The following is a 72,089-nucleotide window of genomic DNA, read 5'->3' on the forward strand; positions in this document are numbered from 1 at the left end:
AACTGCCCTCCCCTCTTGGCCTCTAACCACCTCTACCTTGGCCCCGCCACCATGGCTTTGTCCAGAAGAAAGTCCGGAAGGTCTCCTGGAAGGTCTTCCAGTCTAATTAGCATATTACCCTTTTATTAGTATAGATAGAGGCCTGGTGCACAGGTGGGGGCCGGCTGGTTTACCCTGAAGGGTGTCCCGGATCAGGGTGGGGGTCCCGCTGGGGTGCCTGGCCAGCCTGGGTGAGGAGCTGAGGGCTGTTTTCAGAATGGCCACACCCCTTTCAGGGTGGAGGTCCCAGCTTGGGTGCCTGGCCAGCCTGGGTGAGGGGCTGATGGTCGTTTTCAGTATGGCCACGCCCCCCGGCCACCCAAGCTCCCAGCCCCTCCTTTTTTTTTCTTTTTTTTTCAGCACCTCCTTGAGTGGAGGCCAGGGACAGCTGGAAGCAGGTATCTGGGATTTATTTATCTTCTATAATTGAAATTTTGTAGCCTTGAGCACAGGCCAGGGCCAGCCAGGTCGGGCAGGAAGCTTGGCTTCCTCCATCACCGGGGGAACCCAAGCCTCCTGCTTGCTCCAGATCTGTGGTCACTGCCATCTTAGTTGGGTTAATTTGCATACTTGCTCCTGATTGACTGGTGGGTGTAGCAGAGTGATGGTTAATTTGCATGTTTCTCTTTTATTAGTGTAGATTTTTATTTATTACTAGAGGTGAGGTGCATGAAATTTATGCACGGGCAGGGAGGTGGCCCTCAGCCAGGCCTGCACCTTCTCCAACCTGGGACCCCTCAGGGGATGTCTGACTGCCTAAACTGGCAGTCGGACATCCTCTCACAATCCGGGATTGCTAGCTCCTAACCCAGTGGTTCTCAACCTTTCTAATGCCACGACCCTTTAATACAGTTCCTCATGTTGTGGTGACCCCCAACCATAAAATTATTTTCGTTGCTACTTCATAACTGCAATTTTGCTACTGTTATGAATCGTAATGGAAATAACTGTGTTTTCTGATGGTCTTAGGCAACCATGCTAGCGGTTCTCAACCTGTGGTTCTCAACCTGTGGGTTCTCAGCTGCTAGCAGGGTTGCCTAAGACCATCAGAAAAGGTTGAGAACCACTAGCAGGGTTGCCTAAGACCATCATAAAACACAGATATTTACATTACGATTCATAACAGTAGCAAAATTGCAGTTATGAAGTAGCAACGAAAATAATTTTATTGTTGGGGTTCACCACAACATGAGGAACTGTATTAAAGGGTCGTGGCATTAGAAAGGTTGAGAACCACTACTATATAATAAAGAGTAATATGCAAATTGACTGTCACTCCAACACACAAGATGGCCGCCCCCATGTGCTCAAAGATGGCTGCCCCCATGTGGACATAAGATGGCCACCACAAGATGGCTGGCAGGGGAGGGCAGTTGGGAGGGAACCCAGGCCTGCAGGGGAGAGCAGTTAGGGGCAATCGGGCCAGCGGGGGGGGGGGGGGGCAGTTAAGGGCAACCAGGCTGGCAAGGGAGGGAAGTTAGGGGCAATTGGGCTGGCAGGGGAGCAGTTAGGCATCAATCAGGCTGGCAAGGGAGTGGTTAGGGGGTGATCAGGCTGGCAGGCAGAAGCAGTTAGGGGCAATCAGGCAGGCAGGCAGGAGAGCAGATGGGAAACAGCAGTCCTGGATTGTGAGAGGGATGTCCGACTGCCCCATGGAATCCGGCCTAAACGGGCAGTCAGACATCCCTTGAGGGGTCCCAGATTGGAGAGGGTGCAGGCTGTGCTGAGGGACACCCTCCCCCACCCTCCGTGTACGAATTTCATGCACTGGGCCTCTAGTATATATTAATCTCCTCTAAGGAACCAGAAATGTGATATATGAAATAACATTTCTAGGAGGCATGGTCACTTGCTTCTATTAATAATTACTACTTGCAAAACCTGGAAGTGCTTAAGATGTTCATATTTTTTGAATGATTGATTTGCTCCTTTATTTATACATATAAGAAAAAAACCAAGTGGGGAGAGGAAATTGTCTGTTGCCGTAGAAATGTGAAAGTCACACTTTTGGCACCATTCCCTGATTGATGTCATTCTGGGAAATGTGCTAAAGGCCATGATTTTCCAGAGGGAATATATATATATATATATATATATATATTTTTTTTTTTTCTTTTTTTTCCACAGCAGGCTGTTTGTAGGCACTTATTGCTCCTTCTGAAATTAGGCCTAAACAGAGCCAGGCCTTTTTTCTGCCTTGTTTTGCAGTACCAGATCAAGCCCACTTTGAAGCAGGAGCCTAAAATCTTTGCTGGTCACTATGCCCAGCCACTGCCTGCACCCTCTTATACCTTCTTAACCTTCTCTTTAGGGAACTCTCAGCTGTTTGGCCTTTTCACAGGCTTCTGGGAAGGTTGATTTTCCCCTGCTGTGTGGAAGCACTAAGGGCTGCCATGGGTCAGAGAAAGCCTCACAAAGGAGATGATGCTTAAGACTGGGTCTCTATGGTTCAGAAGGAGTCCACCAGAAACACATGGTTCAGTGAGAAGGAGAAGAAAAGTTTTTCAGATATTGACATGCCCTGATACTTCTCTTGGGAGTGGTGGCTAGAATTTTTCTCACAGTCTCATTATCCTTGTATCTTGCTATAAGCATCCTGGGGCCAATTATCTAAGGAGGTCAAGCTCAGAGAAAGGAGCTCAGTGTAGAATCATATCTCATAGAATATCAACAGTAGGGGATAATTCCTTAAAGAATGTATAGTTCAATTAATTTATTTTACTTATGAGGAATCTGAAACCCTGAAAGGTGAAGTGACAGAGATAGAACTAGAGGTAGGACTCCCGGACTCTTATTACCAGGGTTCTTTTTGCAAGGTTGCTTTGTGGCCTTAACATCTCCCAGTTGCCCATTTTATCTCCTGTGAGAGCTCCAATCGACCTCAGTTCACTCAGAGGTGTTCCCTTTCAAATCTGGGCAGTAATGTTTGTTGCCACTGGCTCCCTGTGTGACTTTAGGAAAATTAAGTTCCTTCTGTGGGCCTTAGTTTTTAGTTTCCCCATCTTAAAATGAGTGAGGGTTAACTAATGCTTTTATATCTAGGCCTTACTGAGAGAGGCACACAGCTAGTAGTTTTTACAGGAGCTTCAGTTTTTTTTTAACTATATGCTGGAGTAGAATACAGGGATCTGAATGAGGCTGAGTGAAAGCAATGAAAAAACATAGTGGAGACAGACTCTGAAGGCTTCCTACTGGCTTGGAAACAGATACATACTCCAAGTGTAGAGGTCTTATTTCTAATGTAATAAAACTGACCCCAATATCGGGGTAGGGGAAGTTCTCATACAAAGTTAATGAGGATCTGAGACTGGAACCCAGGTCTTCTGACTACAAGTCCAGTGCTTTCTACCAGCCCATACTACCTCATTGAGTTGGTTGTGTTGCATCCAGGGCAATTAAAAATAAACAAAAAATTACAAGCTCAGTTGTATGTTATAAGTATAGTTAAGTTGCAATGTGGGCCAGAGTGTTTGCAGCTGAACATTATAAAGGGAGAAATTCCAGAGCTTTGAGGGTAGAGTAGGATCCTCCTCAGACTCCATTTGGGGGTATTAGAGATTTCCTTGGGCCTGAGCCCCAACATGAATGGGGGCTAAGGTCATGGTTATCTCCACTTTCCTTCCTTCTAATTGCTTCCTATTCATACTGTCTGTCCTCTCATCTCCTCTTACAAGCATATGACTAGCCCACCCATTTCTGGTCATAAACAAAGATTACCAATCCTTGTTAGTTTACCTCAATTTTTCATTACCCTTCATAGTAACTTTCAAAGGAGCAAAACATCTCACAAACCACTTTTGCATTTACTTTTAATTTCATGCTGTTTGAGATTGATTTTGTGATCTTCCAGAGCGCTCTGGTGGGAAAAGGAGATACTTAAAGTATAGCTTCTTCCTTTTTAGAAAAGGACGTGGCTTATACCATATAGGCAATTTCTCACTCATTACTATACTTACCAACACCTTTTATTCTTTGGGTTGGTTCACATGGTCTTCAAGCATTGGTGCTTCTTCCCTGCAGGTGGAGCAGGTGCTGTTTTTGGAAGATGGGGGATATCAGGAGTTTAGTTCTGTACATGTTGAGTTTCAAAGGTCTATTCAATATCTGAATGGATATGTTAAAAAGGCAATTGGATTTATGAGTCTGTAATTTGAGAAACAGTTGCGGCTGGAGATGTAATTTGGGAGTTGTCAGCAAGCCAATGACATTTTGAGCCATCAGAATTGATGAGATAAATTAGAGAGTAAAGGTAGATAGAAAAGAGAGTTCCATGAAAGTTCTCAGGCATCAGTTTATCAAGGAGCTGGGAAGCATTTGAGGTTCATCTCTAGAGAGAAGCAGCTTTGTTCTTTTCCTCTGATTGATATTATTTCATTTCTAAGTGTGGTGCAGTAGATAGTGAAGCCACTGTTTCATTGTATACCTTGTGTAAATCACCCACATTGTCTGGATCTCAGTTTGTTATTTGTATAATGAGAGGGTTGGATGAGGGGATGTGATCTAGAATGGTTTATCATCTCTATTTGTGGAATTGCCAAAAGCCTGCTACCTGTTTGGATGACAAGCATGTGAAGAGACTTTCTAAAGTGACAAGTCCTATGCAAATAATAATCGACACTGTTATTGTTATGCCCCTTTTATTTGTGAACTGTGGCTTAAAAATCATCGACCTAGGGAGTCAGCACATGTAGGTTTCTCTTTTGACTCTGGCTAAGTCATTATATGATCTTGGATATGACCCTTACCTTCTCTGGTCCTCAGTTTTCACATCTACAAATGAGGGGCTTTGTTTTCTGCCAGTTATTTTCAATGTATTTAAAGGTGGAGAAACTCATTTATTTACTTAATTTAAAGAATAGTTTACTGATTTTTAGATAGAAAGGAAGGTAGAAGAGAGGGACATCGATATGAGAGGGTAACATTGATTTGTTGCCTCCTGCATGCCTCCTACTGGGGATTGAGCCCACAACTCGGGCATGTGCCCTGGCCTGGAATCAAACCAACAACCTTTTGCTGTACAGGACAATGCCCAACCAACTCAACCAGGATGGAAGAGAAACTCATTTAAAGAAGAAATCAGTTTAGCTTTTCTGAGAAAGCAGGTTGAGTAGGGGGTGAGGCTCAGGTCACCTCAGAGGCATCTCTTGAGCTACTTCTAGAACTTCAGGACACCAACGAATGAAGTTTGATCCTCAGTTAACTGAGGTTTCAAGGCCCTTCCAGTTTGAACATTCTATAATTTAAGGGTTCCCTTGGCATCAGTATAAAGTCCAGAGGTCAGAAAACTGTGTAAAGGGTTAGATAGTAAGTATTTTAGGCTTTGTAAGCCACTATGGTCTCTGTCTTTTCCTCTTCTTCCTACTTTCTTCTTCTTCCTCCTCCTCCTCCTCTTCCTCCTTCCCCATTTAAAATGTAAAAACCATTCTTAGCTCATGGACAGTACAAAAATAGGCCATGGATAAAATCCTACATGTGGATCATAGGTTGCTAACTCCTAGAAAATCTGGTGTGACTTCAGCACAGTGGGAGGACTGTAGATTATCCTACATCCCCATAAAACCTGTGTACTGCCTGCAATTTCTAGACTGCTCTTGGTTGGATGTGGTGAGGGTGGGAGAAGGTGCAGATCATAGGTGGAACCTGAGGCTCAGGCCCATCTGGGGTGCTGCTTGAAGCAAACCAGCTTCCCTTCCCTCACAATCCCCTTGTCTGAGATGGGCCATTCCATGTGCATACAGCCTCAGGGAAGGCACAGCTAGTAATAGTGGCCCAAGCTGACTAAAGTCCAAGAGGGGTGACTATTTGTTCCAGACACAGCTGGGACAGGATGGGGGAAAAGAGGATCATCTAAACATCAGAGTCCTGGCAGAGATAAGGAGAGGCCTTATTGGGATCATATGTCTCTGCAGAGTAATAACACTGCCACCTGGTCATGAGCATTTTAGCTTTGGAGAATCCAAAGGGATTTTCCAGACAGCATTTATTTCATATTCTCTGCACCCTTGGGAATGAGAAAAGACGGGGAGGAGGTTTAGCTGTAGTAATAAAAAAATAATTCTGGCTTAGGAGTCAGGAGCCATAACTTAGTCAATTATTTGTGAGGTAACCTTGGACAAGTCTCTTCCTTGCTCTGGGCCTATTTCCCTCATTTGTTAAGTGGTGGGATTGAACCAGATCAATGGTTCTCAAAGTGTGATCCCTGGATGAGCAGTAGCAGTATCACCTGGGAACTTGTTAGAAATGCCAAATCTCAAGTTTTATTTCAGAACTAGCAAATCAGACGCTTTAGGGGTGGGGCACAGAAATGTGTGTTTTAGGAAGCCTTCCAGGCAAGGAGAACCAAGGCCTTTCCAGCTTTGTTCTTTATACATTTTAAATTGTGTTCTACATATTTCAGGGGTAATGGTAGTGACAATAATAATGATAATGATGATGCTTCTGTTGACTTCAAGCCATACTTAAACAGCCAGGTTCATCCCCCAAACCAGGACTTGTTACCTCACCCCTTATCTCCTATGGAGTTTGTCTCAGGGTCTGTAAGAGAGAGATACCCTCAGGAATTTATACACTGTGCAGGTAATTTAGGTAAGGTAAGCTGTTCCAGATGGTTGATGGAGAAAAAGAAATCACAAGATGACTATTTTGAAGAGCTAGAAATAGTGGTGCCACCAGTATTAGAGATTTGTGTGGGGGAAAGCTCACTATCGACGGGGGACTGCAGCATTGGAAAGGATGCCTAGTATTATTAGTAGTGAGGTCTTGAAAGATGGAAAGCATTTAAACACTTTCCAGGAAGGTGGGATGACATTATAAGGGATGTATATGAAAGAGAGACACAAAGAGAAAAAAAGCATATGACCTCAGCTTGTTATAGCATTAAAACTGAAATGATTCTTATGTATTCCCATGGTTCTGGGTGATTCCTGTGTGCTAGTTGTAACACTAGACATTTACTTCCCATTCTGGACAACATATTTTTAGAAAAGTAATATGAATGGTATGAGGAACTAGACTCTTTTCTAAAATATAAAAATTATACTTTAATTTAGTAACAAATTAATTTTAATATAATTTCCAAGTGATCTAAACGCTACAGATATTCTGGATGAATCAATGATTTATATAAGGTGACCCAGAATGTTAATGTGACTGGAACCCAGTTCTTCTGACTTCTAGTACAGTGTGTTTTCCTTCTAATATGTATTTGATTTGAGGCTTCTAGAATGGAGCAGTTTGGCCAAAATACAGTTTAAAAATTATGTGTTTGAGGTACATCTGGGAGACTAGGGCAAGACTAAAGAGAACTTAGAGTGCCAAGCTAAATCTTTTGAATTTTCTCCTATAAGAAATGGAATACTGTTGAAGGTTCTGGAGCTGTGGTGTGACATCACCTATAATTTATAAATGTTACTCAAATGGTTTAGTGCAGCAATACATGGTGAATTGGAGTGCAAGAGTACTTTTAGGGAGCAAAACAACTAAGAAGTAGCCCTAAATGTAGGTAGGTTGAGAATGCCACAGATCTGCCCCCATTCCCATGCCATGGGTACATTTGGATTTTTAATGGAAAAAATGATTTAGCTGCCTAAACCTCCCAGCTTTTCTTCTGGGGTTTCAGCCATTAGTTATGGGGATGTTTGGAAGCTGGAGGTTTCCTGGCTCTGGAACATAACACTGTGAGGTCTCCCTGCACTCAGATCAGCCTTTGCTAAACTCAGTGCTGCTCTCTGATTTTATATTGTGTTCTGATTTCTATGTATTATGAGCCAGGGATCCAGAGTTTAAGGGGTACTTTGCTTTTCCTTTAATTCCTCTCTCAAAGTCCCAGGCCCAGAAAGGCTACCTGAACGTGTCATGGTGCCAGTTTCATGACCAGGTCAGCTCTAGATACTAGCTACAAGCTTCATAGTTTACAGCTTCTAAAACTCACTCATACCCATTATCTCATTTAGTTCTCATAAGAGCTTTGTGAGGTGAGCAGGACTTATTATACTTATAACTTAATGGGATGAAACTGAAGGTCAGAGTTGGGGAAGTGACTTTTTATGCAGCCAGGAGTGGCACAGCCCAATTTTTCTGCCTTTCAGGCAATATTCCATTCTTTCAAATGTGTTGTGTGGGTTGTGATGCTCATTTTTATGCTACTAAAAAACCTCTCAAACCTCAGAGCATACTGAAAACCCTCTATGATCTCATACAGGGCCCAGGCTGGGGTGTAGAAAGATACAGAAAGCCAGGAAACCAAATCTCTCTTCATTACAGATTAGGGCCTCTCCCTCAATACTATACTGTCTGCCTTGCATGTACTAAAAAACCTACATGGGAAAATTGTTGGCTGTATGGCTGTCTGTACCCACTCATGGCCTTGTACCCTCCCCCCTGTCTGATACAAATGATATTCTGGCTGAGAATGTGTCACCTTTGCTTGCTGATAACCATGTTTCCTTTTTGCTCTCTCTCCTTATCCTGGGTTGCTGGAACAAAGGCACAGCCAAGGAGCTCCCTTTCTCTTAGATGCCACAAGGGGTGAAACTCACAACCCCAGATCTTCCTTGGACAATACAAAAAGCCCGTTGACTGAGAGACCAGGTCACCACTACACATAGACAGCCTTTAAATATGGATGGCACAAGCTCTTTCACTAAAGCTGCTTTGGCCAGACCTTTCCAGGACTCTGACTGGGTCCTCAGTGTGAGCCAAAGGCAACAACAACTAGAGTAGCATCAGTCTAGTTTCATAGTTCATTCAATGTCATGCTGTCTAGATTTTCATTATGAATGTTCCTGAGACTCAAACGCACAGGGAATTGGATTGATTTCAACTGGAAAATATTCCTGCCATCTAAATGTTCTCTGGAATAACCTGTTTACATCTGTCATGGGGCGGTCCCTTTTCTGTAGAACATGGCTTTTCCAAGGGATCTGGACGAGAAAAGGAGGAGGGGACCAGATTCTGTACTCCCCTCACCAAGTGGGGCTAGCACTTGCATTTTTCAAGCTGAAATTGGGTCTCTAGGGTTGGGGTCATGGGTGAGGTAAAGATTTGATGGAACAGGCCCCTGCTGGGTGGATCCCTGGTTGCAGCTGGTTGCATTTCTTTAACTGACTGGCTTCCAATAGGAAGAAGTCATCTTCTGATGGAGAAACATGTTCTTTTGGATAGAAACTCTAGTTGGCTGGAGAGCAGGAGATCTGAGTTTAGGTTTTGGCTCAGTCATCAACTTGCATTGTGGCTTTATGCAAGTTAGTCATCACCTCTCTCTGTTTAAAGTGGAGCTACTAATACCTGCTGATGACATATATGGAGTAAGAACAAGGTATGGGGGCCATTGATGAATATGCTGAGGGAAATTAAGGAACACTAGGAATTTTTATCTCCTCTAGACTCATGGAACCAAACTAGTTGTTCTTCTTTCCTTTCCCCACTGTCCCATGATGTTAATAGAATTGCAGGGTATGGGAAAGTCTCCCAGGATTTAGACAGTCATAGGGCCAATGGAAGAATGGTGTTATAAAGAGTAACATAATCCAATATGAAAGTGGAGATACCATAATATCTTTAAAAATATTTTTAATCCTCACCCAAGGATATGCTTTTATTGATGTTTAGAGAGAGGAGGAAGGGGAGAAAGAGATGACAGAGAGAGAAGAGAGAGAGAGAGAGAGATCAGTTGCCTCCTGTATGTGCCCTGACCACAGGACAAACCCACAACCTAGGTATATGCCCTGACCTGGAATCGATCCTACCACCTTTTGGTGTATGGGTGATGACACTCCAACCAACTGAGCCATCCAGCCAGGGAACACCATAAGATCTTATCAAGGAGATACTGATAGTTGGAAGCAAAGTCCTGTAATAATGGGAAACAAGATGTTAGGATCATGGATGAGACATGGGGTTCCAGGCAGGTGGAGTGCCAAAGAAAAATTTTATTGTTTTTTACCATTATATGCCAGACTGGTACTAGTGCTACTACAAAAACTGCCTTCATTGGCTTCCTTGATGGTCAGACCCTTGACTTAGCTTTGCTATCTTTAAACCTCTTATATCCTGTAGATCAGGTTGGTACTTGGGCTGCATATACCTGGGAGGGGGTGTCAGAGAATGCAGAGAACAAGGAATCTCTCCCTGGCAACAGAGCTCTCTTTGGTTTTACCTGTGCTCTACTGCTCCTATCTCTAACTTACTGGCTTCCTAAGATCCAGATATGTGCTGTCCAACATGGTAGCCACTAGCCAGATTAATAGCCCTGCATTGCTCAGGACAAGGCCTAAATAAAAGTATGGATGATTTGGAGGTAGCTCAGCTCTGCTACAGACCTTAGGGCTCATAACCTCTTGAGAGGAGAATAAGTACTATTTCTTTACAAGAGTTCTTGTATATGGAGCATTTAGAAAAAGGAAAGAAAATCTGGGAACGTCTGACATTTAGAAAAAGGAAAGAAAATCTGGGAACTAGGCATCTTACCATCTGTTGATCCTACACTTGAATTGTCAGTGAGCCTACTCTTGATTCCAATAATTACAGGCTGTTGTTGTTCCTTGTGATTAAGCCCCTAAACCCATGGGTTATCCTCTGGCCTCCTGTTTCATAGCCTTTTGTACCTTAGAAAGAACATTCACAGTCATTAATTTGAGTATCCCTTATATGGAGGAGGCAAGTATATCAGGAATTATTATATTCATTTGTCACAAAAAGAAACAGATTTGACTCAACAAAGTGAAATGATGGACAAGGGCCTCTAGTTATAAGTGATAGTGCCTGGCTGGGAAAAGGAAAAAATATTAGGCAGCAAGCATTCTTGACTCCTTTCTTTTCATTTTCAGTCAACTGAAAAATCTGGATGATTTTCTTCCTTACCTCTTTCTTGATCAGTCTATTTTTCTCTATCATCGTTATTATCACTATAGCCTAAGTTCTCCAGTCTATCCTCCAGCCAGCCTATCTTCCACATAGCTGTTAGATTAGTCTTTCTAATGTGGTAAGCTGGTGATGACCGTCTCCCTATGGAGAGTGTTTAAAACCCTTTCCAGTGGCTTTTAGGATAAAGAGCAAGCTTTTAAATCTAGTCTACATAGGTCTATATGATCTCTAAGCCATAGCTCTCCATTATCTCTATCTTTTCCCCTTCCTTCCTTGAATTCTATTATTCAATAACTTTAAAATTATTCATGTCTTTGAAGATTCTGGCTCTAGTCTGTGCATATGCTATTCCCTTTGCCTGCTACTCCATTACCCTTCTCTGTATTGATAAATTCTGTAATGGAGGCCAATACAGCAAGAAGCTAGTATGATCAAAATACTGAATTTGAACCCTATTCATGGAGCATCTGCAGAGGATAGGTTGGGGCTGCCTCCCTCAGAACATAGTTGTGAGGATCAGACTGAGGTTTTGTGTCATTATACTAATGCTCTCCATTTTGTAAGGCATTGCAGTTAACAGATCACTTTTACATCTTCTACTGTATTTGAAACTTAGAACTTCCCTATTCATTAGACAAGGAAACAGGCTAAAAGACATGGTGTCACTTGTTAAAGATCACATGGAGTTAGGACTTAATGGTATAGGTTTCCCAACTCTGAAAAACAGTACCTAATTATATTGTGCTTATTATAATTTTCTGGGGAGAGAGGCTGTTCCTCACAGACATATGTATGTTACAGGATAGGTAGTAGAACATTCAGGCTGTAGACTGCTTGTAAACTATGCATGAGTTTTTTACTTTCTTTGCTTTGTGAGGTATAGCTGCTAGTTGTTCAATATTGGTTCTCTCTTCCTCTATACCATAATACTAGAAATTGAGCTGGACACAAACAAGCCTGCCCAATTAAAGATTATAGTTCTAAGTTTCCCTTGCAGCTAGGTGTGACCATATGACTAGGTTCTGTCCAATGGAACTACCTGGTATTGTACACAACTTCTGGGTTGTGTCTTTTACTTAATTTTTTCTTCTTTCTCCTGACTGGAACCAGATGCGATGGTAGGATATATTCTATGGCCTCTATCTTGGACAATGAGTTGGAAGCTGCATGTTGAAAATTTATTCTCAACACTATTAAGACAACACACTATTTTTTATTTTTTATTTATTGATTAAGGTATTACATAAGTGTCTTTATCCCCCCATTGCTTCCCCACACCCCCACTCTTTCTCTCACCCCCTGGTGTCTGTGTCCATTGGTTAGGCTTATATGCATGCATACAAGTCCTTTGGTTGATCTCTTCCCTTTACGCCCACCCTCCCCTAACTTCCCTCAGAGGTTTGATGGTCTAATCGATGCTTTCTTCTCTCTGGATCTGTTTTTGATCATGACTTTATGTTGTTCATTATATTCCACAAATGAGAGAGATCATGTGATATTTATCTTTCTCTGACTGGCTTACTTCGCTTAGCATAATGCTTTCCAGCTCCATCCATGCTGTTGCAAATGGTAAGAATTCATTTTATTTTATTTTTTTACCTCAGTGTAGTATTCCATAGTGTAGATGTACCACAGTTTTTTAATCCACTCATCTGCTGATGGGCACTTAGGCTGTTTCCAAATCTTAGCTATGGTAAATTGTGTTGCTGTGAACACGGGGGTGCATATATCCTGTCTGATTGGTGTTTCTGGTTTCTTGGGATATAGCCCTAGAAGTAAGATTACTGGGTCAAATGGGAGTTCCATTTTTAGTTTTTTGAGGAAACTCCATACTGTTCTCCATAGTGGCTACACCAGTCTGCATTCCCACCAGTAGTGCACGAGGGTTCCTTTTCCTCCACATCCTTGCCAGCACTTGTCATTTGTTCATTTGTTGATGACAGCCATTCCAACAGGTGTGAGATGGAACCTCATTGTCATTTTGATTTGCATATGGCGGATGATTAGTGATGTTGAGCATGTTTTCATATGTCTCTTTGCCTTCCTTATGTCTTCCTTCAAAAAGTAACGATTTAGTTCCGTAGCCCATTTTTTGATTGGGTTGTTTATCTTCCTTTTGTAGCCCATTTTTTTATTGGGTTGTTTATCTTCCTTTTGTTAAGTTGTATGAGTTCCCTGAAAATGTTGGAGATTAAAACCTTATTAGTGATAACACTGGCAAATATGTTCTCCAATGCAGTGGGCTTTCTTGTTGTTTTGTTGATGGTTTCTTTTGCTGTACAGAAGCTTTTTATTTTGATGTAGTCAAAATTTATCTTTAGTTTCCATTGCCCTAGGAGCTGTATTGGTGAAGAAATTGCTTCAGCATATGTCTGAGATATTGCTGCCTGTGGATTCCTCTAATATTTTTATGGTTTCCAATCTTCTGTTTAAGTCCTTTATCCATTTTGAGTTTATTTTTGTGTATGGTATAAATTGGTGGTCTAGTTTCATTTTTTTGCACGTATCTGTCCATTTTTCCCAACACCATTTATTGAAGAGACTTTCTTGAATCCATTGTATGTTCATGCTTCCTTTGTCAAATATTAATTGAGCATAGTGGTTTGGGTCAATTTCTGGGTTCTCTATTCTATTCAATTGATCTATATGTCTGTTCTTGTGCCAGTACCAGGCAGTTTTGAGAACAGTGGCTTTGGAATACAGCTTGATATTTGGCATTGGGATCCCTCCTACTTTGTTCTTCTTTCTCAGGATTGGTGCAGCTATTCAGGGTCGTTTTTCATTCCAGATGAATTTTTGGAGAGTTTTTTCTAGGTCTGTAAAATATGGCATTGGTATTTTAATGGGGAGTGCATTTTATGTATAGATTGCTTTGGGTAGTATAGACATTTTAATGATGTTGATTCTACCAATCCATGAACACGGTATGTTCTGCCATCTGTTTATATCTTCCTATATCTCTTTTTTCAGTGTCCTCTACTTTTCTGAGTACAGATCTTTTATCTCCTTAGTTAAGTTTATTCCAAGGTATCTTATTTTTTTTGGTTCAATGGCAAATGGGATTTTTTTTTTAGTCTCTCCTTCTGTAAGTTCACTATTGGTGTATAGAAATGGCATTGATTTTTTGGCATTAATTTTGTGTCCTGCTACATTGCCGAATTCATTTATTAAGTCTAGTTATTTTTTGATGAAGTCGTTAGGGTTTTTTATGTACAGTATCATGTCATCTGCAAATAATGACAGTTTTACATCTTCTTTTCCAATTTGGATGCCTTTTATTTCTTCTTCTTGTGTAATTGCTATGGCTAGCACGTCCAGAGCTATGTCGAACAGTTGTGGTGAAAGAGGGCATCCCTATCTCATTCCTGTTCTTAGCTGAAATGGTTTTAGTTTTTGCCCATTGAGTATGATGTTGGCTGTAGGTTTGTCATATAAGGCTTTTATTATGTTGAGGTATGATCCCTCTATTCCAATTTTGCTGAGGGTTTTTATCAAGAAAGGGTGTTGGATTTTGTCAAATGCTTTTTCTGCATCAATTGCTATGAGTATTTGATTTTTATCTCTCAGTTTGTTTATGTGATGCATCACGTTTACTGATTTGTGGATATTGTACCATCCTTTCATCCCCGAGATAAATCCCACTTGGTCATGGTGTATGATCTTTCTGATGTAATGCTGGATCTGATTTGCTTGAATTTTGTTGAGGATTTTGGCACCTATGTGCATGAGGGATATTGGCCTGTAATTCTCTTTCATTGTGTTGTCTTTATCTGGTTTTGGTATTAGGGTGATGCTGGCTTCATAGAATGAGCTTGGAAGTGTTCCTTCCTCTTGATTTTTTTTTTTGAATAGTCTGAGGAGGATAGGTTTTAGTTCTTTCTTGAGTGTTTGGTAAAACTCACCTATAAAGCTGTCTCGCCCCCGGGCTTTGGTTTTCTGGAAGCTTTTTGAGGACTCCTTCAATTTCTTCCATAGTTATTGGCCTATGGAGATTTTTAGAATCTTCCTGATTGAGTTTTGGAAGGTTGTACTTTTCTAGGAATATGTCCTTGTCCTCCAGGTTTTCTAGTTGGTTAGAATAGAGTTGTCCATAGTAGTTTTTAACAATCCTTTGTATTTCTGTGGGATCTGTTGTTATTTTGCCTCTTTTATTTCTGATTTTGTTTATTTGGGTCCTCTCTCTTTGCTTCTTGGTGAGCCTGGCTAGAGGTTCATCAATCTTGTTTATCCTTTCAAAGAACCAGCTCTTGGTTTTATTGATCTTTTGTATTGTTTTTTTGGTCTCTATGTCATTTATCTCCGCCCTGATCTTTATTATCTCCTTCCTACTGCTCACTCCGGGCTTTTCTTGTTGCTCTCTTTCTAATTCTTTGAGTTGTAGAATTAGATGATTTATTACCATTTTTTTCTTGTTTTTTTGAGATAGGCCTGTAAAGCTATAAACTTCCTTCTCAGGACTGCTTTCATTGTGTCCCATAGATTTTGGATTGTTGTGTTTTTATTTTCATTAGTTTCCAGGATGTTTTTAATTTCTTCTTTGATCTCTTTGGTAACCCAATCTTTGTTTAATAGCATGCTATTCTGCTTCTGTTTGAATTTTTTGATTGTTTTTATTGTAGTTGATTTCTATTTTTATGCCATTGTGATCTGAGTTGATGCTTGATATGATTTCAATCTTCTTAAATTTGGAGAGACTTTGCCTGTGATCCAATATATGGTCAACTTTTGAAAATGTCCTATGTCCACCTAAGAAGAATATATATTCCATGGATTTGGGGTGAAATGTTCTGAAGATGTCAATTATGTCCATCTGATTTAGTGAGTCATTTAGGGTTGATGTTTCCTTTCTGTTTTTTTGCCTAGAGGATTTATCCAGTGATGTTAGTGGGGTATTAAAGTGCCTTACTATGATTGTATTATTGCCTATCTCTCCCTTGATATCTTCCAGGAGTTTTTTTTTAATGTATTTGGGTGCTCCTGCATTGGGTGGGTATATGTTTATCAGGGTTATATCCTCTTATTGTATCTATCCCTTTAGTATTATGAAGTGGCCTTCCTTATCTCTTGTTATGGCCTTCACTTTGAGGTCTATTTGGTCAGATATAAGTATTGCGACCCCAGTATTTATTTTTTTAATTTCAATTTGTCTGAATGTTATTTTTCCATCCCTTCACTTTGAGTGTGTGTGAGTCCATTGTTCTGAGGTGGGTGTCTTGTAGACAGCATATATATGGGTCATGTATTTTTATCCATTTAGTCACTTTATGTCTTTTGATTGGAGCATTTAGTCCATTTACGTTTAAAGTTATTATTGATAGGTACTTGTTTCTAGCCATTTTTATTTTTTGTGCCCGTGTTCCTCCTTCCCTTTTTATTTCTTCTTTTAAACTAGTTCCTTTAACATTTCTTGCATTGCTGGCTTGGTAGTGATAAACTCCCTTAGACTTTTTATTTTTTGTCTGTGAAGCTCCTGATTTCCCCTTCAATTTTGAATGATAGCCTTGCTGGGTAGAGTATTCTTGGATTCAGTCACTTGCTTTGCATCACTTTGTAAATTTAATTCATTCCTTTTTGGCCTGATGTGTTTCTGTTCAGAAATCATTTGATAATCTAATGGGAGATCCCTTGTACATAACTTTCTGTCTCTCTTTCTGCAATCATAATTATAATGCATCTTGGGATAGGTCTTTTCAGGTTTATCTTTTTTGGGACTCTCTGTGCTAGTGTGACCTATTTCTTCCCCAAATCAGGGAAGTTTTCTGACATTATTTCTTCAAATAGGTTTTCTAAGCCTTGTTCCTCTTCCTGTCATTCTGGCACCCCTATTATTCATATGTTGCTTCGTTTCATGTTTTCTCAAAGCTCCCTCAAGCTCTCCTCCTGTCTTTTAATTTTTTTCTCCAATTGCAGTTCAGTTTTGGTGTGTTTTACTTCCCTGTCTTCTAATTCACCAATTCGGTCCCCCATTTCTCCTAGTCTATGGTTGAAACTTTCCACGGTGTGTTTTATTGCAGCTATATCACTCTTTATTACTTCTTGATTTTTACATAAGTTTTTGTTTTTTTCATCCATCCAGTTTATGAACTGTATGATGCTTATTCTGAATTCTTTTTCTGACATATTGCATGCCTCCGTTTCACTTAGCTGCTTTTCTGGCGATTCCTCCTTTTCTTTCCTTTGGTGGTTTCTTTGCACATTTTTGTTCTCACCGAATAATCTCGTTGTCAAGTAGTGCAGGGGCTGCTTCTTGAGTTGTAATGGCTCTTCAGTGACCACTTCTCCTCAGGCAGCCATGGCAGTGGCTTCTCCCCAGTTGGCGGCAGCTCTTCTGGTTGGCACTGTTTGTAGCAGTGGTGGCTCCTCTGGCTGGCTGGGGTAGGCTGCTTGCGCAGCTGCTGCTCCTCAGATCAGGGCTGGTTGCTCATGGGGCTGCTGTTCCTCAAACCGGAGCATGCTGCTCACGTAGCTGCTGCTCATGTGTCACAGTGCACTGCACTAAAGCGTTGGGCTGGTCAGAGGGGAGCATGTTTCAGAACTCACAGGAGCCTGCACATGGGGTGGCTGGAGTATTGGTATCCATGGGACCACAGCCAGTGTAGCAGGTCCCTGAGGGGGGGTGGCCGTAGAGTCCCAGGTGTTACCTGAGGGCACCCTGGATGGAGGTGAGGCTGGTCTCCCAGTCACAGCAGCTCTCCCCTTCAAAAAGGCAAGGCCTCTGGGGAAGAGCTGGTCACTCGGGGACTATTTGCAACAGTAGCAGAGGCTGCCAGGTTAGGCGAGCCTGGTTATCTTGCCCCCAAAGGTCCTACTGTGACACACACACACACACACACACACACACACACACACACCATATGACCACACACTCCTCTTTTGCTCCCTCACTCACTCACGCTCTCTCCCTCACTGCTACCTTCTTCATGCCTCTGTAGTTGGGGCTGGAGTGTTATTGACCCATTCATGGATGGAGTCTCCTCTCCAGGTGTCTGGTTATGTGGCTCCCTCTCTAGCACATTGGCCAAACAGGATAAAATTCACCTTGACAAGACATGCACAAAAGGAACAAAACACGAATGTACTCACGACACCGATAACCCCAATATAAGTGACAACCAGAGAAAAGGAAATTAAGGGAGAGAAAAGAGAGCACAAATGATATCAAAGAGAGAGAAAAAAAATGGTATGAGAGGAAAGAAAAAGAAGAAAAAGGGAAAAATGTATATATGGGGAGAAAACACCAGAGAACAAACAGATAAACCAAAACATACAAACACCAAATACCCAGTAAAGAGGTTGGGGGAAGAGTCTTATATACAGAAAGTAAGGTTAAGAATTGGATGAATATGGGGAGCACTTCAGTTCAGTATAGAGAAGGTAGAAAGAGGAGGAGTGAGTAAGAAGAAAGAGAAGAAAATAATAATAATAATAATAATAATAATAATAATACATTTTAAAAATAATTGATTAAAAATAGGATAAAATATAATAAATTAGAATGATGAAAAAATAATGCAAAAAGAAATAGAATAAAGAAACAAGTGGAAAAAAGGAAAAACAAAGAAAAAAGAAAAAAGAGATAACAAAATAATACTAAAATAAAATACAATAAAAATGAAAAAGTGAAGTGTCATTCCTTTGGCTGGTTTAAGATCCCACTCTTCTGTACTGCCTGCGGCTTCTCAGTTTCCTGTTGCTGGGTCTAAAGGCCTCTCTTTAGGCTAGTCCCTGAGGGCTTTCAGGGACTACTCAGGTTTTTTTGTATCCTTTGTGACACTCAGGGTGTAGTCTGGGTGTGGCTGTATTGGTTGCCTGGAGACTTCAGGGAGGGACTATCTCTTCAGGAGAAAATGGCTACCTAGATCCCATGCATCAGGTATGACTCAGCGCCAGACTTGCGGCCACCTCCCTTGGACCCTCTCCTCACCCCAGCCTCTCCTCAGACTCCACAAGTCTGCACCTCCACCTGCACCTCAGCCACGGGTGAGTGACTGTACTTGAAAGGTCCTATGAACTAGGTTCAGTGAACAAAAACAAAGACCAAAAAGAGGAGAAAGAGCTGTGCCACTTTGAGCCCCTCTCCTCCCGGCACCTGTGGCCTCTGCAGCTGTCCAGATTGCCCCCTGTTGGCTCAGTCTCTCGTCACTGTGGACCCTTATCTAGAATCTCCTGCCACTAGCAGTTGTGCAGACCTCCTTTCCACAGTCACACACTAGGATTGTTCCAAGGGATGCGGCCTCTGTGCCATGCGGTTTCCCCCTGACTCTCTGGGCTCAGAGGTCTCGCAGTTCTCTCCAGCCCAGGTCCCTGATTTTACCATTCTCTAGCTGTGAATAGTTTCACCAGCTGTGTCTACTTTTCCAATTCGGGGTGGATGTTATTTTATTTAGTTGCTCATTCTATCTGCTCCGGGACAAGGCTCAGGACACGTCTGTCTATTCCTCTGCCATTTTCTCTCTCGGGAAGTTCATTTTCAAAACAGATAAAATTCAGACTGTATGTGTGAATGGTATGAATGACAGTCTTTTTTTTTTTAATTTCTTAGACGGTTGGGATCCTTAAGCATGCAAAACCTCAGAGAAGTAGGGTCCACAAAGGAACCAGGGTTGTCTTATGGCATCTAGTTAATCCAGAGCTGGGAATGCCTCTGGTTAATCTACCTCAGGAGCAGAAGCACTTGACTTGTTAGTCTGCTGCCTCGGTTTGGATGTTCCGCATGCCCACGGCCACCTCGTCTTCCCCTGCCATCATGTCTTGGGCGACCAAGGTCTCCAAAATTGATCTCCAGCTGAGACATTATATAATTTGCTGGCTTCTGGAAATGATGGCCCATAACTGAATCTTCAGCATAAGCCTCTTCACCCTTTGACTTATGAAGAACAAATCTCTTCTTCCACTGACCATCAATACCTTCATTTGGTTTTTGGATATTAATTTCTACTTTTGCCTGGTCTTTATTTTGGGTAGCCTTCTATCATCCAAAGTCATTTCTTTTGGACCCTCTTCCTTTACTTCTTCAACTTTGTTTTCCTTATTTTTAGTGTCTGCAACTGGATGTTCTTCACCTTCAGGTGTTTCCTCAGTCACATTTGGTTGCTCCAAGTCAGTTAATTCATCTTTGACAGTTCCCCAGTTGTGAGATCCACTATCTCCACATTTGTCTTCATGCTTCAGGCCACTGTAATGTGAGAAAGATCTATCACTTACACTATGCTTATTACATTTGCCACAAGAATCAAATCCATCTCCTTGGCCCATTCCATGTCTACCTCATCCTCGACCTTTTCCAAGACCACCACGGCTTCGGATAGGCTGGTCAATAATCGGTCTATCAACTTAAAATTCTCCTTCTTCACCTTTTTCTTCAAGTGGCTTTTCAAATCATCATTCACGAGGTGATTGCTGTTCTGGTCTCCTATCAATTATTTTCCCTTCATCCTGAAGTTGTTGATCCCATTTTCTTCTAACATGTGTTATTCCTTCTTTCTTAAGCACCACCAGTGGTGGCTGCATCTCCTCTTTCTTATCAGCCACACCTACGTTGGAAGGCAGAGGTTTATTGTGTTCTTTCTGGGACTCTTTACTCAGCTGTTTGCCTGCCACATTGGAGTTGGTCTGGGCTGTGGCTGAGCTGCACTCCCGTCCTGAGGGCCTCCAAAACCATCCCCCACCCTCGTTGACTTCTTTGTTCTTATTCTCTTCTGCTTTCAATGCCTGAAGGGGTCTGATTTGTCATCAAATAACTGGACGAATCAGTTGGTGACCACGCAGCAGCCAAAGCCTTTCTGTAAATGCCCAGGCATGATGGTGACTCTGCGGTGCATTCCTCCAATGGATTGCAATGGGCCATGTGGAGCCAAGAGCATATGCTTCAGCTCTTCCCACAAGATTCACATCTAGGTTCTTACCTCTGCTTTTCTATCACTTAGCTGGATACCTTGATGCTTTGGTTTCTTTATCCATAAAAGGGAAACAATATTAATACCTGCCCCATGCAGTTTGAGGACTGTCTGAGATAATTCATATACTGCATATAGCAAAGATTCCCAAAATTTCTTAGTTTTCTGTGCCCTTAATGTGTCACTAATTGTTTTTGCAGCACCCCTGAGCTAAAAGAAATACTTAACACTTCTGTTTACTAGTATTAAGTAATTGTGTACAAAAATTTAATAGTTTATATCACATCCTGTTATCTCTGTTGTTTCCCTCAAAAATTAAAAATATCTTACAATACCCCTGTGAGTTGGCTATGGTACCCTGGAGTGTCTTGGTGCATAGTTTGGGAATAGAATATTGCCAGACATATATTTAGTGCTAAGTACCTGGTATTTATTATTATTGTCAAATATCTGCAATTACTATTAGAAGGAACCTGAGTACCAAAGAGGATGCTGATTTAGTACTTTGACTCAGATGTTGAATATCTCTGACTAAGGATGATTCCCTTTTGGTAGTAATCCCTTCTAGTTGCAGGTTTCTTCTAAATCAACATCAATTCACCCAAGCCTGGGAGAAGAGAGTGATTTCTAAGTGCATTGACAAGAAAACATCATTCTAGAATCACTGACTTTTCTAGTTTTACACCTGATAAGATTTTCCCAATCCTCCACTCTCAGTCATCAGCCAAAAGTTACTCTTTCAGAGAGATTTTTGTATGTTAGATAAAAAATACTTCCCACTCTCTCTGTCGGGCCTTTCTCACTATTCTTTGCCTCCCCTTTCCTCTTCTTCATCTCTCCATGTTCCTCTCAGCCAGTGTCTGAAACCTGGCCCCTGCCCCACTATGATGAAGGGAGGCTGGCTACTTAATTAAAGAAAAATGCTTGGTTGAACTCTGTTTTGACTCTCAGCTTGGCTGGTGAGCCAGCAAGAACAGTGGATACTTAGCTCATTGCTGCATTCCTCCTCCCTCTCCCCTAAGGAAGCAGAGGAAAAACAGGACCCATCTTTATACTGCTTACAAGAGACTTATTTAAAATTGGAAGACCCATACATACAGAAAGTGAGGGATGGAAAAAGATATTCCATGCATACAGAAACAAAAAGAAAGCTGGGGTAGCAATACTCATATCAGACAAAATAGACTTTCAAACAAAGAAAAAAGACAAAGAAGGGCATTACATAATTTTAAAAGGCTAAATCTAATCCATCTAATAAAAGAGTAATATGCAAATTAACCATCACTCTGCTACACCCACAAGCCACGCCCACCAGCCAATCAAAAGCGAGTATGCAAATAAACCCAACCAAGATGGCTGTGGCCATGGAGCTAGCAGGAGGCTTGGGTTTCCTCAGTAATGGAGGAAGCCAAGCTTTCAGCACACCCTGGCTGGCCTAGGCCTCCACTCAAGGCTACGAAGTTTCAATTATAGAAGATAAATAAATCCCAGCAAAAATGGCGGCAGCCACAGAGCTGGAGAGAACAGGTTTGAGTTGCCCTGGCGATGGAGAAAGCCAAGTTTCTGCAGCCCTGGCCTGCCTTGGCCTCCGCTTAAGGCTACAAATTTTCAATTATAGGAGACAAATAAATCCCAACAAAAATGGCTGTGGCCACGGAGCAAGCAGGAGTCTTGGCTCCACTCAAGGCTACAAAGTTTCAATTATAGAAGATAAATAAATCCCAGATACCAGGGCCTCCGCTTGGGTCTCCGGGGAGCGTGGCTGGCCTGCAAACCACCACAGGCCCCTCACCCAGGCCACCCCACAACCCAAGGGAACCCCCACCCTGATCTGGAACACCCTTCAGGGCAAACCAGCTGGCCCATACCTGTCCACCAGGTCTCTATCCTATCTAATAAAGAGTAATATGCAAATTGACCATCACTCCAACACACAAGATGGCTGCCCCCATGTGGTCAAAGATGGCTTCCCCCATGTGGACACAAGATGGCCAGCAGGAGAGGGCAGTTGGGGGTGATCAAGCCCGCAGGGGAGAGCAGTTAGGGGTGACCAGGCCGGCAGAAGAGGGAAGTTCGTGGCAACCGGGCCTGCAGGGAAGGGCAGTTAGGGTTGACCAGGCCTGCAGGGGAGGGCAGTTAGGGGCAAACAGGCTTGCAGGGGAGCAGTTAGGCATCAATCAGGCTGTCAGGGGAGTGGTTAGGGGGTGACCAGGCTGTCAGGCAGAAGCGGTTAGAGGCAATCAGGAAGACAGGCAGGCGAGCAGTTTGGAGCCAGCAGTCCTGGATTGTGAGAGGGATGTCCGACTGCCCATTTAGGCCCAATCCTACCAGGATCGGGCCTAAACAGGCAGTTGGACATCCCTCGAGGTGTCCCAGATTGGAGAGGGTGCAGACTGGGCTGAGGGACACACCCCCCGTGCATGAATTTCATGCACCGGGCCTCTAGTAAGAGGATATAATGACAAATATCTATATACTCAACATATGAGCACCTAAATATATAAAGAAAATATTAATTTTTATAAAAGGAGAAATTCATAGTAATCTATAATAATAAAAGCATAATATGCTAATTAGACCAGATGTCCTTCTGGATGTCCTTCCATATGACCTTCCAGACGAAGCCTGGGCTCCGTGTCCTGGGTGCCAGAGGGAAGGTGGTGCCAGCAGCCAGGGAATGAAAGGCCTACTCTTGCATGAATTTCGTGCATCGGGCCTCTAGTACCATAACAGTAGAGGATTTAAATTCACATGCACATCAAGGGATAGATCATCCTGACAGATAATAAGGAAATAATTATCTTCAAAATCACATTATATCAGGTTGACTTGATAGACATGCATAGAAATTTAATCCAAAAACTGAAAAGTGCATTTTTAAGTGCACATGGAACATTCTCCAGGATAGGTCACATATTAGGCCACAAAACAAGCCTCAATACATTCAAGAAGATTGAAATCATATCAAGCTTCTTTTATGACCACAATGACATGAAACTAGAAATTGACTGTAGGAAGAAAAGTGAAAAACAAAATAAAACAAAACACAAATACGTGGAGACCAAACAGCACGTCCTTAAACAACCAATGGATCAAAGAGCAAATAAGTTTAAACAGAGAGAATTCAGAAGGTGGCTCGTGGACTTGGGCATGATTAAGAGGCTAAGAAGAGTGGAGGTGAATCTCTCAGCAATTGAGGCCCATGGGAGGTCTATAACATTTTTCTAGAGTCTAGAGCTGACTTTAGTTCTATTTCATTGTTTTGATTCACTGAAGGGAAATCTGATGTTTGAGGATTGAAAAGGAATGAAATAGCAGAACTGTCTATGCATTGTTGATTCTGGGCCTCCTTCATGCTGGCCAGCCAAGGTCAGGAGCAGTTGGCTGGTTTTTAGCCCCGACCAGCAGCATTTGCTTTGGCTGTTGGGGGAAAGAGCACTTTGTGGAAAGCCAGCCCTCTCAGCCAAGGGCCTATTTTTGCCTTGAATCTGTTGAGTCCAGACTGAAGACTGGGTCCAGGATCAACAGAGGCCATGGAAAATGGGACTGGATGCTTGGAACAAAAATTGTGGGCTTTCTCTTCCTGACAAGGGCATTCATCCATGAGTTCATGAAGGCAGGAATGATGGTGATCCAGTGTCTTTATGATACCGGAGCCAGAAAGAGCTAGCTGCTATTTGCATGGTCCTTATAGCTAAGGACTTGCTGGAATAGTATATCACTAGGTTTCACCTCTTCCAAGACTATCAAGTTTAGAAAGGTGATGTGTGGCTATAGCTGAGACAGTTACCAAAGTGCCTGACTTATCCTAAATAGGGGCCTCTCCACACAGAGGGACCACTAGTTCATTGAATCAATGTCCTTACCAACCAATCAGATACCATGGGAACACAGGAAGGTATTACTTAGGATCTCTTTCTTCTAGGAACTCAAGGTCTTTCTGGGGAAATAGGCCATTTTCACACAAAAATATTTCACTATTAGACATGGTAGAGTGAGGACCACATGAGTGACACAAAGAAGTGCTCTAAGAGTTCAGAGGAGGGCAAGAGCCCTGGGAGAGATGGTTGAGTTGGGTCCTGAAAAGTGAGTAAGAATCAGATAAAGAAAGATGTGATGAGAGTCCTCTTATGCTCCTAAGGTAGAAATCCTTTGAAAGAGACTCAATATATTTATTTGATTTATTGTACTATCCTGGCTTCCACTTAGATTGTGTTCAGTCTGGGATACCTATATTGAGATGTTTCTGAACCCCAGTGACCTGAATGACCTAAAATTGTCAGATCACTGCAACTTGTCCAGAGCTGGAATAGAACTAGGGAGATGTCTGGAAGCATGAATCATCTTCCTGAAGTCCTTCTTTCACCCTGTCACTCAACCCTATCCCAATTTGAAACCGAATAGTGGCTCTTCCATTGCTTTCAGGATGGCCAAGTATTTGGTATTCAAGGCCTTTCACACTTTGTTCTCAACCTTCTTTTCCAGCTGTTCTCTTATCCTTTTTGGAGACTCCCCGAAATTCCATACAAGCTAAATCTACTCCTTATCCTTTAAGGCCAAGAAAAGTAGCTTAACATTTGTGAACTCAGAGGACTTTGGCACCAGTCCACTCCATCTCTTTGAGAATTTGGGATTCTTGCCCTAACTGGTTTGGCTCAGTGGATAGAACCTCAGCCTGTGGACTGAAGGGTCCCAGGTTCTATTCTGGTCAAGGGCATGTACCTGGGTTGCGGGCACATCCCCAGTGGGAGGTGTGCAGGAGGCAGCTGATGGATGTTTCTCTCTCATTGATGTTTCTAACTCTCTATCCCTCTCCTTTCCACTCTGTAAAAAATCAATAAAATATATTTTAAAAAAAGAGAGAGAATTTGGGATTCTTTGTGAGGTCTCTAAACACCCTTTCATATCTAGCATTCCCATTACATTCATACATAAGCAGAGTCTTATTAAAAACTGATTCTTTGTGTTGGCGAGGATGCGGAGAAAAAGGAACCCTCGTGCACTGCTGGTGGGAATGCAGACTGGTGCAGCCACTGTGGAGAACAGTATGGAGTTTCCTCAAAAAACTGAAAATGGAACTCCCATTTGACCCAGTAATCCCACTCCTAGGAATATATCCTAAGAAACCAGAAACACCAATCAGAAAGGATATATGCACCCCTATGTTCATAGCAGCACAATTTACAATAGCTAAGATTTGGAAACAGCCTAGGTGCCCGTCAGCAGATGACTGGATCAGAAAACCATGGTACATCTACACAATGGAATACTATGCTGCCATAAAAAAGAAGGAATTACTACCATTTGTAGACACCTGGATGGAATTAGAGAACATTATGCTAAGTGAAATAAGCCAGTCAATGAAAGAAAAATACCACATGATCTCACTCATTTAGGGATAATGAAAAACATTATAAACTGATGAACCAAAAGATAGTTACAGAGGCAGTAAAGCATCAAACAGAGTGTCTAATTACAGCGGTAAGGTTAGGGAGAGGTGGGGGAAATAAGAGATCAACTGAAGGACTTGTATGCATGCATATAAGAGTAACCAACGGATGCAAAACATTGGGGGGTGAGGGCAGGTATGGGAGTGGGGTGTGGGGGGGGCAATGGTAAGATATGTACACATATAATACCTTAATAAAAAATTTGAAAAAAAAAACAAACTGATTCTTTGTTGCTCTAGACCAGTGATCAACAAACTTCTATAAAGTGGCAGATAGTATTTTAGGCTCTGAGAGCCATAGGTCTTTGATTGAGCCATTCAACTCTGCTGCAGTAGCAGGAAAATAGTCATAGACAATATGGAAATGAATGAACATGCTGTGTTCCAACAAAACTTTATTTATGGACTGAAATTTGAATTTCATATAATTTTTCATATGTCACAAAATATGTTTTCTTTTGATTTTTTTGACCATTTAATGTACAAATCATTCTTAGCTCACACTGTGAAAAATTAGGGAGTGGGGTGCATATGCAAGCACTAGTTTTCCAACCTGTGCTCTAGAAGACAGAACTTGGACTATTGAGTGGAAACTATGGGAGGAGGGGGGTAAGCTCAAAATAAAAATACAAATACTAGAATTATGGAAAAATGAAATGGATTTCCTAGGAAGTTAGAACTACTGATTTTTCACCAAATGTGTTCAGGAACCACTAGTTTGGGATGTCTAGAAGGACTCAAATGTCTTGTAGGGCCTTGGACATGATGCTTTAATTCTATAGGCATGTGCCTTTGTGAGTTTTGCTTCCATTCACATAACTATTATTCTCCAACTACTTGCAATCTTCTGTTTATTTTTAAGGTCTGTGTGGTTATATCCTACTGTTTCCCATCTAGCATTTGATGATACTGTCCCAATTTGCTCCACAATTTTCATGTGTGTGCATATTGTTTCCCTTCTAGATACTCAGGGGTTAATACCAAAAGGGCAAGGTACATTAGGCAGCTGCTACACTGTTGCTTAGCAACCATCAAGCTCAGCTGCAAATTACTTCAGAGGCTTTTGTGAGAAGATGGTCTGACCCAAACATTAGGGTGAAGTACAAAAGCAAATGAGACAATACATATCAATGCCCTTTATTAACTATAAAAACAAAGTTTAATTCTGTCTTACAGAACATCATTTTTTTTTTTACTTTACTAAAAATAATTTAAATTTGCTTTAAGAAATTTGCTCTATTCCTTCCACAGTGGTTTAATCCTGGTTTTTATTTATTTATTTTTAAATTCTTTATTGTTGAAAGTATTATATATGTTCCTTCCCCCCCATTGACCTCTTCTAGCCAACCTCCCCGACCCCAGGACTTCACCACCCTATTGTCTGTGTCCATGGGTTATGCACATATGTATACAAGTTCTTTGGTTGATCTCTTCCCACCCACCCACCCTCCCCTGCCTTCCCTCTGAGATTTTACAGTTTGTTCCATGGTTCTCTGTCTTTGGATCAATATTGTACATCAGTTTATTTTGTTCATTAGATTCCAGATATGAGTGAGATCATGTGATACTTGTCTTTCTCTGACTGGCTTATTTCGCTTACCATAATACTCTCCAGGACCCTCCATGCTGTCTCAAAGGGTAAGAGATCCTTATTTTTTACTGCTGCATAGTACATTTACACCATGGAATACTATACTGTAATCATGCTTTTTAGAACAACCATCCCCTTTCTACCAATCTTCCACAGTAGTCTTACTCTGTCCCACAGTATAGATGTACCACAGTTTTTTAATCCACTCATCTGCTGATGGGCACTTAGGCTGTTTCCAAATCTTAGCTATGGTAAATTGTGCTGCTATGAACATGGGGGTGCATATGTCCTTTCTGACTGGTGTTTCTAGTTTCTTGGGATATATTCCTAGAAATGGGATCACTGGTTCAAATGGGAGTTCCATTTTTAGTTTCTTGAGGAAACTCCATACTGTTCTCCACAGTGGCTGCATCAGTCTGCATTCCCACCAGCAATGCACGAGGGTTCCTTTTTCTCTGCATCCTTTCCAGCATTTGTCGTTTGTTGATTGTTGATAGCCATTCTGACAGGTGTAAGATGGTACTGCATTGTAGTTTTGATTTGCATCTCTCGGATTATTTGTGACTTTGAGCATGTTTTCATATGTCTCTTGGCCTTCCTTATGTCCTCTTTCAAAAAGTATCTATTTAGATCTGTTGCCCATTTTTAAATTTATTGATTAAGGTATTACATATGTGTTCTTATTACCCCATTTCCTGCCCCCCCCACTTATGCCCTCACCCTCCTGTTGTCTGTGTCCATTGTTTAGGCTTATATGCATGCATACAAGTCCTTTGGTTGATCTCTCCTCCTTACCCCTACCGTCCCCTACCTTCCCTCTGAGGTTTTTTTGATGGGGTTGTTCATCTTCCTTTTGTTAAGATGAATGAGTTCCCTGTGAATGTTGGAGATTAAACCCTTATCAGTGATAACATTGGCAAATATGTTCTCCCATGCAGTGGGCTTTCTTGTTTCATTGATGGTTGCTTTTGCTGTACAGAAGCTTTTTATTTTGATGTAGTCCCATTAGTTTATTTTCTCTTTAGTTTCCATTGTCCTAGGAACTGTATTAGTGAAGATATTGCTTCAGCATATGTCTGAGAATTTGCTGCCTGTGGATTCCTCTAATATTTTTATCGTTTCCCATCTTCTGTTTAAGTCCTTTATCCATTTTGAGTTTATTTTTGTGTATGGTGTAAGTTGGTGGTCTAGTTTCATTTTTTTGCATGTATCTGTCCATTTTTCCCAACACCATTTATTAAAGAGACTGTCTTGACTCCATTGTATGTTCTTGCCTCCTTTGTCAAGTATTAATTTGAGCATAGTGGTTTGGGTCAATTTCTGGGTTCTCTATTCTATTCAATTGATCTATATGTCTGTTCTTGTGCCAGTACTAGGCAGTTTTGAGAACAGTGGCTTTGGAATACAGCTTGATATTTGGTATTGAGATCCCACTTACTTTGTTCTTCTTTCTCAGGATTGTTGCAGCCATTTGGGGTCTTTTTTTATTATTCCATATGAACTTTTGGAGAATTCATTCTAGGTCTATGAAATAAGCCATTGGTATTTTAATGGGGATTTCATTGAATCTAAAGATTGCTTTAGGTAGTATGGACATTTAGATGATGTTGATTCTACCAATCCATGAACATGGTAAGTTCTGTCATGTGTTTATGTCTTCCTCTATCTCTTTTTTCAGTGTCCTGTAGTGCTGGACGTTGGGTGTCATTTAATGCTGGTGGGTCTTGATCCGGCATCTAGAAGGGTTCTGGAATCTGGAGAAAGATCTGTGCATAGATTAAATGAGTCCAGAGGTGAAACATAATTTTGAAAGGCATGTTGGGGGAGGCAGAGGAGCCTGGCTAAAGAAACCAAATTCTCCTTGTCTCAGGACCCCTTGCTTTTTATTAACACAAATTGTCCTAAGGCAAGGTGGAGATATACACTTCAAAGGGTAAGGTTTCCTCTACAGAGTCCATTGTCAGAATGAGGAATAGCCTATGGCTGTTCAGGTGTTTGGCCAGTAGGAGGCAATAACACGTAGATTAAGATGCCCTGAGCTGTCTGGCAGCTAACAATCAATTTATGTATCCTTTTCAGGTTTGGGGAAATTACTTTAGCCATTCCAGCAGGCAATAACATATGTGACCCAGCCCTTGTTGAGTCCCTAAGTTCCATCAACCTTTCAGTGAAACTCTTGCAATTATAACATGCTGGAATTGGCTTCCGGAACTGTAGTTTTCCGAGTACAGGTCTTTCACCTTAGTTAAGTTTATTCCTAGGTATCTTAATTTTTTTTGGTGCGATAGTAAATGGGATTCTTTTTTAAATCTCTCTTTCTGTAAGTTTTCTATTGGTGTATAAAAATGCCATAGATTTATTGGCCTTAATTTTGTATCCTGCTATATTGACAAATTCATTTATTAAGTCTAATAATTTTTTGATGGAGTCTTTAGGGTTCTCTATGTAGAGTGTAATGTCATCTGTGAATAATGACAGTTTTACATCTTCTTTTTCAATTTGGGTACCTTTTATTTTTTCTTCTTTTCTAATTGCTATGGCTAGCATTTCCAGAGCTATGTCGAACAGGAGTGGTAAAAGTGGGCATCCATATCTCGTTCCTGTTCTTAGGTGAAATGATTTTAGTTTTTGCCTATTGAGTATGATGTTGGCTGTAGGTTTGTCATATAAGGCTTTTATTATGTTGAGGTATGATCCCTCTATTCCAATTTTGCTGAGGGTTTTTATCAAGAAAGGGTGTTGGGCCAAAACCGGTTTGGCTCAGTGGATAGAGCGTCAGCCTGTGGACTGAAAGGTCCCAGGTTCGATTCCAGTCAAGGGCATGTAACTTGGTTGCAGGCACATCCCCAGTGGGAGGTGTGCAGGAGGCAGCTGATCGATGTTTCTCTCTCATCGATGTTTCTGACTATCTATCACTCTTCCTCTCTGTAAAAAATCAATAAAATATATTAAAAAAAAGAAAGGGTGTTGGATTTTGTCAAATGCTTTTTCTGCATCAAGTGATATGACTATGTGATTTTATCTCTCAGTTTGCTTATGTGATGTATCATCTTTATTGATTTGTGGATATTGTAACATCCTTGCATCCCTGGGATAAATCCTACTTGGTCATGATGTATGATCTTTCTTATCTAATGCTGGATCCGATTTGCTTGAATTTTGTTAAGGATTTTAGCATCTATATTCATGAAGGATATTGGCCTGTAATTCTCATTCATTGTGTTGTCTTTACCTAGTTTTGGTATTAGGGTAATGCTGGCTTCATAGAATGAGCTTGGACATGTTCCTTCCTCTTTAATTTTTTGGAATAGTCTTAGGAGTATAAGTTTTAATTCTTCCTTGAATGTTTGGTAAAACTCCCCTGTAAAGTGGTCTGGTCCCAGGCTTTTGTATGCTGGATGCTTTTTGACGACTGCTTCAATTTCCTCCATAGTTATCGGCCTATTGAGATTTTTAGATTCTTCCTGATTGAGTTTTGGAAGGTTGTATTTTTCTAGAAATGTGTCCAGTTAATCTAGGTTGTCTAGTTTGTTGGAAGAGAGTTGTTCATAGTGTTTTTTAAACAATCCTTTGTATTTCTGTGGGGTCTATTGTTATTTTGCCTCTTTCATTTCTGATTTTGTGTATTTGGGTCCTCTCTCTTTGCTTCTTGGTGAGCCTTGCAAGAGGTTCATCAATCTTGTTTATCCTTTCAAAGAACCAGCCCTTGGTTTCATTGAGCTTTTTTATTTTTATTTTTTATTTTTGGTCTCTATGTCATTTATTTCTGCTCTGATCTTTATTATCTCTTTCCTTCTGCTCACTCTGGGCTTTCCTTATTGGTCTCTTTCTATTTCTTAAGTTGTAGAGTTAGATGATTTAATACCATTTTTTTTTTTATGTAGGCCTGTAGAGCTATAAACTTCCCTCTCTGGGCTGCTTTCCCTGTGTCCCATAGATTTTGGATTGTTGTGCTTTCATTTTCATTCATTTCCAGGATATTTTTAATTTCTTCTTTGATCTCTTTGCTAACCAAATCATTGTTTAATAACATGCTATTCTGCTTCTAAGTGTTTGAATTTTTTTATTGTTTTTATTGTGGTTTATTTCTAATATTATGCCATTGTGGTCTGAGAAGATGCTTGATATGATTTCAATCTTCTTGAACTTGGAGAGACTTTGCCTGTGACCCAAAATGTTGCCTATCTTTGAAAATGTTCCATGTGCACTTGAGAAGAACGTATATTCCATGGCTTTGCGGTGAAATGTACTAAAGATGTCAATTAAGTCCTTCTGATCTAGTGAGTCATTTAAGATTGATGTTTCCTTGCTGATTTTTTGTCTAGACGATTTATCCAGTGATGTCAGTGGGGTATTAAAGTCCCCTACTATGTTTGTATTGCTGTTGATCTCTCCCTTGATATCATCCAGGAGATTTTTTTTTTAATGTATTTGGGTGTCCTGCATTGGGTGCATATAGGTTTATTATGGTTATATACTCTTGTTGTATCTATCCCTTTAGTATTATGAAGTGACCTTCCTTATCTCTTGTTATGGCCTTCACTTTGAAGTCTATTTTGTCAGTTATAAGTATTGCTACCTCAGCTTTTCTTCCATTTCCATTTACCTGAAGAATATTTTTCCATACCTTCACTTCAGTGTGTGAGTCCCTTGTTCTGAGGTGGGTCTCTTGTAGACAGCATATATATGGGTCATGTTTTTTAATCCATTCAGCCACTTGATGTCTTTTTATTGGAGCATTTAGTCCATTTACATTTAAAGTTATTATTGACAGGTACTTGTTTGTAGCCATTTTTATTTTTTGTGCCCGTGTTCCTTCTTCCTTTTTTTATTTCTTCTTTTTACACCTAGTCCCTTTAGCGTTTCTTGAATTGCTGGCTTGGTAGTGATAAACTCCCTTAGTTTTTTTTTTGTTTTGTTTTGTTTTTTTTTTGTCTGTGAAGCTCCTGATTTCCCCTTCAGTTTTGAATTATAGCCTTGCTACATAGAATATTCTTGGATTCAGTTTCTTGCTTTGCATCACTTTGTAATTTCCTTCCATTCCTTTCTGGTCTGATGTGTTTCTGTTGAGAAATCATTTGATAATCTAATGGGAGATCCCTTGTACATAACTTTCTGTCTCTCTCTTGCAAGCTTTAAAATTCTCTCTTTGTCTTAAACATTTGCCATTGTAATTATGACATGTCTTGGTGTGGGTCTCTTTGGGTTCATCTTGTTTGAGACTCTGTGCTTTTGTGACTTTTTTCTTCCCCATATCAAGGAAGTTTTCTGACATTATTTCTTCAAATAGGTTTTTTAACCCTTGTTCCTCTTCTTGTTATCCTGGCACCCCTATTATTCATATGTTGCTTCATTTCATGTTGTCCCAAAGCTCCCTCAGTTTCTCCTCCTGTCTTTTAATTTTTTTTCCAATTGCAGTTCAGTTTGGGTGTGTTTGCCACCCTGTCTTATAATTCGCTAATTCGGTCCTCCACTTCTGCTAGTCTACTGTTGAAACTTTCCATGGTGTGTTTTATTGCAGCTATATCACTATTTCTTCTTCATTATTTCATAAGTTTTTGTTTTTTTTCATCCATCTGGTTTATGAACTGTATGACCCTTATTCTGAATTCTTTTTCTGACATATTGCATGCCTCCTTTTCACTTAGCTGCTTTTCTGGTGATTCCTCTTTTTCTTTCTTTTGGTGGTTTCTTTGTTTCCCCATTTTTGCTCTCACCGAAGGATCTAGGTGTTGAGTCATGCAAGGGCTGCTCCTTAGATGGCAGCAGCTCCTCTGGTGGGCGCTGCTAACAGTAATGTTGACTCCTCATTCTGGTGGGGGAAGACTGCTCATGCAGCTGCTGTTCCTCGGATGAGGGTGGGCTGCTCACAAAGCTGCTGCTCCTCAAACAGTGGTGGGCTATGCATGGGGCTGCTGCTCCTCGGATGGGGGGGTGAGCCCCTCACACAGCTGCTGCTCCCTGGATGGGGGTGGCCTGCTCATGTGGCAGTCGCTCCTCTGATGTGGGGGCACTGCTCCTGCTGCTGCTGCTCCCCTGGTAGCGGCAGGCTGTGTGAGGCTGCCACTCCTCAGACTGGGGCGGGCTGCAGCTCCTCCAACAAGGGTGGGCTGCTCACATTGCTGCTGCTTGCGTGGTCACAGTGTCCTTGGATAAAGCATTGGGCCAGCCCAAGAGGAGCACACTTTGGAACTCACAGGACCCCGTGTCTGTGGTGGCTGGAGTCTCAGTGACTGTGGGACCACACCCGAGGTAGCTTATCCCTGGCAGAAGTGGCTGTAAAATCCCAGGTGTTATCTGAGGGGACCCTGGGTGAAGGTAAGGCTGGGCTTCCAGTAACAACAGCTCTCACCTTCAAAGAGGTGTGGCATCTGATGAAGAGCCGGCTGCTCTGGAACTGTCTGAACGGTAGCAGAGGATACCTGGTTAGGCGAGCTGGTCAGCCTGACCCCGAAGGTTCTCTGGGATCTAACTGTGGCTCACACACACACACACACACACACACACACACACACACACACCACACACTCCTCTTTTGCTCCCTCTCTCAGTCACACTCTTTCCCTCACTGCCGTCTTCTTCCTGCCTCTGTAGTTGGGTCTGGAGTGTTATTGACCCATTCATGGATGGAGTCTCCTCTCTGGGTGTCTGGTTATGTGGCTCACTCTCTACCACATTGGCCAAGCAGGATAAAATTCACCTCGACAAGACCCGACACAAAGGGAACATAACTCGAATGTACTCATGACACCAATAACCCCAATATAAGTGACCACCAGAGAAAATAGAATTAGGGGAGAGAAAAGACAGTACAAATGATATCAAAGAGAGAGAAAATGGTATAAGAGAAAAGAAAAAGAACAAAAAGGAAATATATATAGAAACCACCAGAGAACAAACAGGTAAACCAAAACATACAAACACCAAATACCCAGTAGAGAGGGTGGGGAAGAATCTTATATACAGAAAGTAAGGTTAAGGAGTTGGATTAATATGGGGAGGACCTCAGTTCAGTATAGAGAAAGTAGAAAGAGGATGAGTGGGTAAGAAGAAAGAGAAAGAGAATAAAAATAATAATAAAAAATTAAAAAATTAATTAAAAAAATAGGATAAAATAAAAAAATTGGAATGATGAAAAAAATAATGCAAAAAGAAATAGAAAATAAAGAAACAAATGAAAAAGGAAATAAAGAAAAAATAAAAAAGTTAATATAATAATAAAATAAAATGAAAATGAAAAAGTGAAGTGTCGTTCCTTTGGCTGATTTAAGATCCCACCTTCTGTAATGTCTGCCGCTTCTCAGTTTCTTGTTGTTGGGACTGAAGGCCTCTCTTTAGGCCAGTCCCTGAGGGCTCTCATGGACAACTCAGATTTTTTTTTTTGTATCCTTTGTGCCACTCAGTGTGTAGTCTGGGTGTGGCTGTATTGGTTGCCTGAAGACTGCAGGGAGGGGCTATCTCTTGAGGAGGAAATGGCTGCCTAGGTCCGGCACATCAGATATGACTCAGCACCAGACTCACAGCCACGTCTCCCTGACCGTCTCCTCTCCCCAGACTCCACAAGTCTGCACCTCAGCCACGGGTGAGTGTCTATATTTGAAAGGTCCTATGAACTAGGTTCAGTGAACAAAAGCAAAGACCAAAAAGAGGGGAAAGAGCTGCACCACTGCGAGCCCCTCTTCTCCCGGCATGGTGTGGCCTGGGCAGCCATCCAGGCTGCCCCCTCTGGGCTCAGTCTTTCATAGCTGTGGACCCAGATCTAGAATCCCCTTCTGCCAGCAGTCCTGTAGACCTCCTTTCCACAGTCAGACGCTATGCCTGTCCCAAGGGATGCGGCCTCTGTGTCATACAGTTTCCCTCTGGGCTCAGAGGTCTTGCAGTTCTCTCCAGCCCAGAACTCTGATTTTACCATCCTCCAGGCATCCTCTGTCTCACCAGCTGTATCTACTTTGCCAATTCAGGGGGGGTGTTATTCGATTTAGTTGCTCATTCTATCTGCTCTGGGACAAGGCTCAGGACACGACCATCTATTCCACCACCATTTTGTCTCTCTCAAACATAAGTTTCTTTTAGCTCCTCCTCTGGGGTCTACAGTGGTTTGATCCTACGTCACAGACCATGAGGTCCTTTCTGATTCCCCCTCCACCATCACCATAGCAGATGGTATGGTCCTTAACATCAGGTCCTTTTTGTACCTCCAACTGGTCTTCTAAAAAGATTCATCTTGATCCCTTAAGTTGCCGTTTCTTACATTAGCCATATAAAACTGTCCCAAATGGTTTTAAAGTTTCCAGAATTTTCTCTTGTCCAGTTCAAATATTTTCTCACAAGGAAAAACTCAGTTCAGACCAGTTCAAATCTGTTTTTACCAGTTTAAACTAATTCTGCAGAGCAGAAGCTTGAGGTCTGTAAACCCATGGAGATTGCTGAAGATGATGCTGATTCAAGCCAAAGCAAGGAATCAGGTACTTACAGAAGTTGAAACTGAGCTGTAGAAAACAATTCAAATAATACTGGAAAATACAGGATCCAGGGTTGGTTGAGAAGAGGCTCAAAAGAGATTAGTTGTACCCAAACATATTTTTTGAGAGGTGAGAGGACATTTTGAGGAGATAATGCCGGATTTGGGGCTTTTCCTGGGTATTTCTGGAAAGCATTATGGGAGCTGATGCCCTTTAGTAACCCCATCCTGCTGAAGCTGATACTGGGTTGTATGTGGCTCAGGGGATGATGCTTGGGTCTGTAAGCCAGCCCCTGTGGCTATTCTTTTTTAAATTTTATCTTTATTGTTGAAAGTATTACAGATGTCCCCGTTCCCCCCTCCTCCCATTTACTCCCTTCTCCCTGCACCTGCCCTGGGACTATTCTTTGTGTCTGGCTTCATCTCAAGTCATAATTATTAGTGTCCCAAATCACAAATGAAAACCTTCCCACCCTTTTAAATAGACTGTGATGATGCTTCTTAGCTGTTTAGAGATGCCATTTAGTTTAGAAGAAAGGACTGGTAAATCTTGAAGAAAAAGCCAACTACAGTAGGCAAGACATGAAGTGAATGACTAAGTTAATTATAATTGAATTGAGGACTATACCTTGCAATTTTAAAAAGATTTAAAAGAGAAAAGAAGGTAGTAGGTTGAGAACAGTATCTAATTTCTCATTTGTGGGACTGGTTATCTATCTAATTGTTGTGGGGACTGCAGTGTGAAGGGGAGGTAGGGGTTGAAAAAATGTAGGATGAAAAATGAAATTTTTTATACTTTAGCATTTATAATTTGTGCAAAATCTCTGCAGTAGAACAGTGGGGAGACTGGATATTTGATGATGAGTGACAGAATGTTGCAAGACTGAAGATGGGATTGTAGGTCTATTTTGGTGCTGTATATGTATCAAAATATTTTCTACAGATGGATGGGGTTCTATGATTGCTTACCTGTAATCTAAAAAGGAAAGGACTCTTAGAATGGCATAAGAACATAGTTTCCTGTGAGGGAAATTTATCCTTTTGTGAGAGAATTTGGTTTAGTATCCTATAATATGAAAGCTGTCTTTTAGGAAGATGGATTCAGTTGACACTGCTTATTTCATGACAGGGGAGGATGGTGGCCATTTTAGTCAAGGCAGTTGATGGCATTTCCAATGTTGAAGTAGAAAAGAAAATCAGAAGATTTAGTGTTAAATAACTCAAACTTTGAATTTGGTTCTATTTGTTATGTGGACCTTGAGAAAATTAGCTAACCTCACAAAAGCTTGTTTTCCTAATTTGTAAAATAAGGTTAATATCATCTGTCTTAAAAATAGGAACCTTGGAGTTTAATGCCCTTTGGAGCAAAGTAGCTGCCATTTAACTTTTTTGTTTGATTTAACTAGACATGGCAGGAATTATTTTTTTGTATGTATGTGGGAGAATGAGATAACAATGAGGGGTTCTGGTACTTTGGTGGGAGATTGTGCCCAGAGGGGTTTGGAAAAAGGGGATTACTCTGAAATTCCAAAGGCATGTTACCACAGATGCAAAAAGAAAGTAGACAGGTTCAGTTAAGGGAAAGATTGACCTTTTTCAAGGAAGATACCAGCCTAGTACATGACTACCTGCCATGACTCACTTTTAATATTTAATTTCAGACCATCCTCTGTGGTTACTTTAGGTCTATAGTTTGTAAGATCTGCCATGCAGGCCTCCCCTGAGCTTGTCAGGTTTAGTATGTGCCCCCCTTTTTTGTCCATAGTTAGATGGAGATGAGTTGCTTATCATAAGTAATTTTTGAGCAGAAGCTGGCTCAATACTTGTTAAGGATTTAACTTTTGCTACAAAACCTCAAATGCAGTCTTAATTGACACTGTGTAGTGGATTGAGAAAGTCACCATGATCATTTTTTGAGTGTTCTTTGCCTGGTTGATGGAAGAAGTGGTGATAAAAAAAGATATAGAGAAAATTAAAACAGACTCATAGACAGAGACACCAGACTGGTGATTGCCAGAGGGGAGTGGAGAAGGGGGACTGGGTGAAAGAGGTTAAGGGATTAGAAGTACAAATTGGTTGTTCCAGAATAGTTACAGGGATGTAAAGTACAGCATAGGGGTATAATCAATAATATTAGGATAACTATGTACAGTGTCAGGTGGGTACTGGAGATATCAGGGGAACACTTTATAAGTTATATGATTGTCTAACCACTATACTGTACACCTGAAACCAATCCTATCTAATAAAAGAGTAATATGCAAATTAACCCTCACTCCGCTACACCACCAGCCACGCCCACCAGCCACGCCCACCAGCCAATCAGAGAGAATATGCAAATAAACCCAACCAAGATGGCTACAGCCACAGAGAGCAGGAGGGAGGCTTGGGTTTCCCTGGCAATGGAGGAAGCCAAGCTTTCTGCCTGCCCTTGCCGGCCTAGGCCTCCACTCAAGGCTACAAACTTTCAATGATAGAAGATACATAAACCCAAACAGAAATGGCGGCAGTCACGGAACTGGAAAGAGCAGGAGGCTAGGGTTGCCCCCGGTGATGGAGGAAGCCAAGCTTTCCACACACCCTGGCTGGTCCAGGCCTCGCTTAAGGCTACAAAGTTTCAGTTATAGAAGATACATAAATCCCAACAGAAATGGCTGCCGCCACAGAGCAAGCAGAAGACTTGGCTCCGCTCCAGGCTACAAAGTTTCAATTGTAGAAGATAAATAAACCCCAGATACCAGGGACACCACTTGGGTCACCAGGGGGCGTGGCCGGCATGCAAACCACCACAGGCCCCTCGCCCAGGCTGCCCCACACCCCAAGGGAACCCCCACCCTGATCCAGGACACCCTTCAGGGCAAACCAGCTGGCCCCCACCAATGCACCAGGCCTCTATCCTATCTAATAAAAGAGTAATATGCAGATTGGCCATCACTCCAACACACAAGATGGCTGCCGCCATGTGGTCAAAGATCCTGCCCCCATGTGGACACAAGATGGCCACCACAAGATGGCCAGCAAGGGAGGGCAGTTGGGAGGGACTAGGCCTGCAGGGGAGAGCAGTTAGGGGTGACCAGGCCTGCAGGGGAGGGCAGTTAGGGGTGACCAGGCTGGCAGGGGAGGGCAGTTAGGGGTGACCAGGCTGGCAAGGGAGCAGTTAGGCATCAATCAGGCTGGCAGGGGAGTGGTTAGGGGGTGATCAGGCTGGCAGGCAGAAGCGGTTAGGAGCAATCAGGAAGGTATGCAGGCGAGCAGTTGGGAGCCAGCAGTCCTGGATTGTGAGGCCCAGTGGGATTGGGCCTAAATGGGCAGTCGGACATCCCTCGAGGTGTCCCACATTGGAGAGGGTGCAGGCTGGGCTGAGGGACACACACACCCCTGTGCATGAATTTCATGCACCAGGCCTCTAGTACAAAATAATACTGAAAAGGTATTTTATTTTTGTGTTAATATTTAAAATGTTTTAATGTTAAGGTTATGTTGATGTTGAATCTATTTGGAATTATCTAGATATTAATTGTATTATTCTTTAAACTTTCTGTACTGAAAAGCTAAAGTTGGAAAAATTAAAAAAAAAAGAAGAGGTATAGGGTAAACCCTAAATATAACTAGTGAATCCAAGGAAACCCTAGGGTTAGTTGGTGTGGCCCAGCCAAGGATGACATTGAAGGAAGGAATCATTTGATAAGCACAGTGTATATGCCTGATGATTTTACACACATTTTTTAAAAAATATATTTTTATTGACTTCAGAGAAGAAGGGAGAGGGAGAGAGACAGACATCAATGATGAGAGAGAATCATTGATCGGCTGCCTCCTGCGCACCCCCTACTGGGGATTGAACTCACAACCCAGGCATGTGCCCTTGACTAGAATCAAACGTGGGACCTTTCAGTCTGCAGGCCAACGCTCTATCCACTGAGCCAAACCAGCTAGGGCAGTGGTCGGCAAACTGCGGCTCGCGAGCCACATGCGGCTCGCGAGCCGCGGTTTGCCGCTCTGTTGACTAATGAGTTTGCAGACCACTGGCCTAGGGGCTTAATCACAAGGAACAACAACAGCCTGTTATTATTGGAATCGAGAGTCTAGGTCACAGGGGTGTGCAAACTTTTTGACTCGAGGGCCACAATGGGTTCTTAAACTGGACCGGAGGGCCGGAACAAAAGCATGGATGGAGTGTTTGTGTGAACTAATATAAATTCAAAGTAAAGGAGCGGAGGGGAGAGCAAGAGAACCGGATAGAACAGCTGGATCCGGCCCGCGGGCCGTAGTTTGCCCACGGCTGGCTAGGACCTAGTTGCTAGGGCATACACACATTAATTTTGACAACAACCAGGTGACTTATGTATTATTATTTCTTTTCCAGATGAGAAAATGGAGGCTCAGAGAGGTTAAGTGACTTGCCCAAGGTCATGCAGCTATTAAACAACTTTGGGAAGCACATCAGAACCCTACTTAGGGAAAAATGAGACAGAATTTCTACTTTTTACCTGATCATCTTTCTAGTTGAGTAAAGAGCTGGTATTGCCAGAGGCAAATCAGAACTGTGTGGATAAGTGTGTCATGCTGGGCTGGATGCCTGGAGTAGATGAGAATATGAAGATATATGATCAGCCTCTAGTCCAGCAGGTCCTGGAGGTTGTTGTTGGAATGCAGCTGAGCTATTACATAGGCTAAATGGCATGACTGTTTATTCATAATGTCTTAACTTTATACAGAATGCTGTCTTCCATAGACTCTCAGAATGGCACAGCTGTAAGAGAATGTAAAGGTCTTCAAAGTCCATACAAGCCTATCTATTTTGAGAAACATGAAATTGAAATCCAGAGAGGGTACGGGATTTCTCCAACTTCTTCCACTGAATATTTTTGCCCCTGATATTGCCAGGTATTTATTTATTTTTAAATGTGAGCCACATGCAAATGAATAAAACTGGATTGTAGTTTGTCCTCATGTACAAAAATTAATTCAAAATGGATCAAAGACTTAGACATAAGACCCAAAACTATAAGTCACATAGAAAAAAATATAGGTACCAAACTTATGGACTTGGGTGGTAGAGAACATTTTATAGACTTGATTACAAAGGCAAGGGAGGTAAAGGCAAAAATAAACCAACGAGACTATATTAAACTGAAGAGCTTCTGCACAGCAAAAGAAATGAACAACAAAACAGACAGCCAACCAGATGAGAGATGATATTTGCAAACAGTAGCTCTGACAAAGGTTTAACCTCCAAAATATACTAGTATAAATAACTCATAAAACTCAACACCAAACAAATAAACAATCTAATCAAAAAGTGGTCAGAGGACCTGAAAATACACTTCTTCCCAGAAGACATATAAACAGTCAATAGATATATGACAAGATGTTCAACCTCACTGACAATCAGGGAAATGCAAATTAAAACTATGATGAGATACCCTTTACACCAGTTAGAGTGGCCATTATCAACAAGACAAGCAACAACAAGTGTTAGAGAGGTTATGGAGAAAAGGGAACCCTCATTCACTGCTGGTGGGAATGTAGACTGGTACAACCACTATGGGAAGCAGTCTGGCAATTCCTCAAAAAATTAAAAATAGAGCTACCATGTGACCCACAATCTGACTCCTGGGTATATACCCGAAAAACTCAAAATCATTTATATGCAAATATATATGCCCCCCTTTGTTCACTGCAGCATTATTCATGGTGACCAAGAGTTGGAAACAGCTAAAGTGCCCTATGATAGAGGACTGGATAAAGAAGATGTGGTATATATACACAGTGGAGTACTACATGGCCATAAGAAAGGATGAAATAGCATCATTTACAACAACATGGATGGACCTTGAGAACATTATACCAAGTGAAATAAGTCAAACTGAGAAAGCTAAGAACTATATGATTTAACTCATCTATATATATAAAAGCCTAAGCAACTGAACGACCGAACGACTGGTCGCTATGATGTGCACTGACCACCATGGGACAGACGCTGAACGCACAGGATTGGGCTCCCTCCTGTCTGAATCTGGCCTGTGGGGATGGGGCCAAAACCGGCTATCCAGCATCCTTTGATGGCTCCCGGATGTGAGAGGGTGCAGGCCAGGCCGAGGGACCCCACTGGTGCACGAATCTGTGCGCTGAGCCTCTAGTGTGGAATATAAAATTGAAACTTATGTACACAAACAGCAGTGTGGTGGCTGCCAGAGGGAGGGTGTGGGGGAAGAAAGAGGTACTAATATGAGGTGACAGGAGAAGATTTGACTTTGGGTGATGGGCACATGGTCCTATATACAGATTTTTTAAATTAGTAATCCACACATGTAACCTATGTGTTCATGTTGACTAATGTCTCCCCAATAAAATTTAAAAAAATGTAATCTAGTAAATTTAATATTAGAGTTTCTTAGAGCAGATTTGTTTTTCAGGTAGGACCAACTCCCCTGTACAACTTAGTACTCTGTTTCAGAGCTACAATACATATATGTAATGTTCTGGTTTGTTTTTTCTTAATATTATAGAAGCCAGCAAAATATAAATGGAAAGAGCACAAGCTTTACAGTTAGATAGATTAGGTTTAATTCCTTTAGTGAAACACATGGGAAATTCTTTAACTTCTTTGAGTCTCAGATTCATTATTTATGAAATGGGGATAATAAGTGTTTGATTTCAGCTATGTAGAGATTGTAGTGCTGTGAAAAATCCAGGTGAAGAGATTTCAGAAAGGCTGAAGCTCAAGAGGCATGGATTTGAGAATCAACAGCCAAGGGGAGGGTACATAAAACTAATGCATGGATGGCATTGCCTAGGCAGATGGATCTCTTTCACATGATATCTCTTTAGCTATTTGAGGTTGAAAGTCATGTTATCCAGATGATTCAATTCTCTAGGTTATATGTCAGAATTATCTTTGATCATAGACAATTGAAGAGGTAGAAAAACTGTTGCTGATTTGGATAAAAAAAGCAATTAGCTGGTGACAGCATTTCAGAGGCAGTGATATAAGAAAAAGCAAAGATGCTGAATGCTGGCCTCCTGAAAGACACCCCTGGAATGACTGCTGAAAGTAATTTGTTTAAGGCTAGTAGGGGGTGATTCAATAAATTTAAGAAAAGAAGTGTTTGCTTATATATTAAACAGTACATTAGACATGTTCTGTATATAAGCAAGGTTAAAAAAGGGAATCATTTAAGGGTCTGGATGAATTAATTAAATTTACATTATTTCTAATGGGAAAAATGATTCAGTTTTCAAACAAATCACTTCTCTAACAGCCTTCTGGAGTGAATTAAATTCAAGAACTGAGGTTCCACTGTATGTAGAAGGGTACTTCATTGTGAGTCAGAATAATACAGGGATCAAGTTATGAAGTTCATAGATTTGTTGTATGTGCTCTGACTGTGATCGAACCTGCAACCATGGTGTATCGGGATGATGTTCTGACCAACTGAGCTAACCAGTCAGGGTTGGGGAAATGTTCTTGACTTAATTGATATAAAGCAGAATATGAAATATATAAAATTAAATAATACTAAAATTATACATGTTAATCAACCTGAAAATAAATAAGTTCATTTAAGAGTAAAGCATATTTCCATTGTATGTGTCTTTTAATTTCTAATCAGAAACTAAGGGTGGATGGTTACCTGCTGCCTGGTAATCATCATTTTAACCTTATTCAATTGGGCATATTTTAGGAGGAAGGACAGTGGGTTTTGTCAGAACAGCTGACTTGGATCTCTGTGCCTACCACACCAGGGAAAGACAAAAGTTAAACTTTTTTTTCTTCTTCCCTCTCCCTCCCTCTCCTTCTCTTTTTTACCTTCTCTTTCACTTCCTGTTCCTCTCCCTCTTTCACTTTACCTCCTTTCTACCCCTCCCCCTTTGATAGAGCTGAGTAAGGAAATGTTCATTCAAATTTAGATGGAGAGGTGATTGATGTGGTAGATTAAAGGAGGCTTCAAGAAGGTGACATGTGAACTGAATAATGAAGGATATGTAGGATTTTTTTAGGTGAACAATGCAGGGCAGATCTTGACCTTCTTTGCTTCTAAATGTCAATGTTGCTAACAGACTAAAACAATGCCTTTTAGAGGCACTAAGAGTAATTTTCCTTTTGTATGACTGCACCTAGAATATTCTAATGCTTTTTCTAAAAATCCAAGCAAGTTGTCATATTCTGACCACCTGATATTGGGATAAATAGAGAGTGGACACACACACAAAAGACAAGAATTCAACATTATTGTGATGAATCAGGTATGTAATGTAGAGAATGGATTAAAGGTGAGGAAATACTGTGGAGAGGAGAAAAGAACAAATGTTTGTTGAGCACAACAATTTGTTGCAGTATTGTAGCTCTTACCTCGTTTAATTTTACCATGTATATTTAACCACTCCAGGAAGTTGACAATTATTCCAATTTTACAGATGTGAAGTAATGAGAGCTTAAAAGAAGGTTGGATAGTGGATGTTGAGGAATGTATGTATGTAATTTACACTTCGTTATAATATTGGATGTAGTAGTAGTAAGGGTGGAGGGATTATTGATCAGTTTAATTGTAATGTGAAGGTCACCATTGGAACTCTGCTTAGTTCAAAGGGTTGTGCTATATTTGTATGAAATAAAAGCGGTGGCAGTGTCCTATAAACTTCAAAAAACTACCAATGAGGACTGCTCAGAAGCTTTGAACTTTTAGCAACCTGGGAGAATAGAATGGCTATTAATGGAGTGGATACTCAGGAGGAAGAATATATTGGAGGGAAGATGATATTTCCTAATTCTTCAACACCTTCTCCTGTGCTTGTCAATTCACACTTCTCTTGGCACTTCCCATTGTTTTCGACAATTGTTATAAATGTGTAAACTATATCTAGAATGATACACAAGAAACTTTTAACAATGATTGCTTCTAGAGATGGGAACTGTATGGGATTTAGAAAAATACTTTTCACTTTGTAACCTTTTTACTTTTTGTACTGTACATCATATGCATGTGTTACCCTCTTAAAATTATAAAACAGACTAAAAACAAAATGAAAAAACCTCATACTTTCCCAATACGTTTACATCTCCGGTACTTTAACTTCATAGTTTCCCCTGTGAGGCTTTACTTACTTGTCCATGAGGATTTTCCCTGACCAATCTAACCCACATCCTATCTTTTATGACCACTTGATATGAGGGCCAATGGGAAGAAGGAAATTTGAGCCAGAAAGTGTAGACTAGTTTTTAAAAGACTAGTGGAGAAAGGAAGGGCATTACTAGGTAAAGGAGGACTTTGGGGTCAAGTCACAGTTTTTAACTTAGGAATTTCTTTATTTGTGGCTAAGAGAGACATTTGTACCTGTTTATAGGTGGAGGGCTAGAAGCCTGGAGAGAAGGGAGGAAAATTGAAGATAAATGAAAGCGAAGCATTTTAAACTGGCTAGTGGCTTACCAAAAACTATCAGCAATATTGCGATGCAAATAAATGTATTTCTAGGAACTGTTTAGAAATGGCTCTTAAAACACCCAAAGCCCTCTGTAAGGGACCAGATCCTTAAACAGGCCCCTCTATGGACATTTATAATCACACCTTTTGGTTCTGCTAAGATCTTTCAGGCATATATTCAATATCTGTTAAAAGATTACTATGAGTAAGGCACAGCACAGGGAAAGGGTTTGTATGACTTAAATATACTAGCTTATTTAATTCATGATATTCATGAAAGGGAGAACATTTCTGTGAAAGTAAGGATACTTGAATATGGTTTTGGTGGTGGATAATGGGGGTTCATGTGTTGTGGATTCTAACAGAGCCACTACAGTGCTTGGTTCCTAGTGTTTGTAACATAATTTGTTTATTGACCATCTCCTACCAATTAAGCACTGTGCTAGGTTCTAGAACCATATAGAAAAGTTAGACATGGTCCAACTTTTTGAGGTGCTGAGTTTTATGGTGGTTACAATAGGGTGATAAGTTTTATGACAAATATTCAAACAAGGGTAGGAGGTGACCTACCCCAGAAACAGAAATAGATTACAATGTGTTGAGGGAAGAGAAAGTGAAGACAGCAAATGCAGATGGTTATTTAAGAAAGTTTGGTTAGGAAGAGGAAAGAGGGCATAAACAGACAGGGATGAGGGACTGTTTCTTAAATGATGAGATGTCTAAACATATTGTTGTACAGAGGAGAAAGAACCTTTAGAAAGTGAAAAGGTGAAGATTCAGAAATAAGGGCAGTGATTTATGGAAAGAGATCTCTGAGAGTATAAGAAGAGATGTGAGATAAAGCTGGCCATGAATCCTTGGAACAATTGTTGTGTGGCACTAAGAATTTTTCTAAAGCAGGAGAGCATGAATTTTCAAGTGGTATCAGGTAAAATGTGGTAAGTTAATAGTATGGAAAATATAGTGGTTGAAATAACTAATTGTAAGGCCAAGGCCAGAAAGGAAGAAAATTAGGCTGGAGTGGACTGATAAATCAGGAGAAAACAGAAGAACAAAGAATAAGAGTAGTAGGAATAAGGAAGTAAAAGCCCTTAAAGATAAAATTTTTTAAGATACTTAAATGTATGGCTTTAATATTTTAGAAGTGAACTATTTCTGAGTGATGAAAAGACCTGAGAGTAGACAACTAATGTTCAGGAAAAGGTCACTGGAGTTGAACCAAGAAAGCAGTGCTCTATGGTTAACTTCATGGATGTTAAAGTTATCCATGATGGTACAAAGTCTAGCATCAGGAGCCAGACATTCAGTTTATGTTTGGAAGGAAGTAGGCAGATACCAGTGATGAGACTCCATAGTAGGAGAAAGCTAGTATGTCAGTTGTCATTTACCTACTCTTCCAAAGAGGTAAGTAAGAGAAGATACTGGGTAGGTAATGGGTATCTGTGATCTTGGCTTTGCTTCCTTGAAGGCTTATAAGGGAACTAGTAACCCTGTGCATGAATCTGTGCACCAGTAGCTCTCTGTGGGGCATGGCTGCTCCGCGCCCGCTGCCCAGAGGCTCTTCATGGCCCAGAGGCCAATCCGCGGTCGGGTGCGGAACGCTTGCCTTGTCGCCGGGGCGACGACGCAAGCATTCCACGCCCCAGGACTGGCCAGAGGCCCATCTGCGGCCAGGCGCGGAACACTTGCCTCTTTGGTGCAGCAATGAAGCAAGCATTCCGCCAGGCCGCTCACACTGCCTGCTCTCAGCAGCTGCCGCCCCCCTGCCTCTGGGACTGGGGGACTCCATCAGGGCTGAGAGGACTGGGCACCGCCATCTTTGTGATGGAGTGATGGTTAATTTGCATATTATCCTTTTATTAGATAGGATAAGGTGGCAGACTCAGGCTACAGAGGATGTTTTACCTGTGATTATAGAGTTAAACTTGTCCCAGTAGTACTAGCTTCCTAAAGTAACTTACAACTTCTCAGGAACAGTGAGAGGTATAGTGATATGAAAGAAATGAATCACACAAAGGTGATGGAAAGAATATGTTTTGGGTTGAGTAATTCCCCTAAAAGTGTGATCTGCTGGTATGCCCGTGTGTTTCCATGGTCTTTACAAGAACAGTATTGAGTAATATATATATATATATATATATATATATATATATATATATATCCTATATAATAAAGATGTAATATGCAAACTGACCATCACTCCAACACACGAGATGGCTGCCCCCATGTGGACACAAGACGGCTACCACAAGATGGCCAGCAGGGGAGGACAGTTGGGGGGGGTGACCCAGGCCTGCAGGGGAGGGCAGTTGGGGGGGACCAGGACTGAAGGGGAGGGCAGTTGGAAGGGACAAGGCCTGCAGGGAAGGGCAGTTGGGGGGGACCAGGCCTGCAGGGGTGGACAGTTAGGGGTTACCAGGCCTGCAGGGGAGGGCAGTTGGGGGGGACCAGGTCTGCAGGGGAGGGCAGTTATGGGTGACCAGGCCATCAGGGGAGGGCAATTAAGGGTAATTGGGCTGGCAGGGGAGCAGTTAGGCATTGATCAGGCTGGCAGGCAGAAGCAGTTAGGGGCAATCAGGCAGGCAGGTAGGCAAGCGGTTGGGATCCAGCAGTCCTGGATTATGAGAGGTATCCCAGATTGGAGAGGGTGCAGGCTGGGCTGAGGGACACCCCGTCCATGCATGGATTTTGTGCACTGGGCCTCTAGTGTGTGTGTGTGTGTGTGTGTGTGTGTGTGTGTATATATATATATATATATATATATATATATATATATATATATATATCCTATCTAATAAAAGAGTAATATGCAAATTGACCATACCTCCACTAAACCCACCAGCCACGCCCACTAGCCAATCAGGAGGGAATATCAAAATAAACCCAACCAAGATGGCTGCAGCCACAGAGAGCAGGAGGGAGGATCAGGTTTCTCTGGCAATGGAGGAAGCCAAGCTTTCCGCCTGCCCTTGCCAGCCCAGGCCTCCACTCAATGCTACCAAGTTTCAATTATAGAAGATACATAAAGCCCAACAGAAATGGCAGCAGCCATGAAGCTGGAGAGAGCAGGAAGCTAGGGTTGCCCCCGGTGATGGAGGAAGCCAAGCTTTTTCAGCCCTGGCTTGCTTTGGCCTCCGCTTAAGGCTACAAAGTTTCAATTATAGAAGATACATAAATCCCAACAGAAATGATTGTGGCCACGGAGCGAGTAGAAGGCTTGGCTCCACTCCAGGCTACAAAGTTTCAATTGTAGAAGATAAATAAATCACAGATACCATGGTTTCTGCTTGGGTCGCCAGGTGGGCATGGCCGGCCTGCAAACTACCACAGGCCCCTCGCCTAGGCCGCCCCATGCCCCAAGGGAACCCTCACCCTGATCCGGGACACCCTTCAGGGCAAACCAGCTGGCCCCCACCCATGCACCAGGCCTCTATCTTATCTAATAAAAGAGTAATATGAAGACTGACCATCCCTCCAACACACAAGATGGCTGCCCCCATGTGGTCAAAGATGGCTGCCCCCATGTGGACACAAGATGGCCACCACAAGATGGCCAGCAGGGGAGGGCAGTTGGGAGGAACCAGGCTTAGAAGGGAGAGCAGTTGGGGGCAATCAAGCCTGCTGGGGAGGGCAGTTAGGGGTGACCTGGAAGCAGTGGAGGGAAGTTGGGGGTGACTGGGTCTGCAGGGGAGAGCAGTTGGGGGGTACCAGGCCTGCAAGGGAGGGCAGTTAGGGGTGACCAGGCCTGCAGGGGAGGGCAGTTAGGGGTGACCAGGCCTGCAGGGGAGGGCAGTTAGGGGCAAACAGGCTGGCAAGGGAGCAGTTAGGCATCAATCAGGCTGGCAGGGGAGTGGTTAGGGGGTGATCAGGCTGGCAGGCAGAAGCGGTTAGGGGCAATCAGGAAGGCAAGCAGGCAAGCAGTTGGGAGCCAGCAGTCCTGGATTGTGAGAGGACTGTCCGACTGCCCGTTTAGGCCCAATCCCACTGGGATCGGGCCTAAATAGGCAGTCAGACATCCCTTGAGGGGTCCCAGATTGGAGAGGGTGCAGGCTGGGCTGAGGGACACCCCGCCCCCCCGTGCACAAATTTTGTGCACCGGGCCTCTAGTGTGTGTATATATATATATATATATATATATATATATATATATCCCTAATACATAAATAGACCGAACAACTGTTCGCTATGACGTGTGCTAACCACAGGGAGAGTGCGCGGAACATGGTGGATGTCAGCAGCAGGTGGCAGAGCATGGAACATGGCGAGCATTGGCCGTGGCAGGATGGTGGAGCAGGTGAGCAGGGGTGCCAGACCAAGGTGGGGTGCCAGTCACTGTCATCGGGGTGAGCCTCTGGTGGTTAATGAAAATTCTTTGCTCCCATGTGCCGTGGTTTTACCAGGCATTCGCACTTGCTGTTGGTGCTGGCCCGATCGCACCCACTGCTGTCCCATCCTGGCCTGATCACCCACTCCTTGCGCTGGAGCCACTCCTTGCACCTGCACCGGCCCTGATCACTCAGCACCATCAGCAGGTGCAAGCAGTGGCTGCCAACCCTGATCGCCCCTGAGGGCTTCTCCACCTCTCCCTGCTCCTGAGGGGTGATTGGGGCAGTAGCCATCCCTCGCACCCACTGACAGTGCTGGCCCCCTGCACTTGCTGGATGGCATAGAGTGATTGGGGCCGGAGCCATCAGTGAATGGGAGCAGTGGTGGCCGGAACGGGACTGCCAGCAGACAGGGGACTGGGGGCTGTGGTGGGAGGGGCCAGGCGAGAACACAGAGGAAGGTCTGAGACCCGCCCCTGTGTCCACTGCAGCCTCACGGCCCACAGTTCCTTTCAAGGTGCATGAATTCATTCACTGGGCCCCTAGTAACATATAAAATGGTTTATCTCATTGATGCCATGACAGGAACATCAGGACATTAAGTTTTCCTTGTGTCCAGGAGAGCTTTTCAGGTAGCATTTTGGTTCCCAATAGGCTCCAGAGTTTAGATCCTGGTTGAGGATGTATCCCAGAGGAAGAGTAGTGACAGGTAAAGGCTCCTAACTTTGAAGGTACCTGTGAGGAAAATCCAGAGAACATAGGGGATAACTTCAAGAAGCCCATGATATTCTCTCCCAGTAACAACAGCAAAAACAACAGTAATGATGAAGATGATGATAGCAACTAATATTTATATAGTGCTTACTCTATGCCAGGCACTGTTTCAAACACTTTATGCATATTATTTTTTCAGGACTTCCAAAAATTCTGTGATGTAGATACTAATATCCCCATTTCCTTAAGAGAAATACACTTTTTTTTTTTTCAGGATTTATCCCCGCTCTACTCCTACTCTGGTAGCTTGAATCCTGGGTGTGTTCATTAAGGTAGAGACTGTTGCCTGTCTGAATCTTCAGAGATTACTTTGGCCACATGGTTTAGACCCATGCTGTGGGAATCATGTGTTGCTCTGAAGGTAACCTGATAGACAGAAGACACCTTCACAGAGGTTTTTATAACATCCAAAATTATAATAATATGCTTATATATGCTTGTACATATATAGATTATCTCTGGAAGGTAGCACAGAAACTTTTAAGAGTGTTTTCCTCTAGCAAGGTTAATGGTGTTCATGCATTACTACACATATGTTTACCATGTGCATGGACCACCCTTGCAAAACTTAAAACACACAGAGATAGTAAAAGAGAATAACTTTTAAAATACTCTGATGAAAATTCCATTTTCCCATCTTTACATTTCCCCCAATTAACACTGTAACACTCCTCTACATATGACAGGACTGAGGGTAGGGGAAAGAAACTTAATGGGAGAGGAACTTGCTCCTGTAATTTTTGCTATTTTTTTCCTGAGGGCTTATTGTATCTTGTAGCATTCCAAATAGGTCCATAACAAACCTCAAAAATGTACGTTTTTTATTCCAAAGGGAGAATAACATACATATTTACTACCATTTATACCTATAATTTTATTTGAATGGGGGTTACAACTAGGTCTGAGGTCTTCTGGATGTTTGCTTTAACAGAAACATTCAATTAGCCTGAGGGACCTAAACTAAAGAAAACAATAATGTAGATGTCTGATCATTCAAAAAAGTGTTCTGCACCCCTGAAATTCATTAAAAATTAATATATATATATTTTTAATTTTTTATCTCAACACTCTCTTGCTACATATACTAGCCTAGATTTGGCCTGTGCCCCTTCATGTTTCTCAGTACAATCTTGTCTCTTCCCTTCAAGTTTGTATATATACCCTCCTAAAACTGAAAATATTTTCTTAGTTCAACCCTTCTATAGAACATATAACTTCTCTCTAGTCCAAGTCTAAATCCTTGCCCTCATTTTTTTAATCAATTTTTTAAAATTAAAGTATAGTTGGCATACAATAATATATTAGTTTCAGGTGTACAGCATAGTGATTCAAAATTTATATTCCTTACAAGGTGATCACCACACTGACTCTAGTAACTATCTATAATGCACAAAGTTATTGCAATATTATTGACTATATTACCTGTGCTGTACAATACATCTCTAAGGCTTATTTATTTTATAACTGGAAGTTTTTACCTCTTATTTTCCTCCACCTTTTTCACCCACCCTTCCCTTCTAGCAACCATTAGTTTATTCTCTTTTTCTCTATGAGTCTGTTTTTGTTTTGTTTTGTTTTGTTTTGTTTGTTCACTTGTTTTATTTTTTAGATTTTATATATAAGTGAAATTATATGGTATTTGTTTCTCTCTGTCTTATTTATTTCACTTAGCATAATACCCTCTAGGTCCATCCATGTTGTTGCAAATGACAAAATTTCATTCTCTGCTATTGCTGTGTAATATTCCATATCTACACTAATAAAAGAGAAACATGAAAATTTACCATCCCTCCACTACTCCCACCAGCCAATCAGGAGTGAGTATGCAAATTAACCCAACAAAGATGGCGGAAGCCATGGAACTGGAGTGAGCAGGAGGCTTGGGTTGCCCCTGGTGATGGAGGAAGCCAAGATTCCCACCCACCCTGGCCTCCACTCAAAGAGGGGCTGGGGGCCTGGGCCACTGGGGGACATGGCCAGACTGAATACAGCCCTCAGCCCCTCAGCCTGCAAAAAGCTATCATCCCTTCACCCAGGCTGGCCAGGCACCCCAGTGGGGATCCCCACCCTGAAGGGGGTGTGGACAGCCTGAAAACGGTCCACAGCCCCTTACCCAGGCTGGCCACGCCCCCATGGAGTAAAAGTCCCCGCCGGGGGACATGGCCAGCCTGCAAACCAGCCCCTCACCCAGGCTGGCCAGGCCCCCGAGCAGGAACCCCCACCCTGAAGGGGGTGTGGACAGTTTGAAAACAGCCCTCAGCCCCTCACCTAGGCTGGCCATGCCCCCCCAGCAGGGAACCTCACCCCATGGGAGTGTGGCTGACCTGAAAACAACCCAGGCCCCTTGCCCAGTCTGCCTCACGCCCCAAGGGAACCCCCACCCTGATCTGGGACACCCTTCAGGGCAAACCAGCTAGCCCTCACCCGTGCACCAGGCCTCTATCTATACTAATAAAAGGGTAATATGCTAATTAGACTGGGAGACCTTCTGGATGTTTTTCTGGAAAAAGCCATGGTGGCAGGGCTGAGGTAGAGGTGGTTAGAAGCCAAGAGGGGAGGGCAGTTGTGGGTGATCAGGCCAGAATGGGACAGTAGTTGGGGGTGATCAGGCCAGCGAGGGGGGCAGTTGGGGATGAGCAGACCAGCAGGGGGGCCAGTTGGGGGCAAGCAGACCATCAGTGGGGGTCAGTTGGGGGTGATCAGGACAGCAGGGGGGCTGTTTGGGGTGAGCAGGCCAGCAGGGGGGCAGTTAGGGGTGAGCTGGCCAGTGGGGAGGGCAGGTAGGGGCAAGCAGGCCAGCAGGGGGGCAGTTGGGGGTGAGCACGCTGGCACAGGGGGCAGTTGGGGTTGATCAGGCTGTGGGGAGGGCATTTGGGGACAAGCAGGCTGGTGGCGGGGGGAAGTTGGGGGTGAGCAGGCCAGCAGGCAGAGTAGTGAGGGGCAATCAGGCAGGCAGGCAGGTGAGTGGTTAGGAGCCAGCAGTCCCAGATTGCAAGAGGGATGTCCGACTGCCGGTTCAGGCCCAATTTTTGTAAACAGGCAGTAGGACATCCTTCGAGGGGTCCCAGATTGGAGAGGGTGAAGGCCAGGCTGAGGGACACCCCCCCGCCTGTGCACAAATTTCATGCACCAGGCCACTAGTATGTATATATATATATATTAGAGGCCCGGTGCATGAATTCGTGCATGGGTGGGGTCCAGCCAGCCTGGCCAGGGGGAGGGGACATGGGTGGTTGGCCGGCCTGCCTGCTGGTCGAACCCCTGGTTGAGGGGACAATTTGCATATTAGCCTTTTATTATATAGGATATACACTGAGTGGCCAGATTATTCTTTGGACAAATACCCAAAAGTGGATTTGCTGGGTTGTAAGGTAGTTCTATTTTTAATTTTTTGAGGAATCATTATACCCTTTTCCATAGTGGCTGCCCAATTTACAGTCCCAGGAATAGTGTGTTAGAGCTCACTTTTCTCCACATCCTCACTGACACTTGTTATTTATTGACTTTTCTATAATAGCCATTCTGACAGGTGTGAGGTGATATCCCACTGTGCTTTTGATTTGCATTTTCATGATGAGTGATGTTGATCATCTCAATAGATGCAGAAAAAACATTTTACAAAATAAATTTAGCATTGATTTATGATAAAAAACGTAAATAAAATAGGTATAGAGGGAACATTTCTCTACATAATAAATGCTATATGTGACAGACCCACAGCTAACATCATACTCAATATGATGGATCAGGAACAAGATAAGGATGCCCACTCTCACCAATTCTATTCAATATAGTATTGGATGTTTTAGCCACAGCATATAAGAGAAAGAAATAAAAGGCATTTCAATTGGAAAAGAAGTAAAACTGTCACTATTTGAAGATGACATGACTATATTTAGAAAATCCTAGGTACTGCATCAAAACACTATTAGAACTAATAAATGAAATCAGTAAAGTTGCAGGATAAAATATAGAAATCCATTGTGTTCCTATACATTAATAATGAATAATTAGAAGGAGAAACTTAAAAACAAACCTCATTTCTAATTGTTAGTCTGGGAAACTGCTTTTTATACTTAAGTTTCAAGGTGAATTAAAAGATCTCTAAAGTTGCTGCCTGCTCAGTAAGTCTTAGTTCACTTGAAGCAAGTATTTCATATTACAGAGGTCAATCTTCAATTCTGGCCCACCCTTTCCACCTTTTTTTAGAATTTATGGTGTCAGGGATTGAATGTACTTTTTTTTTTACCCCCAGGGACAGCTCAGGGCGTTCACATTTCTTAAACTAAAGAAATGTATTAATATGAACAGTAAAATGTCTGATCTTAAAGAGACTGATATTTAGTTGGAGACCTTTCTATTGTCCCTCTCATGAACTTGCCTTTTGTAAACAGTGATTTTTTTTCTGCCTTAGGTAAGGATAGGAAAAAACAGAAACTTCATCATTCTTGTGGAACTTCTTTTTATATTACCTCACTCACACATTCCAGTATTACCTTTCCCCTTTTGCATTACCTCCCAGAGCTGGTTTGCTCAACTGTATAGATTATAGCCTCATTGTTGAAAAGGCCTCCAACATGCAGATTGTTTAAAGCCACTGAGTTCTTGAACTAGTGGGTTCTTCTGTTTCTAGGCCCTGGGTCGAAGTCTTCACCTCATGTACTTGTATTTTCTATTAAACTAGTTACTACTGAACTCAGAATCAGATTAAGAATTCTAGAAAAATCAAACACTTATGCTTTGCTTTAAGGTAAAACTCTGTCCCCCTTGTTACCTTAAGTGCATGATTTCCATTAACCATTTATTTTTCCTGATGAAAATTAATACCATGTTTATGACATATAAAGTCAAGTGGTCTCAAGTCCCAATGCCAATATCAGACCTTGTCTAACATAGAGTGGAAAACAAAAGACAAGAAGGGCAGCTCTCTGACACTGTGGAGTGGATCTCTACCATTTAGCAAACTGTGTTCCAGGCCAGAGCCCTAGACTGAGAACACCATTACAGACTAGAAACACCAATCAGAAAGGATATATGCACCCCTATGTTCTTAGAGGCACAATTCACAATAGCTAAGATTTGGAAACAGCCTAAGTGCCCATCAGCAGATGAGTGGATAAAAAAAACTGTGGTACATCTACACTATGGAATACTACGCTGCAGTAAAAAAAAAAGAAGGAATTCTTACCATTTGCAACAGCATGGATGAAACTGGAGAGCATTATACTAAGCGAAATAAGCCAGTCAGAGAAAGATAAATACCACATGATCTCACTCATTTATGGAATATAATGAACAACATAAACTGATGAACAAAAACAGGTCCAGAGACAGAGAAGCATCGATCAGACCATCAAACCTCTGAGGGAAGGTGGGGGAGGGTGGGGGTAAGGGGAAGAGATCAACCAAAGGACTTGTATGCATTCATATAAGCCTAACCAATGGACACAGACAACAGGGGGGTGAGGGCATGAGTGGGGGAGTGGAGGGAAATTGGGGGGGATAAGGACACTTATGTAATACCTTAACAAAAAAAGAAGAAAAAATCAGGGTGAGTTGGAAGAATTCCCTTGCATGGAAAGATAAGGCATGTTTTTAATGAAATTATCTCTGGCTTCTCTTTTTTTTATTTATTTATTCATTTAAAATATTTAGTATTACATATGTCCCCTTTTTCTCCCCATTGATCCCTTATAGCCACTTCCAGACCTGCAAACCTTCACCACCCTAGTGTCTGTGTCCATGGGTTATGCATCTATGCATGGAAGTTCTTTGGTTGATCTCTTCCCATCCACCCACCCCTGCCTTCCCTCTGAGATTCTTTGCAGTCTGTTCCATGCTTCTATTTCTCTGGATCTATTTTGTTCATCAGTTTATTTTGTTCATTAGATTCTACATATGAGTGAGGTCATATGATACTTGTCTTTCTCTGTCTGGTTTAATTCCATTAGCATAATACTCTTCAGGTTCTGGCTTCTCTTCTAATCAGATGGCATGACAATGAAAGGGAGCAGTAGAAGCCTTTGGTTCTAGAATGATGTTCTCTCTTCTTTTCAGCTCCAAGAGTGATTCAGTTGTGTCTTAGCTCACTGAGTCTGCTAAGGGATCAACCTCAATTGATGACAACTACAGAAGCCCTCAGATAACTGAGTCACACCATCAGAAAGAGGCTCTAGAGGTAATTTAAATTACCATATTCTTCTCTTCCTCACCCCTAGCTCCCATGGAAGATTATACCTGAAATAAGCTATTAGCTGCTGAACTTGTCAGGACTTGTTAGGAAAAGCTATAGGATTACTATTTCCATTTCCACCCAGGGAAGCTGGAGTGAAAAAAAAAACCCACAAAGGAATTTGGGGGCCCAGCTTCATCTGCCAGCATGCCTATACATGGGGCTAGACTTTAAATGTCAACTTCCCAGAAAATATACGTGGACAGAAGGGAAATAAGATGAAAGAGTGAAGACAGAATGGTGCCTTCAAATAAGCCATCTCTGTTCTTGATTTTGAATTATAAGGCTTCTGGTGACTTCCTGGTGCTTTCTATCTGCATGAATATTTCATTTCTGACAAATCCTTTCTCCCCAAGTTTCCTAAGCTCCCATTCATGTCTTACTCCTGAATTCTAATAGCTCCATGAGAGAGTTTGGGGATGTATGCATATACATATACATACTGTCCTGATGTTAGGAGCTAGCTAGAAGGTCTTGGAGAAATACTTTGTAGAATGCTTCTCCTCTAGTCATAGTCAGCTAAAGTGATTTTAAAGAAAGGCATTAAATGTCTGATTACTGCTTTGGCATTCGAGCCAATCCAATCTTCAGTTTAATGACTATGACTTTTGGAGGAATAGAGTTGTCAAGGAAGCTAGCAGGCCCTCTGAAGTTACCACAAAGAGTTCTTTGGTAATTCCTGTGAGGAAGCACAAACTATACAAGGATGTTAGGAAACTAGGAGAGGATAAAACATATTAGTAGTGAGGCTAAGAGGGCAGAAACAAGGGTATATTTTTCTTTTTGCATCTTTTCATTGTTTTACTAATTACAATAAACTCATCATCATGTAGAATGTATTTAAAATGTTAATAAAGAAAATTTTATCCAATCTAATAAAAGAGTAATATGCAAATTAACCATCACTCTGCTACACCAACAAGCCACACCCACAAGCCACGCCCACAAGCCAATTAGGAGCGAATATGCAAATAAACCCAACCAAGATGGCTACGGCCACAGAGAGCAGGAGGGAGGCTTGGGTTTCCCCGGCAATGGAGGAAGCCAAGCTTTCCGCCTGCCCTTGCCAGCCTAGGCCTCCACTCAAGGCTACAAACTTTCAATGATAGAAGATATATAAACCCAAACAGAAATGGCGGCAGCCACGGAACTGGAAAAAGCAGGAGGCTAGGGTTGCCCCCAGTGATGGAGGAAACCAAGCTTTCTGCACACCCTGGCCGGCTCAGGCCTCGCTTAAGGCTACAAAGTTTCCATTATAGAAGATAAATAAACCACAGATACCAGGGCCTCTGCTTGTGTCACCAGGGGGCGTGGCCGGCCTGCAAACCACCATAGGCCCCTAGCCCAGGCTGCTTCACACCCTAAGGGAACCCCCACCCTGATCCGGGACACCCTTCAGGGCAAACCAGCTGGTCCCCACCCATGCACCAGGCCTCTATCCTATCTAATAAAAGAGTAATATGCAGATTGACCATCACTCCAACACACAAGATGGCTGCCCCCATGTGGTCAAAGATCCTGCCCCTATGTGGACACAAGATGGCCACCACAAGATGGCCAGCAGGGGAGGGCAGTTGGAAGGGACCAGGCCTGCAAGGGAGGGCAGTTGTGGGCCATCAGGCCAGCAGAGGAGGGCAGTTGGGAGGGACCAGGCCTGTGAGGGAGGGCAGTTGGGGGCAATCAAGCCTGCAGGGGAGGGCAGTTAGGGATGACCAAGCCAGCAGAGGAGGGAAGTTGGGGGCAACCAGGCCTGCAGGGAAAGGCAGTTGGGAGGGACCCAGGCCTGCAGGGGAGAGCAGTTGGGGGGGACTAGGCCTGCAGGGTAGGGCAGTTAGGGGTGACAAGGCCTGAAGGGGAGGGCAGTTGGGGGGGGACCCAGGCCTGCAGGGGAGGGCAGTTAGGGGTGACCAGGCCTGCAGGGGAGGGCAGTTTGGGGCAAACAGGCTGGCAAGGGAGCAGTTAGGCATCAATCAGGCTGGCAGGGGAGTGGTTAGGGGGTGATCAGGCTGGCAGGCAGAAATGGTTAGGGGCAAAATCAGGAAGGCAGGCAGGCGAGCAGTTGGGAGCCAGCAGTCCTGGATTGTGAGAGGACTGTCCGTCTGCCCGTTTAGGCCCAATCCCATTGGGATCAGGCTTAAATGGGCAGTCGGACATCCCTTGAGGGGTCCCAGATTGGAGAGGGTGCAGGCTGGGCTGAGAGACACACACCCCCATGCACAAATTTCGTGCACTGGGCCTCTTGTATAAACAATAAAAAATATTAAAAAATAATGTTGGAAAATGTGAGCTAAGACATCTTATCTTGAAAACATAAGTGAAAAGGACAAAGAAAAAAAGGAGAAAATATTGAAAGCTAACAGAGGAGAGCAAAGAGGTAAAGGAAAATAGGAATAGAAGGAAAATATAAAGAAAATTGAAATAAATGCAAAGGAAAAAGAGGAGATAATTTAAAGAAGTTAAACGTGTGAAAAAATAAAGAGAATAGAGCATGTGAAGGAAACACAAGAGCAAACCTGAATAAAAACTTCCAATGGCCAAAGCTAGAACAATTATGCTAACAAAATAAATAAGATGATACTGAATTTTGAATCATTTAGTTTGTGTACCTGCCCTCCCAGGAGGTGGAGATTAATCTCTATAATTCTAAGTGTAGACTGGGCTTAAGCACTTGATTCCAAAAAGCACAGTATGGATCAGAGGAAAAAGTAACTTGGCAAACACACCTTGGCCGGGTGATAAAGGTTAACATCACTAGTGATAAGTCCTGTTGATGCTATGTACCCCTTTTTGATGTGATGAGAAGAGCACTTCACCTCTGGTCTCACTCTCAAAAACACGTTGCCCCAGTGTAATCATGAGAAAACCATCAAACAATTCCCATTTAGGAACATTCTATGAAATACCTGACCACTACCTCTAAATAATCAAGGTCATCAAAAACAAGAAAAATTTGCCGAAGTCGGTTTGGCTCAGTGGATAGAGCGTCGGCCTGCGGACTGCAGGGTCCCGGGTTCGATTCCGGTCAAGGGCATGTACCTGGGTTGTGGGCACATCCCCAGTAGGGGTCGTGCAGGAGGCAGCTGATCGATGTCTCTCTCTCATTGATGTTTCTGACTTTCTATCCCTCTCTCTTCCTCTCTGTAAAAAATCAATAAAATATATTTAAAAAAAAAAAAAAAAAAAAAAACAAGAAAAATTTGAGAAACTGTCAGAGGCAAAAGAAGCCTAAGAAAACATGACAACCAAATGTAATATGACATCCTGGATGGTCCTGGAACAGAAAAAGGATATTATGTAAAAACTAAGGAAATCTAAATAAAGTATGGACTTTAGCTAGCAATAACATATTAGAATTGGTTCATTAATTGTAAGAAATGTACCATACTAATGTAAGATATTAATACAGGGAAAAATGGCCTGATAATTTAGAGATCTACTTTGAGGATGAGGACAGGGCAGAACTCTACCAGGTGCCTCCTAAGAGAACCCTGCTGCAGATGCTACAGCAGCCCAGGTACTTTGTTAAAACCCTGACACCAACATTTTTGGTCAGTGTTGGATCCTCTCCTTTTTGTAGAAATTATCAGAAATTATCTCCGGGGGAGAAAGGTGCACCAGGTAAAGTGACTGAATCAGGCTACAGAGCCAAGCCACCTGGATCTCCTCCCAGATCCTCCTCTGCCTGGGATTCAGCATACTTGAATCAGCTGGACATACTCCTAGACTCCAACATTTTTTTTCTGTCACCCTGGAGACAGTCCTTCCTCACATTGTAGGCAGAAAAGAGCTGCTGACTTCTCAGAGCTGCAGCCTCTATGGTCAAAGTGCTGAGCCTCAGCTAGTCTTCACTCTCCTCTCTTGATACAAAAAACTCTGTGCCTTGGTCATGACATCCTTGGACTCTGAGCTGTGTTAACTACCAGCCTCCATCTCTGAAGGGACCATCGATTGCAGTTACCACAGCAACCGACCCAAGGAACTCATTGGACTGACTCAGGATCTAGTGACCTGGTTCTGAATCTTTGTGGAGTTAGAGATTTTAGAGAAGCTACCCCCTCAAACTGCAAATATACAAACCATGCATGTAATTTTAAGGCAATAAAGCTGAAGTTGGCCTCCAGTTATTTCATGAGCTGGAGGGTTGCTCTGTGTGGATATTGAAGATGCCTTCGGGTAAGATGGGGACAGGAAAGCTGGGTCCTTTTTCTGTATCTGTAAACACCTACAATCTGAGATCCTCCAGAACCCCTAAAAGGTTTGACAATTTTCCTGGTCTTTGAAATATGGAGGACTATGATACACTTGGACAGTGGACTCTGCATTCTTCCCCAGTTTTTCACATTTTAGGATTTTGTGCCTTTTAAACTGAAAAACCTTTTGGCACGTTGAGTCATTGTCATAAAGTTGTAGAGGGTTTCATATGTCCTTACCTGTAGCCATGAAACTTCTTGCAGTGCCCATCCCTTCCCACGGGGAGGAGTGTATTCCCCTAAAGAGCCATGGTGTGGAAGGTTCATGTTCTTTTCCCTCTGCCATGAGAACATATTTCCCAGATTGGGGCTGTTCCTTCAGCCTGGGTACCAGAATGGGAAGACATGTGGAGCAGAGCTGCAGCAGCTGCCCTGCAGCCACCTATTAAACATGAATGAGGAATAAATGCTTGTTGTGGTAATGGCACAGAGATTCCAGGGTTGATTGTTATTACAGCAAAGCTAACTAATATATCATTAAACTGAAACCAGGTGCTGTCCTTAAAATAGGGGGAAAAAAAAGACTGTGCTGGGTTGCTGCTGCCATTGTGCCAGCCCCTTGGGTTTAAATGAGGCTGGGTGACGCTCCAGAATGGGAGACAAGCCAATTTGGAAGCAGATTGGATCCAGCTTCATTCAACATTACTACCAGTTATTTGATAATGACAGAACCCAACTGGCGCAATTGACATGGACACATCATGCCTTAAGTGGGAAGGATAGCAATTCCAGGGGAAACTGCCATTGTGGAGAAGTTGTCTAGCCTTCCATTCCAGAAAATCCAGCACAGCATCACGGCACAGGACCATCAGCCCACACCAGACAGCTGCATCCTCAGCATGGCTGTGGGCCAGCTTAAGGCTGATGAAGACCACATCATCAAGGATGCTTGGGTTTGCACCAATGACATGTTCAGGCTTGCCCTGCACAACTTCAGCTGACCTCTTCCCAGCTAGGCACTCATGCTGTTTCCTCCTCCGTCCTCTTCCAGATACTATTCACACTCCTCCAGATGCTCCAAATATCATACACAAATGAGCAGGACCGAGGTGGGAGTGGGTGCAGTGTGCTGCTGCTACTTAGGTATTGTGCATGATGTTTGGATGCTAGACAAGTTACATCTGACAGGAGAATTTTGTGTTGTACCAGCTCATGCCTTGGAAAGACTTAAGTAATGCAAAAGGTTGTCTATTTTTTTAATCTACTGACAAGTTGCTCTAGTAACCCAAGAAGTGAAGGAGAAAGAGCTGCCTCACCATTCAGATATTGATTTGTTCAGATGTTTCAATGCCTCATGATACAATAAAACCACAAAAATTTTCTTAACAGTTTAAAAACACAACAACACAGAGGGGTATATGAGAACCTTTTGTACTATTTTTGCAAGTCTTCTATAAATCCAAAATGATTCCAAAGTAAAAAAAAAATTACTAAAATTTTAGAAGAGGAAAAGAGACAGAAAGTGGAAAAATAATGCATTCACATAAGAAGAGATAAAATATTTTTTTGAAATTAAAGAAACAATATAGAAAAAAAATCTTCAAAAGAAAAAGAAAATCCCTAAATTCTAAAAAATCCAAAAACCTTCCCACAAGCACCAAAAAAAGAAAGAAAAAGAAAAAGAAAAGACAGAAAGAAAGAAAGAAAGAAGGAAAGAAAGAAAGAAAGAAAGAAAGAAAGAAAGAAAAAGAAAAAAAATATAAAATCCAAAATCCAAAGAAAGAACATGTATGGAAAGTAAAAAACAAATAAAAGAAAACAAAAAAAGAGAAAACCTTGAAAATTAAAAAAATATCCCCCATAAAAGAAGGAAACCAAACACAGAAAATTACCAAGAAAATGTAAGACAACCAAGCAAAAAAGAAAAACCAAAAAGTAAAACAAATCACCCAACAGAAAAGGAAATCACTGCCAACTATAATAGAAAAAAGGAAAAATGGGAAAAAGAAGGAAAGGAAAGCGAACAACATCAGCAGCAGCAGCAAAAACTAAAGCAATAAAGAGGAAATACCTGAGCACTACAAAAGAGAAAAAAAAAATCTCAACAGATAAAAAGCACAAAAGTATCTATTCAGATCCGTTGCCCATTTTTTGATTGGGTTGTTTATCTTCCTTTTGTTAAGTTGTATGAGTTCCCTGTAAATGTTGGAGATTAAACCCTTATCGAATATAACATTAGCAAATATGTTAATGAACAACATAAACTGATGAACAAAAACAGATCCAGAGACAGAGAAGCATCAATCAAATGCTCAAACCTCAGAGGGAAGGTAGGGGAGGGTGGGGGTAAGGGGTAGAGGTCAACCATAGGACTTGTATGCATTCATATAAGCATAACTAATGGACATAGACACCAGAGGGGTGAGGGCATGAATGTGAGTGGGGTGGGGGGCAATGGGGGGATAAGGACACATATGTAATACCTTAATCAATAAAAAAATGCTATATAAAAAAGCACAAAAGGAAGAAAAACAAAAAGGAACACTTAAATAAAAGGGGAAACATCATAACTATAAAAATCAATGTTTTGGAGAGAGAAGAGTGATTTACTTTCTGTGGGTAGGTATGGGAGTAGGAGAAGTACCCACAAAATGCAGCTGTCCAAAGTGTCCTTTGGGAACTGTTTGAAGAAATGAAAAGGGCATGTTATTGTAACACCATATTAACTTATTTTCCCATGTGAGTCTGGGAAGCTGACTATTTTACCCAAAGCCCTTGAGCCCTGTTTTACTTTACCAAGGTCTGAGAGAGAAACATTTATTGATGGGACACATCTGAGATCTGTATTGTGGTGTGACTGTTTAGATAGAGATACTGGGTGGTTTTTTTTTAAAGGTTATTTATTATAAATGAAATCAGTTTTTGGCTAGCCACATCTAAGTGACTAATATGTAGTTCTTCCTAGTGTTGTGCTGAGTCAAGGTGCTGGAATTTGATAACCACCAACCTAACCCGGATCCAGAAGGCATTTTTTTGCCACCTACTTTAAAACAAACAAACAAACAAACAAACAAATCCCATTGTTCCTGCCCATGTAAAGGGGTATAGAGATAGGGATTATCCCAAAGAGTCAGAATCCCAAATAGCAGGAATCCCAGTGACAATTCCAATTAGCAGGAATCTCAAAGACATTTGGTTTAACTTTACAGTATATTATGTGTTATTTTTGGTTAGTATTATTTGCTCTATCTTTATAATTATGATTGGGTTAGGCTGATGTTAAAATCTGTTTGGGTTATCAGATTGGCCCTTGATTGAATAGTGAAAGGTGATGACTAGGATAACACATTTATAGATAATATGTAAGTCAAATAATCTCTATGAGGATCATGGAAAATTTTATAAAATACATGGTGATGGCTATGATGGTTGGGTGAGCTTTTTCATATATCAGTTCACTCTCCTGCTAGAAGTAGTAGCAATAGCTGTTAGAACTGTTGGGGCACCTATCCCCTACAAATCACATTAGTGAGTAGCCAGGAGGCAGAGTCTGTTATATTCTCAGTAACCTTGTAATCTTTCTGGGTTCTGTAATCCTTCTGGGTTCTGGAGTCTAGTGCTTCTTGGACCTGGCAAGATCATCATCAGTGGTGATGCTTGGCATTTGGGGGACAAATGGTACATACCACAATGCCATTGGTCAGCTGATGGTTCATACCCAGAAAGTGAGTTTAGGTGGACACAAGATACAAATTGTGGACTCAGGTAGGATTATGAGATCTAGAATGAAGTTCTAGGATTTATTCCTGGCTCAAGTCCATATTAACCAAGTTGTCTTGGGCAAGTCACTTAACTTCTCTTAGTTTCCTTTGTACAATATGCCTACCTCACAGAAACTGAGTGCCTGTGCTTTTTGCCTCATCATGAAAATTTGAATTAAGCCACAAATGAATATACTAGAGACCCGGTGCACGAAATTCATGCCCTGGGAGGTGTCCCCTAGTCCGGGAGCCCTCGCAGGGAGCAGAACTAAGCTGGCAGGCGGACATCCCTCTTGCAATCCGGGACCCCTTGCTCCTTACCGCCCACCTGCTTGCTGCTCCTTACTGCTCAGCTTGCTGCTCCTTAGCACTGCCACGGAGGTAGGAGAGGCTCCCACCACTGCCACTGCGCTCACCAGTTGTGACCTCGGCTTCTGGCTGAGTGGTGTTCCCCCTGTGGGAGTGCACTGGCCACCAGGGGGCAGCTCCTGTGTTGAGTGTCTGCCCCCTGGTGGTCAGTGGGCATCATAGTGACTGGTCATTCTGGTCATTCCACCGTAAGGATCTCTTAGGCTTTTATTATATAGACCAGAGGCCTGGTGCACAAAATTCATGCATGGGAGGGGGGTGTCCCTCACCCCGGCCTACACCCTCTCCAATCTGGGACCCCTTGGGGGATGTCTGACTGCTGATTTAGGCTCAATCCCACAGGGATCCATGCCAGATCAGGCCTAAACCGGCAGTGAGACATTCCTCTCACAATCCGGGACTGCTGGCTCTTAACCACTTGCCTGCCTGCCTTCCTGATTGCCCCTAACCACTTCTGCCTGTTGGCCTGATTGAACCCAACTTCCCTCCCCTGCCAGCCTGATTGCCCCCAACTGCCCTGCCCTGCTGGCCCGATCGCCCCCAACTACCCTCCCCTCCCAGCCTGGTCGCCCCCAACTTCCCTCCCCTGCAGGCCCAGTTGCCCCCAACTGCCCTCCCCTGCCGGTCATTTTGTGGCAACCATCTTGAGACAGCCATCTTGTGGCAGCCAACTTTTGATGACGTGAGGGTGGCCATCTGTGGCAGCCATCTTGTGGTGGCCATCTTGTGATGACGTGAAGGTGTCACGTGAGAGAACGAGGACCACCTAGGCCAGTGGTTGGCAAACTAATTAGTCAACAGAGCCAAATATCAACAGTACAACGATTGAAATTTTTTTTGAGAGCCAAATTTTTTAAACTTAAACTATATAGGTAGGTACATTGTTATTAACTTAATTAGGGTACCCCTAAGCTAGCCTTTGCTAAAAACTCAAGAAGCCAAAGAGCCGCATGTGGCTCATGAGCTGCAGTTTGCTGACCACGGACCTAGGCTGTTTTAGTATAGGTAGTAAAAGAGCTATTGCCTATTATATCAGGGTATTATGGTAACTTGAAATTACCATAACAAAACAGGATGAGACATTGATCACAAACCAGTTTGTTTCTTCATGTTCTGCCATGTGCTTCTTTCTTTTTCTAGGTTGTCTTTCACCCCATATCCCAGCTAAACCAGTATCTTTCTGATACTTTATTCACTATGTGATACTTCAGTGGCAAACATAGGAATACAAAACCTTTTAAGGACAGAAGTGACCTTGGATCTAGTGGTGATGCCCTGCCTGATACCAGGGGATTGGACTAGACTTGTGATCAAAGATTTTTAGTTCTCACACACCACATTTTCCAAAAAATATTGGGGCTTCAAATAGGGCTGCCAATTTATTATTGTGCTAATTAAATACATTATAAAATAACAGCTACTCTCTGTGATTGTCATTATTTTAGAATACAAGGGATATTTTAACATAAAAAGCAAAATGGACATAATCTCAAAATTAAAAATAGTTTGAAATGTTTAACTTTATAAAACAAATACTACATACTTATTGTTTTTCTAATTTTTTCCTTGGATCAGTGAACTATTCATTATGAACTGATATTTAGGAATCACCCAACTAGATCTAGGTTCTCCTCTTCACTCTGCCACTAATTCATTGTATGTTATTTGGCCAAGTTTTTATTATTATTATTATTATTATTATTATTATTATTATTATATATTTTTTAATTGTTTAAAGTATTACAAATAGTAGTACATATGTCTCCTTTTTTTCCCCATTGACCTTCTCCAGGCCTACCCACCGGCACATGCCCTCACCCCACCCCCCCGCCACTGTCTTGTGTCCATTGGTTATGGTTATATGCATGCATACAAATCCTTTGGTTGATCTCTTTCCCCTCCTCCCCAACACTCCCCAGCCTTCCCGCTGTAATTTGACAGTCTGTTTGATGTTTCTCTGCCTCTGTATCTATCTTTTTGTTCATCAGGTTATAATGTTCTTTATTATCCATAAATGAATGAGATAATGTGGTATTTTTCTTTCACTGCCTGGCTTATTTCACTTAGCATAATGTTCTCCAGTTCCATCCATGCTGCTGCAAATGGTAAGAATTCCTTCTTTTTTATAGCAGTGTAGTATTCCATTGTGTAGATGTACCATAGTTTTCTAATCCACTGATCTGCTGATGGGCATTTAGGCTGTTTCCAAATCTTAGCTATTGTAAATTGTGCTGCTATGAACATAGGGGTGCATATATCCTTTCTGATTGGTGTTTCTGTTTTCTTGGGATATATTCCTAGAAATGGTATTACTGGGTCAAATGGCAGTTCTATTTTTAAATTTTTGAGGAAACTCTGTACTGTTTTCCACAATGGCTGCACTAGTCTGCATTCCCACCAGCAGTGAAGAAGGGTTCCTTTTTCTCCTCATCCTCTCCAGCACTTGTCATTTGTTGATTTGTTGATGATAGCCATTCTGACAGGTGTGAGGTGGTACCTTAATGTTGTTTTGATTTGCATCTCTCGGATGATTAGTGACTTTGAGCATGTTTTCATGTGTCTCTTGGCCTTCTGAATGTCCTCTTTCGAAAAGTGTCTATTTAGGTCCTTTGCCCATTTTTTGATTAGGTTGTTTATCTTCCTTTTGTTAAGTTGGATGAGTTCTGTGTAAATTTTGGAGATTTAAACCCTTATCAGAGATAACATTGGCAAATATGTTCTCCCATGCAGTGGGCTTTCTTGTTGTTTTGTTGATGTTTTCTCTTGCTGTGCAGAATCTTTTTGTTTTGATGTAGTCCCATTTGTTTATTTTCTCCTTAGTCTCTAATGCCCTAGGATCTGTGTTTGTAAAGATATTGCTACAACATATGTCTGCTATTTTGATTCCTGTGGAGTCTTGTAGGATTTTTATGGTTTCCTGTCTTACGTTCAAGTACTTTAGCTATTTTGAGTTTGTTTTTGTGTATGGTGTAAGTTGGTGATCTAGTTTCATTTTTTTGCATGTATCTGACCAAATTTCCCAGCACCATTTATTAAAGATGCTATTTTGACTCCATTTTATGCTCTTGCTTCCTTTGTCAAATATTAATTGAGTATAATGGCTTGGGTAAATTTCTGGGTCCTCTATTCTGTTCCATTGGTCTATATGTCTGTTCTTGTGCCAGTAACAGGCAGTTTTGAGAACTGTGGCTTGGTAATATAGTTTGATGTCTGGTATTGTGTTCCCTCTAACTTTGTTCTTCTTTCTCAGGATAGCTGTGGCTATTTGGGGTCTTTTTTAATTCCAGATGAATTTTTGGAGAGTTTGTTCTAGGTCTGTGAAATATGCCGTTGGTATTTTAATGGGGAGTGCATTGAATCTACAGATAGCTTTAGGTTGTATGGACATTTTAATGATGTTGATTCCACCAATCCATGAACATGGTATATTCTTCCATTTGTTTATGTCTTCCTCTATCTCTTTTTTCAATGTCCTCTAGTTTTCTGAGTACAGGTCTTTTACATCCTTGGTTAAGTTTATTCCTAGGTATCTTACTTTTTTTGGTGCAATGGTAAATGGGATAAATGGGATTTTTTTTTAATTTCTCCTACTGTTAGTTCATTATTGGTGTATAAAAAGGCCATAGATTTCTGGGTGTTAATTTTGTATCTTCCTACATTGCCAAATTAATTTATTAGGTCTAGTAGTTTTTTGATGGGGTCTTTGGGGTTTTCTATGTGTAGTATCATGTCATCTGCAAATAAGGACAGCTTTACTTCTTTTCAAATTTGGATGCCATTTATTTCTTCTTCTTGTCTGATAGCTATGGCTAGTCCTTATAATACTATATTGAACAAGAGTGATGAAAGTGGGCATCCTTGTCTTGTTCCTTTTCTTAGGGGAAATGGGTTTAGTTTTTGCCTATTGAGTATGATGTTGGCTATAGGTTTGTCATTTAGGGCTTTTATTATGTTGAGGTATAATCTCTCTATTCCCACTTTGCTGAGAGTTTTTATCAAGAAATGGTGTTGGATTTTGTCAAATGCTTTTTCTGCACCAATTGATATGATTATATGATTTTTGTCTCTCTATTTGTTTGTGTGATGTATTTATTGATTTGTAGATATTGTACCATCTTGCATCCCCAGAATAAATCCCACTTGTTCATGGTGTATGATCTTTTTAATGTATTGCTGAATCCGATTTGCTAGAATTTTGTTGAGTATTTTAGCATCTATGTTCATCAAGGATATTGGCCTGTAGTTCTCTGGTTTTGGGATTAGAGTAATCCTGGCTTCATAGAAAGTGCTTGGAAGTGGGCCTTCCTCTTGAATTTTTTGAAAAGTCTGAGGAGGATAAATTTTAGTTCTTCTTTGAATGCTTGGTAGAACTCCCCTATAAAGCCATCTGGACCAGGGCTTTTGTTTGCTGGAAGATTTTTGATTGCTGTTTCAATTTCTTCGGTAATTATCGACCTATTTATGTTTTTTAATTCTTCTTAGTTTTGGGAGCTTGTATTTTTCTAGGAATATGTCCATTTCATCTAGGTTGTCCATTTTGTTGGAATAGCATTGTTCATAGTATTTGTTCATAATCTTTTGTATTTCTGTGGGATTGGCTGTTATTTCAACTCTTTTATTTCTGATTTTGTTTATTTGGGTCCTCTCTCTTTGCTTCTTGGTCAGCCTGCCTAGAGGTTCATCAATCTTGTTTATCCTTTCAAAGAACCAGCTCTTGGTTTTGTTGATCTTTTGTATTGTTTTTTTTTAAATTTGTTTTTGTTTTTGTTTTTTTTGTCTCTTTCATTTATCTCTGCTCTGACCTTTATTATTTCCTTCCATCTGTTTATGCTTGTCTTTTTTTGTTGCTCTCTTTCTAACTCTTTGAGTTGTAGGGTTATGTAATTTATTACCATTGTTTCTTCTTTTTTGCTGTAGGCTTGTACAGCTTTCAACTTCTCTCTTAAGACTGCTTTCATTGTGTCCCATAGATTTTGGATTGTTGTGTTTGCATTGTCATTTATTATCATGAGGCTTTTAATTTCTTCTTTGATCTCTCTGGTAACCCAGTCATTGTTTAATAGCATGCTCTTTAGTCTCCAGGTGTTTGATTTTTTTGGATTGTTTTTTATTGTAGTTGATTTCCAGTTTTATGACATTGTGATCTGAGAAGATGCTTGATATCATTTCTATCTTCTTGAATTGGAAGAGACTTTGCCTGTGACCCAATATATGGTCTATCTTTGAAAATGACCCATGTGCACTTGAGAAAAATGTATATTCTGTGTCTTTGGGGTGAAATGTTTTGTAGATTTCAATTAATTCCATCTGATCTAGTAAGTCATTTAGGATTGATGTTTCTTTGCTGATTTTTTGTTTAGAGGATTTGTAAGTGGTATTACTGGGGTATTAATGTCCCCTGCTATGACTGTATTGCTGTCAGTCTCTCCCTTAATCGCCTCAAGAAGTTTCTTTATGTATGTGGGTGCTCCTGTATTGGTTGAGTATATGTTTACCGGAGTTATTTTTTCTTGTTGGATTGCTCCCTTTAGTAGTATGATGTGGCCTTCCTTATCTCTTGTTATGTCCTTCACTTTGAGATCTAAGTTGTCAGATATAAGTATTGGTACCCCAGCTTTTTTTCATTTCCATTCACCTGAAAAACCTTTTTCCATCCCTTCACCATCAGTCTGTGTGTGTCTTTTTTTCTGAGGTGGGTTTCCTGTAGACAGCAGACATATAGGTCATGTTTTATCCTCTCAGCTACTGTATGTCTTTTGATTGGGACATTTAATCCATCTTCATTGAAAGTTATTATTGATAGGTACTTGTTTGTGGCCATTTTTATTATTTACCCCTGTGTTCCTTCTTCACTTCCTATTTCTTCTTTTTACAGCAGACCCTTTAGCCTTTCTTGCATTGCTGGTTTGGTGGTAATAAACTCCTTTAGTCCTTTTTTGTCTGTGAAGCTCCTGATTTCCCCTCAATTTTGATTCATAGCCTTGCTGGGTACAGTATTCTTGGAGTCAGACCCTTCCTTTGCATGACTTTGTATATTTCATTCCATTTTCTTCTTGCCTGATGTGTTTCTGTTGAGAAATCAGTCACTAGTCTGATGGGGGATCCTTTGTAGGTAACTTTCTGTCTCTCTCTGGCTGCTTTCAAGATTCTTACTTTGTCATTGCTGTTTGCCAATTTAATTATAATGTGCCTTGGTGTTGGTCTTTTGGGGATACATTTTGTTTGGGACTCTGTGAGCTTCTTGGATTTGTGTGAGTTTTTTCTTCCTTATATCAGGGAAGTTTTCTGTCATTATTTCTTCAAACAGGTTTTCTATTCCTTGCTCAGTTTCCTCCCCTTCTGGCACCCATATTATGTGGATATTTTTTCGTTTTGTGTTGTCCCAAAGTTCTCTTAGGCTCTCCTCCTGTTTTTTAAGTTTTTTTTGTAGATGCTGCTCTGCTTTGGTCTTTTTTTCTACCTTGTCTTCTATCTCACTGATGCAGTCCTCTGCTTCTTCTAGTCTACTGTTGATGCTTTCTATTGAGTTCTTTAATAGCAGTGATGTCATTTTTCATTTCTTCTTGGTTCTTCTTCATTTCCTCTTGGTTCTTACACATATTGTTGAATTTGTCTTCCATTCTTTTCTTTTCAGTGCCCTTATGACCATTTCTCTGAATTCTTTCTCTGACAGGTTGCTTGCCTCCGTTTCATTTACTTCCTTTTCTGGTGATG

At 41.7% G+C, this 72,089-nt stretch overlaps 2 pseudogenes across 2 annotated transcripts; one reads left to right on the plus strand and one right to left on the minus strand.

Moving 5' to 3' along the window:
- Positions 1-19,523: 19,523 nt before the first annotated feature.
- On the minus strand, positions 19,524-20,702 carry LOC308240104 (SERPINE1 mRNA-binding protein 1-like; annotated as a pseudogene). Its single transcript has one exon. The product of its transcript is annotated as an SERPINE1 mRNA-binding protein 1-like (transcript).
- A 41,195-nt stretch (positions 20,703-61,897) lies between these two features.
- Positions 61,898-62,246, plus strand: LOC308240105 (nuclear transport factor 2-like; annotated as a pseudogene). The gene has a single exon. The product of its transcript is annotated as a nuclear transport factor 2-like (transcript).
- The last annotated feature ends 9,843 nt before the right edge of the window (positions 62,247-72,089 follow it).

Source organism: Plecotus auritus, assembly GCF_963455305.1.
Source record: "Plecotus auritus genome assembly, chromosome: X".
NCBI lineage: Eukaryota > Metazoa > Chordata > Mammalia > Chiroptera > Vespertilionidae > Plecotus > Plecotus auritus.